A 72,089-nucleotide genomic window follows, 5' to 3' on the forward strand; every position below is an offset into this window, starting at 1 on the left:
TCAAGAACAAAGATTCCCAAGACTCAATCATATTTGGTGACGGGAATCAAGGCAAGGTTAAAGGACTAAGAAAGATAGCTATTTCATCCGAGCATTCCATCTCTAATGTGTTTTTAGTTGAATCGCTCAGGTATAACTTGTTGTCCGTTAGTCAACTTTGTAATATGGGTTACAATTGTTTATTTACCAATGTAGATGTGTCCGTCTTTAGAAGGTGTGATGGTTCATTAGCTTTTAAGGGTGTACTAGACGACAAACTTTATTTAGTTGATTTTTCGAAGGAAGAGGCCGGTCTAGATGCATGCTTAATTGCTAATACTAGCATGGGCTGGCTGTGGCATCGCCGTCTAGCCCACGTTGGGATGAAGAACCTTCATAAGCTTCTAAAGGGGGAACATGTGTTAGGTCTAACAAATGTATCTTTCGAAAAAGATAGACCTTGTGCAGCTTGTCAGGCAGGTAAACAGGTGGGAAGTACTCATCATAGCAAAAATGTGATGACCACATCGAGATCTTTGGAGCTACTTCATATGGACCTCTTCGGACTCGTCGCCTATCTCAGCATAGGGGGAAGTAAGTATGGTCTTGTTATTGTTGATGATTTTTCCCGCTTCACTTGGGTATTCTTCTTGCAGGATAAGTCTGAAACCCAAGGTACCCTCAAGAGTTTCCTAAGGAGAGCTCAAAATGAATTTGAGCTCAAGGTGAAGAAGATAAGGAGCGACAACGGGTCTGAGTTCAAGAACCTTCAAGTAGAAGAGTACCTTGAGGAGGAAGGAATCAAGCACGAGTTCTCCGCTCCCTATACACCACAGCAAAACGATGTGGTAGAGAGGAAGAACATGACACTTTTAGACATGGCAAGGACGATGCTTGGTGAATTCAAGACGCCCGAACGGTTTTGGACGAAAGCTATGAACACGGCTTGCCACACCATAAACCGGGTCTATCTTCATCGCCTCCTCAAGAAGACGTCGTACGAACTCCTAACCGGTAACAAACCCAACGTGTCATACTTTCGTGTATTTGGGAGTAAATGTTATATTCTAGTGAAGAAAGGTAGAAATTCTAAATTTACTCCCAAAGCTGTAGAAGGGTTTTTGTTAGGTTATGACTCAAATACAAAGGCGTATAGAGTCTTCAACAAATCATCGGGTTTGGTTGAAGTCTTTAGCGACGTTGTATTTGATGAGACTAATGGCTCTCCAAGAGAGCAAGTTGATCTTGATGATGTAGATGAAGAAGATGTTCCAACGGCCGCAATACGCACCATGGCGATTAGAGATGTGCGGCCACAGGAACAAAAGGAGCAAGATCAATCTTATTCCTCAACAATGGTGCATCCCCAACTCAAACTGATGAACAGGATCATCAAGAGGAGGCGTATGATCAAGGGGGAGCACAAGATGATCATGTTATGGAGGAAGAAGCACCACAGGCGCCTCCAACTCAAGTCCGAGCGACGATTCAAAGGAATCATCCTGTCGACCAGATATTGGGTGATATAAGCAAGGGAGTAACTACTCGCTCTAGACTAGTTAATTTTTGTGAGCATTACTCTTTTGTCTCTTCTATTGAGCCTTTCAGGGTAGAAGAGGCCTTGCTAGATCCGGACTGGGTGTTGGCCATGCAGGAAGAGCTTAATAACTTCAAGCGAAATGAAGTTTGGACACTGGTGCCACGTCCCAAGCAAAACGTTGTGGGAACCAAGTGGGTGTTCCGCAACAAACAGGACGAGCACGGGGTGGTGACAAGGAACAAAGCGAGACTTGTGGCAAAAGGTTATGCCCAAGTCGCAGGTTTGGACTTTGAGGAGACCTTTGCTCCTGTGGCTAGGCTAGAGTCTATCCGTATTTTGTTAGCCTATGTCGCTCACCATTCTTTCAGGTTGTTCCAAATGGACGTGAAGAGCGCTTTCCTCAACGGGCCAATCAAGGAGGAGGTGTACGTAGAGCAACCCCCTGGCTTTGAGGATGAATGGTACCCCGACCATGTGTGTAAGCTCTCTAAGGCGCTCTATGGACTTAAGCAAGCCCCAAGAGCATGGTATGAATGCCTTAGAGATTTTCTAATTGCTAATGCTTTCAAGGTTGGGAAAGCCGATCCAACTTTATTCACTAAGACTTGTGATGGTGACTTATTTGTATGCCAAATTTATGTTGATGACATAATATTTGGTTCTACTAACCAAAAGTTTTGTGAAGAGTTTAGTAGGGTGATGACTCAAAAATTTGAGATGTCGATGATGGGCGAGTTGAACTACTTCCTTGGGTTCCAAGTTAAGCAACTCAAGGACGACACCTTCATCTCCCAAACAAAGTACACGCAGGACTTGATCAAGCGGTTTGGGATGACGGACGCCAAACCCGCAAAGACTCCAATGGGAACCGACAGACATGTCGACCTCAACAAAGGAGGTAAATCCGTTGATCAAAAGGCATACCGGTCTATGATAGGTTCCTTGCTATACTTATGTGCTAGTAGACCGGATATTATGCTAAGCGTATGCATGTGTGCTAGATTTCAATCCGATCCAAGGGAGTGTCACCTTGTGGCCGTTAAGCGAATTCTTAGATATTTAGTTGCTACGCCTTGTTTCGGGATCTAGTATCCAAAGGGGGTCAACCTTTGACTTGATTGGATACTCAGACTCCGATTATGCTGGATGCAAGGTTGATAGGAAGAGTACATCAGGGACGTGCCAATTCTTAGGAAGGTCCCTGGTGTCTTGGAGTTCTAAGAAACAAACTTCTGTTGCCCTATCCACCGCTGAGGCCGAGTATGTTGCCGCAGGACAGTGTTGCGCGCAATTACTTTGGATGAGGCAAACCCTCAGGGACTTTGGCTACAATCTGAGCAAAGTCCCACTCCTATGTGACAATGAGAGTGTAATCTGCATGGCGGATAATCCTGTTGAACACAGCCGCACAAAGCACATAGACATCCGGCATCACTTTTTGAGAGACCACCAGCAAAAGGGAGATATTGAAGTGTTTTATGTTAGCACCGAGAACCAGCTAGCCGATATCTTTACCAAGCCCTTAGATGAGAAGACCTTTTGCAGGCTGTGTAGTGAGCTAAATGTCTTAGATTCGCGTAACTTGGATTGATCTATAGCATACATGTGTTTTATGCCTTTGATTATGTTGCTTTATGCATTTGTTGCTTATTTTTAGTGCTCAAGTTGTACACATGATCCCCGGACCTCACAAGTCCATTTGCAAGTGATGCACCTATTGAGGGGGAGGCATGCTACAACTTGACACTTTGAGACTAACCTTGTGTTTAAGTTGACTTGTTTGAGTCTCAAAAGTGGATTGAAAGGGAAAGGTGGACTTGGACCATGAAAGACTTCCACTGCACTCCGATGAGAGAGTAACTAATTCCAAATTCATCTCCATGATCTTATTGCCTTTTTACTCTTACTTGAAGATTTTGGTGAGGCAATGGGGTTTTAAAAGCCAAAAATGATCCTGTTTTGGTGCTTGATGCCAAAGGGGAGAAATTAAGGCATAAAGCAAATGGATCAGCTACCACTTGAGAATTTTGAAAATAGTAGAGTTAGAGCTTTTGTTTTGTCAAAATACTCTTATTGTCTCTTTTTGTCAAAAGTTGGCCTCTTATGGGGAGAATGTTTGATTATGGGAAAAAGGGGAGTTTTTGAATACTTGATCAATTTCCCTTGAACACCTCTCTTTATGCCTTAACAAGTGTGTTTGACTTAGAGATAGGAAATTGAAGTTGATTTGCAAAAACAAACCAAGTGGTGGCAAAGGATGATCCAAATATGCCAAATTTGAATAAAAAACAATTCTTGTTCAATATTGTATTGATGTTGCACTTCTTTTAGTTGCTTTTTGTTGTGTTGGCATAAATCACCAAAAAGGGGAGATTGAAAGGGAAATGTGTCCTTAGGCCATTTTTAAGTATTTTGGTGATTAAGTGCCCAACACAAATGGTTTAAGTGTAATTTGTGCAAAATGGTGGATGAAGTGCAAAACATCAAGAAGGTATGATTCTAGACTTAGTACATTGTTTTTGTATACTAACATATTTGTCTAAGTGCTAGAATCAGGGAAAACAGAAAAGGAAAAGGACTTGGTTGGAGCAGCCAAGACAGCGCAGTCTGGGTGCACCGGACTGTCCGGTGGTGCACCGGACAGTGTCCGGTTCGCCAGGCTGGCGTCTGGTCAACTGGCCGCTCTCGGGAATTCGTCGGCGGCGTACGACTAAAATTCACTGGACTGTCCGGTGAGCCAACGGTCGGCCGCACCAACGGTAGGCCGCGCAATCCGCGCGTGACGCGTGGCCGAGCCAACGGTCTGATGGGGGCACCGGACAGTGTCCGGTGCGCCAACAACTCCAAATCTTCAACGGTCGGCTGCGCCAAATTAGGAAGGCTATCTGCACCGGACTGTGAACAGGGGATGTCCGGTGGTGCACCGGACTGTCCGGTGCACCACCCGACAGAAGGCAAGTATTGTGTGCCAAGAATGCCTCCAACGGCTCCTAGCTGCCTTGGGGCTATAAAAGGGACCCCTAGGCGCATGGAGGAGTCACCCAAGCATACTCTGAACATTCTAAGACTCCCACACTCCATCCTCACACACTCGATTGACATTCTTAGTGATTTGAGCTCCGTTCTAGTGGTGAATGTGTTTCATTTGAGCTCAAGTCTTGGCTTGTGTGTGTGCGTATTGCTGGGATTTGTGTGTGTTGCTTCCCTCCCTTACTCTAGTGCCTTCACTCTGATATTTGTTGTAAGGGCGAGAGACTCCAAGTTATGGAGATTCCTCGCAAACGGGAAAAGTGATAAGAAAAAGGAACACCGTGGTATTCAAGTTGATCATTGGATCACTTGAGAGAGGTTGAGTGCAACCCTCGTCCATTGGGACGCCACAACGTGGAGTAGGCAAGTTTTGTACTTGGCCGAACCACGGGATAAACCATTGTGTCTACTGTGTTGTTTCTCTCTGTGGTTTCTGTGTTTCACAAATACTCCTCTCCAGCTACTTGATCCTATTGCACTAACACTTAACCAAGATTTTGTGGCAATAAATTTTAAGTTTTACAGGATCACCTATTCACCCTCCTCTAGGTGCTCTTAAGGAGTCATCCGACGAAGAGCCCTCCAAGTGAAGGCTCCATGGAGGCCTTATCCCGCAAGACAAGAGTTAAGACCTCGTTCCCTCATTGACGGGAGCGGGGACTCGAGAGCAAGATCTACGACTTGGCCCGGGCCTAGACGTACCAAAGCGGGCCCACCCGTTAGTTACATGTAGGGTAGAAAATCGAGTGTAATTAAGATAACGACTTGTTGGTCCTGTAATTACCCCGTTTGTACAGTACAACTCTATAGTTAAATCGTAGCTCTGCCACTGTTACGCGCTGAGGACTCTGCTACCAAGAAAGAAGGGATCGATCTGAGCCGAGGTGCGCCAGCGCTCAGCGGCGATTATATTCTGACGGCATTAGATGAGTAATAATCACTTCCGTACAAAAGCAATTGTCAGCTTCATTCCTCGTTCCGCCCTCTGTTTCCAATCCAAGAAAGAAGGGACCGGGCTGCGCCTGCGCCTGCGCCCAGCGGCGCGGCGATTATGACTGCATCTTTTTTTTTTATTTAGCACCGTCGTGCTTGCGACAAATGTCAGGAAGGAGCTGACACAGAATCGGCCTGCCATGGCTTATTTGCTATAGCGATCTTTAACCCCCATTCACCCTATGGATAAATAAAGACAAAAGGTCATTTGGAAGGCAAGGCGCAAGAGTCCAAAGCTGAAGTAGTTGTAGTACTAAAAAAATGGGGCCAATGCCGCGCGGAAAGTTGGCAGCACGGCGAAATGCTTGGAGTCGGAGAAGACAGCTGCGGCTAAACGCGTTGCAAAGGTTTTTTGGATGAAACCGGACACCAGTGCAGCGGCCTTTGCGGCCACGGTGTCCCAGACGCCAAGCGTCCGGGACGCTGCTCCGCGGTCGCCACGAGGCTGAGCGGACGGACGGCTTGCCAATGGCAGCTCAGCTCCCATGCATGCTCGAGTACGAGGGGTCTGCGAAAAAGAAGTCGGTGCAGTGGTGGAGAGTGGAGACGAGTAGACGACGATCCGATAGAGGTGGCTGTTGGATCGGAGTTGGTGTTTAGGCTAACTGCAACGCTGCCCTGGGCAGCCCCCTCCCTTGCATGCCACCTGTAGGGCACTCTATGGCCGCAGCGGTGCCCCTACAGCGCCCCTACGCGTCGGTCTCCTTCTCTCTCCCTTCAGATATAGCGTGTCACTGTTCATCCCCAAACATTGTGTTGTGGGTCCACGAGTAATTGTTAGTAGATAAAAAATTGATAGTTGATATAAAAAATGATATTTTATAGTTATAGTGGGGTATATGAGGAGTATTTAGGGGGAACCGCTGCGGAAGATGAAAAAATAGGGGAGAAAATAGGGAAAAATTTAGGGGTAACGCTTGCGGATAACCTTATCGTTTCAGAGAAATAGTTGGGAGAAAAAAAAGCTACAGCATTTTTTTTCCCTGAGCGTAGCGTAGGTACTGTTGTGGCTTTGAGAAAGTGTAAAAGAATAGTTTTAGAAAGAACGATGTGGAAAATCACATTTGGGAAAAAAACGAGAGAGAAAACTTAAGTGTAATTTATAAAACGCTAAAAAAACTCAGAGTTTAGCCGTATCATGGTTTTCAAAAACTGCAAACGTCATTACATTACATCAAAACACTTCACAGTTTTCAAACCCAATGCATTTTCAGAAAAAAAAACATACGGTATTTTTTTTGTTTTTGCAAAGACAGCATAGATGTAAGCAGTGATATCCGCTCCATCTTGTCGAGATAGACAGACTATGAGCTTGTTTCGGAGCAACAAGTAGGGGCTAAAATTCCACATTAGGGCTAGTTTGGAACCATATTTTTCTAAAGGATTTCTATTTTGTTAAGAAAAATCTGTTCATCTTTCTATGGAAAAATGTAGTTCCCAAACTAGCTCTTAGTAAGAGGATTTTAGCCCTTCAATTCTCTCCGATATTATTGTTCCCAAACAAGTATTTTGAGTAGGTTCTGCAACAAGTATAATTTGACTGTTGACTAGGAATGTAATTTTGAGATCAGGTTGCAAAACAGTAGCCTCAAAAGTCAAAACACGTCAGATACACTTCTGCAAACCACGAAAGCTTAAGTAGAGATGTGAGATCACACGCAAAAAAAAAAAAAACAAAAAAAAACTCACACATGGATTCGGACCGGACCTAGGAGACTATCAGACTACTGTGCGTTAAACGGGCATTAGTCATGCAGCGTTGATTTTATTGCCCATATCTAGTAGCAGTCTTCGCAGTAAAAAAACAGTTTACGACTAGTGGTTGAAAAGTGAGAGAGAAATAACTGTCTGTTGCTAGACAGCTGCTTCGGCTGGGTAAACAGGCAGCCGAACAATCTTGGCCATTCCTTTATGGCTCCGTGATGTCAAAGTTGTTATCCATTTGGAGGTAACTTGTTCTTTCATTGCTTTCTTTGAATCTCGTTACTGCCAAAATTCTGATGATACGATGAATGAAAATTCTAACAATCCATTGTTAATTGTGTAGACATTCAATTTGGGATATATAAATACATGTAGAGAGAGACTTGAGTGCAAGTAACGCTGGTTTAGACCTATTTTGTCTTTGGATTGTGTTTGCCATTAGATTTTGTATACGACTACTCCATTATCTCTAGCCACACGCCTATTTTTATGTACTGATAACATCATGAACTAGCTAGAGATATAATTGGGTAAGATCATATATATTTTACGCAATTCTATACCATCGACGACTATTATATAAGCATCGTCCGACTATCTCTATTAACCTAACCTGATTTAAAATTGCAAGCTGCATATCATGTTTGTAGTTTTCTTGATGCTTATCACTTCGTGCTAGTGTTACTTGACAATTGCAATAAGTGGCGAAGTTAGAGCAGAATTGAGAGGGCACACTTGCCTTGTAGATACATGATTTTTTATGTGGTACATAAAGGGTGAAATTTTAATTAAAAATATATAGATTTGCATTTTTGGGTGCAACATGGCGTCACCCCTGATTGCAATAGATACAAAGTTGTAGTGGGAACTACTTACCGACCTTTGTACAACTGACTTCAACTATATACTAGCAAAATATGTGTGCATTACAATATACCATATTCTCCCTCCGCCCCAAAATATAGTTCATTCTAGATCTCTTTTTCATCTACACTCAAATTAATGATAATGAATGTAAGCATACATACAAAATATATTCATAAGTTAATTAATGAATGTATGTTTATCTAAAACGGATTATATTTTGGGGTGAAGGGCGTATTTTATTATATAAGTAGGTATGAATGTATCTCAACACCATATAACTATAAATTTATACAATAATTGTGTCATATATTCTAATACATCTTAGAACAATAATTTTATACCATGGCTAGACATGTTATTTAAAATGTTGGTTCTAATAAGATTTGGATTGACCTAGCTTTAGATTAGAAACATGAAGTTTAACTATATACCAGCAAAATATGATCATATATTACAACATAATGTACAATTGCATATCTAAATAACATGAGACTACCAAATTTGTACAATAATTGTGCCATATGTTGTACTCCCTCTTTCTTGAAATATAAGGTCTAGACGTATTTCAAAATTTAAATTTTGTTATCTTTGGTTGACAATTAGTCTAGTTATATAAAATGATTATAATATAAAAGTAATTTCTTTAGAGTTGTCTACTAGATACTTTTCAATGGCTAAACTTTTGTTTCTATATACTATATATTATAGAAGAAATTACAAGTCATGACATACTTTTTAAGGCTGTACTAAATTAAATTATGTCTTTTATTTTGAGACGGAGGGAGTAATACATCTTAGAGCGAGAACTTTGAGTTGTTCGGAATGTGACTTTAGGATTGAGCTATCTTTAGATTAGAAACATGGTCATTTATTAAATTTAGGACATATTTGAATACATATAGCTAGGTATTAGTTATGGCTACAAAGCTATGTTGACTAGCTAGTTAGCTAAAAACTACTTCAAAATTGATAAAACATATATTAGCTCTCCGGTTTTATATATTAAAATTAAAATTTAATTAGCTATTAATTGCCCCCCTATAAATAACTTGTGAACGTTAAACATGAGATATTAATGAAAGGGGAGCATGTTAGTTGTACATGAGCATTTGGTATACATGATGCATGTATTGAACCATAACCATCCATTCAGATCTAACGTCTTTTCCCATCCGGCCGTTCCTTTCCTCGCACATATAAGTGTGCATATGGTTGATGACTTTCTTTGCAAATATATATGGCAGAAAAGGGAGGTACGAGAGCACGTCAAATCTGAAATGGACGACTATAATTGGATATAGGTATCATGTATATAAAGATTAATATACACCTATATTCTATTGATAAAAGAAAGTGAGATGTGGTTAGAGGTGGTAATGAACTATAAATTTGATACTATAAAAATTAAGGAAATGATTGATTAAGATTGAACTCTATTTTATTTATTTTTAACCTAAAATTAAAACATCTAAATCATTATCTATTGCGTGCGACGGTATCTTACATTTAAGGTAGACCTTACTCAAATAGAATTAATGTTATCTGACTACGTGGGCACAACACTGGTGTACGAGCAACATGTCCAAATAAACCAGTCCTGATGAATGGCTTGTGGCCCGACAAGGTTTTTGTCGGCTCGACGACATAACTTGGCCCTTTTTTATTATTTCGTTGTTTTTTCTATAAAATCTCCATAGTATACTTGAATGTAGAGTATAAAACATAAAAACATATGTTCTAGTGGCTATGTGGATGTGAACGTGGGTTTAGAGCCAACAATTGTGCATAATTTTTCTTATTTTTACCATTTAAACCCCACATCCATATGAAAAAGCTGTAGATGTGTCCAAGAATTTATCCATATTGCCGGTACATGGCTACGGTGGTTTCTATATATCATGTGTGATTTTTCTAAATTATCTAATTATTAGTTCATATATTAATGATATCGATCTCTCTTAATTTTAATGCAATTATACAAGTGTAGCTGTGGTAGAGGGCGTTGGTTCGATCTCTACTCTCACTTAATATTTTTGTTGCATGCCTTGAATTTTGATGTAGACGCAAACACGCGTTGGGAGGCCTGAGATGCTCGTGCGGGAGCGCATTGACGCACGAAGAAACCGACAAAACTCATGTACTATATAATAGTAAAGATAATATTTTCTGTTAAAGGAGTAGCGGTCGTAGAATAGGCGACTAGCTAGGGCTTTTACACCGCGCGTGGGCAGGGACGGGCACGATATCGGGGAGAGGGCATGCGCGGTTGGATGGAGTGAGGCGATAGAACGGACGGATGCAGATGTGTGGACCACAGAACGATAGATTCATTCCAAAAGATGTAAGGGACTTTTTTTTAAAATGACACAGAACTACCGTTGAAACTGATGCTTTAATATAGTAGAGAAGAGATAAAGATTTGATGTAGACGCAAACAAGCGCGAGGAGGCCTAGGATGTTCGCGCGGGAGCACATTGATGCACGAAAAAATCGACGAAACTCCTGTATTATATAATAGTAAAGATAAATATTTTCTGTTAAAGGAGCAGCGGTCGCAGAACGAGCCGCTAGCTAGGGCAGTTACACCTAGGGCTGGACGAAAAACTCGTAGCTCGTTAACTCGCTCGACTCGACTCAATAGTGGCTCGACTCGACTCGACTCGTTTATAATTTGTAACGAGTTGAGCTTGTATTTTAACTCGTTACGATAACGAGCCAGCTCGAGCTAGCTCGCGAGCTGACTCGCGAGCCAAACGAGTTGGAGTAATTAGTCAAATTACAATAATCTCGGATCCAAAATAGTTAATCTTGTATTCTACTATAGTTAATCTTGTTCTTTGTTGAGTGTGAAATCTTAAGTTGCAAACTCTATTCTTTTTTTCTAAATAGATCTCCTTCTTTTCTTTTGCTACATGTTTTTATATCCGTTCGTAGACACTAGACATGGTATTATCGAGCTGGCTCGCGAGCTAAACGAGCCAGCTCGAGTTGGCAAACGAGTCGAGCCGAGTTGGATCTTCAGCTCGTTAACATAACGAGTCGAGCCGAGCCAACTCGTTATCTTAACGAGCCAACTCGAGTCGAGTCGAGCCGAGTCGAGCCAGCTCGATATCCACCCCTAGTTACACCACGCGTGGCTAGGGGCGGGCACGATATCGGGGTATATGGCATGCACGGTTGGATGGCGTGTGTTGATAGAACAGATGATGCAAATGTGTGGACGGCAGAACGACATGCTCATTTCAAAAGATGTAAGAGACTTTTTTTTAAAAATGATGCATAATCTGATGTTTTAATATAATAGAGATAAATACAGAGATAAAGAAGAGATATAGATAGAAAATAGATAACTTTTGAACGTCCGGTCGTTGAGAGGAAAAAGAGGGAATGCATCGAAGTTCGGTGAAATCACATCCACCTGACCTCATCCTAGACTAGACTAGTCGTCGACTCGTCGTCTCGGAATAGGGTAGGCGAGGCGACCCGAATCCGCGTGGGGACACGTTTGCGCGGCTGCAGCCGCGCAATAACTACTGGGCACCGGCGCACGAACGCCGCGTGCTCCCCGACCACCAGCTCCAATTCCCTCCCTCCAAAGCCCCCCCCCCCAATCCCTTCACACTGTTCTGCCCAACACCCAATTGAAGCCGTCCCAATCCCAACCCTACTCCCTTGCCTCCCCCTAATGACATCGCCTGGCGGCGTCTTCTCCGCCGCGCTCGTCGCCGAGGACTTCCCTTGGGTGCGTGGCTTGTGCTGGTCCAGCCCGATTCGTCCATTTATTTGTTGAGCCAGGAGAGGTATTGGCTTGACCGAATTCGCTGCTGCTGCTTCTGCTGAACTGCTATGGTGGTGGTTGCTGCGCAGGTGGACATGGAGGAGGAGATGGGGATGGCCCCGGACATGTACCGCGAGGTGTTCGACCTCGCGCAGCGCGGGACACGAGCCTTTCGCGACCGCCTCTTCGACGAGGTGATCGCTGAGCTCTCGCTCTTTCCCGAACTCTTTTTTGTGTTTGCGTGCAGTCGAGTTGCCAGTGTCTCAGTGTACCCGGGCCGGAAGTTCGTATATACCTCATGATCGCTATCTTTAATTGTTTATATGCTTCCAGTGTTGGGGGAAATGGGAATTGGCTTTGGAGTTGGACGGGGAGTCTGTGAGTCTAGTGTACCCTGGGTGACCTGAAATTCGGCTCGTCTTTTGCTTTTTGACTCCTTGAGATGGGGTGGAGTCCAATGTAATGTAAACAAACTAAGCTGAAGTGGCACAATGATGTTCAATTCATTCTTTGTCAATGCAAATTAATTTTCTGAAGAGCTTCTCCCGCATATGCAACGAACGCCTGGTACCAGCAATTGCAGCTTGCTGAAAGGAGAAAACTATACAAGTCATCAACTAGAGTCATTGCTTTCCCTGGTTCTGTCTCTCACAGTAGTAAAATATGCTTGACAGAGTTGCCGTATGCAGATAATTTGGAATATCGAGGATCTTTCACATACAGTTAGTGTGGCGTTAGGAGTCATCCCCTTCCCTCAGGAAAAAAAGACTGCCCTAACTATTTATGGTCCTAGAAGAGGAAAGCCCTAGATACCTGTGGGTAGCATACAAGGTTTTATGGTCCTAGTGATTCCTGAATCTCACCTAAAGGAAAGCCCAAACTAATTAAAACGATCTCTCGGCAATGGTGGAATGCTCCTGTTTGGGCCCACTTATGCAGGAAGCATCTCCTATTAATTACATATATATATATATATATATATATATATATATATATATATTGACAGTAATTTTATCATTTTGTGTTTTCTTTTAATTATCTGCTGTTAGTTGTTCAGTGTTCTTCACGTGCACAAATATATTTTGCTGGCCTTAGTGCGAATGCTACTTATCATGATCCTGTTTCAGGCAATATCCTGTTACACTAAAGCTCAAAATTTGAGACCAGATCCAATTATCCTTGGCAATCGAAGTTTGACTTTCTGCCGGTGAGTTTCCTGGCAATGTTTTTTTGCATAACTTAGCTGTACGGATCTCTTCAATACTTATGTTTGCTTTGGATTCACAACATGGTGTGTTACCATTATGACAGGTTAAGTCAACTGTTGAGGGAGAGATCAGCAGCTGACTCTGAATATCAGCCCTTGAATGGCCTTGATCCTACAACTCATGCAGAGGTATAGTCCTTTACACAGTTGTTGGATTCCAATGTTAATTAAGTGAACTCGCAGCACATGAGGCTTCCTTTCCTTATAAGAAAAAACTTTGTTTTGATTCGTTATTACAGTTAGCTCTGAAGGATGCAGAGAAGATATTATCTATCAACAGTAATTCTCCTAGACCATATATTCTCAAGGCATATGCGCTATTTCTGGTAACAGTTTGTAACTTATGCACACTAGGAGATTCTAGATCCAATCTTTATTTTTTAGTGTGAATACTTATTAAGTGTTTTTTCCTGAATAATATTGTTAGAACTGTATTAGGGTTCGGGTACATTACTCTCTTGCCCCTCTGTAATGGGCCAGTCCCAACTCCATATGGCTATTAATATATAGCCCCACCCTATCCTAGGGTTAGAGTTTCACCTTCAAACTTGGTACCAGAGCGAGATTTCTCTCTCCTCTTCCTCCTACCCCAGTGCCGCCGGGCTCGCACCCTCCCTGCTCGGCCGCCCCCCTCTCTGCCCAGGTCCGCCGGCCACCTGGTGCAGTGGTGCAAGTTGTCTGATTGAGTCACTAGGTTGTGGGTTCGAAACAGTCTCTTCGCATTTCAGGGAAGACTTGCCTCGGTTTATCCCTTTCCCGAATCCCACTCATGTGGGAGCCTTCGGTACTGGGTCTGCCCTATTTCTCATTGTATTTTTCATGATCTGAGTGTTCACTTGATCTAGAAATCTCAGGCGGTATATGTCAATATGCAAAATTTGGAATTACATGTTGCAAATTGTCAAGTTCGAGATTACACTGGATGATCATCCAAAAGAAATTTAGGTTCTCTAATCAAAAGAAAATATTAAAAATAATTCATGGATATAGTAATGTATGTCATATACCAAATTTCATTGCACAATTTACTAATAGGGGCAAGCCCTCCTGTTTCTTAAAAAAGCAAAAATGTCCATTCATATAATATAATTTTGCTTTATCTTCTTTCTTTCTTTTTGGTTATGCTCTGTTGTTACACTGTTACACCATCAAGAAACACTAACAAGTTTCTCTTTTTATTATAATAATACCTTCGTTCACAAATATATGACTGTTATGATCGCTAGATCGGTGAGGGATTGGAGAGGGGTATCGATGGGCAGGAACGTCGGCCAGGGGCCTCTGCCCATGGCCGAGCAAGAGGAGGGTTTCTCCCTTCTAATTCTTGCTTATTTTATTTCTCATCTATTGATTACATAAATAGGCCAGCTGATCGCCCCTATCTAGCTAGAGATTCTTATCTTCTTAAAACTCTCATAAAAACTCTCAACAAACTACTAACTGATAACCTTCCTAGATAATCTCAACTAATCTCCTAAATAATCTCAACTAATCTTCTAATCTTATCTCTAACTATCCTTATCTAATCCCCCTTGGAGGGCCCATGGTTGCTGCTGCCGCAGCCCCTCCGTGGGCCTCCTTAGGCCCTGACACTAGATGTTATGATCGCTAGATTGGTGAGGGATTGGAGAGGGGTATCGATGGGCAGGAACGTCGGCAGGGGGCCTCTGCCACGACCGAGCAAGAGGAGGGTTTCTCCCTTCTAATTCTTGCTTATTTTATTTCTCATCCATTGATTACATAAATAGGCCAGCTGACCGCCCCTATCTAGCTAGAGATCCTTATCTCCTTAAAACTCTCATAAAAACTCTCAACAAATTACTAGCTGATAACGTTCCTAGATAATCTCAACTAATCTCCTAAATAATCTCAACTAATCTTCTAATCTTATCTCTAACTATCCTTATCTAATCCTCCTTGAAGGGCCCATGGTTGCTGCTGCCGCAGCCCCTCCGTGGGCCTCCTTAGGCCCTGACAATGACACCGTTGACTTTTTTCGAAAACTTTGACCACTCGTATTATTCAAAATATTTATTCAAAAATGTAAAGTTTTAAGTCAAGCACAAACTACCTTAAGTGATAAAATAAATCGCAACAAAATAAATGATAATTCATTATTTTTTGAATAAGACGAGTGATCAACGTTTTTTTTAAAGTCAACGGTGTCATATATTAATGAACGGAGGGAGTATATTGGAACCAGTGTTATGTATATTATGACCATGTTAAAGTGGATTTGTATTTCTTGGAATGTTTGTTTATCTAATTGGAATAACTCATTGATATGAAGATGGAGCATTACCATGAGGCACGTGAGACCCTTCTTGCTGGTCTTCAAGTTGATCCCCTCAGGTATGATTATTGGCGCATAAGGATATTCATAATTGACTTCATTGCTCGCAGATATCTATTACTCCCTCTGTTCTCTATCTTAAAGTCATGAATGTATGTCCTAAGTAAAATGATTAAACTTTGACCATTAATAACAAAATAATTATAAGTATTGTCTAAATAAAAATAGAACTATTAGATTTATTATTAAAACATCTATCTGAATATATATTTGTGTAATTTTAAAATAATTATTTTTATAGATATTCTTGGTCAAAGTTTCAAAACATTGGCTTAGGACAAATCTTCGTGACCTTAAGATATGGGACGGAGGGAGTATGTTAATAATGATCCTCTGGTTCATTTTATAACACCTATTTTCTATAAATATATGCAGTCATGTCTTGCAAACCTGTCTGAATGATCTGGATAGGAATACAAATATTGCAGCTGGGGCAAGGCGTGCAAGGTTAGCTAGGATTGATGATTTTGAGTGCACATTATGCTTTAAGCTATTGTATGAACCTGTCACTACACCATGTGGCCATTCATTTTGTCGCTCTTGTCTACATCAGTCAATGGATCATGGTGAGCTTACACAATTTTTACATGCCCAATTATCTGTTTTTGTTTAATTATGAACATACTGGCATACTGCTGTGCTATGTCCAATAGGTAATAAGTGCCCCATGTGTCGGACAGTATTATTTATCGGTCCAAGAACATGCCCTATAAGGTAATCTATGTTGAGAAGTTAAACTTGTTTACTTCAACGTATCATTTTGTTCAGATTTCCATATTTTTCCAGGCATTTCTGACGGCAGTTATGGTTAAATGTTTCAGTGTAACATTAAGCAACATAATTCAGAGAAATTTCCCAGAAGAATATGCTGAGAGGAGGTCAGAACATGAGACTATGACATATGCTGGTGTTGATTTGATGCCTCTCTTTGTCATGGATGTTGTACTTCCATCCCAAAAGATGGCACTGAACATATTTGAACCTCGCTACAGACTGATGGTAAAGTTATTACAAAATTATATACACTTTTATCAGACACGTTTGTTGATAATGTACTTCTCTATTGGTCAAGATCACAGACCTAATTGTAAATGCATATCCAGCTTGCAGCTATAACCTTGCAAGATTTTATTATTTAGAAATCTTGCTGAAGTGAGTTTTATCAAATAATGCATTACAACAACAACAAAGCCTTCTAGTCCCAAGCAAGTTGGGGTAGGCTAGAGTTAAAAATCCAACAACACCCACAAGTTAAAGTTCGGGCACATGAACAGCTATTTTTCATGCACTCCTATTCAAGGCTAAATCTTTGGATATATTTCATCCTTCTAAGTCTCCTTTTATTGTGTTTTCCCATGTCAACTTCGGTCTTTTTCTTCCTCTTTTTCCATTGCTATCACGCCTTAGTATCCTACTATACAATGGCGCCCCTAGAGATCGTCGTTGGACATGTCAAAATCATTTCTACTGATATTAGACAAGCTTTTCTTAAATTGGTGTTACTCCTTGCCTGTCACGTGTATCATCATTTCCGACCCGACCCTTCTTGTATGGCCATAAATCCAGTGCAACATACGTATTTCCACAACACATATATGCTGAACATGTTGTCTTTGTGTAGGCCAACATTCTACAACATAATCTCTCTGTAGCATTGATCCTGGATACCTAACGATGTCCTTCATAGGCACTATTTGACCTTCCAAACTAACACCTCCTACCTCATGTGTAGTGGTGTCGAAATCACATCTCATATATTTTATTTTAGTTCGACTAAGTGTAAAACTTTTGGATTCTAGAGTCTCCTGCCATAAACTCTGGTTTCCTATTTACTACTGTCCGACTTTTATCAACTAGCACTACATCATTCGCAAAAAGCATAAACCAAGGGATATCCCTTGCATGTCCCTTGTGACCTTGTCTGTCACTAAGGCGAAAAGATAAGGGCTTAAAGCTAGTCCTTAATGTAGTCTTATTCTAATTGGGAAGTCATCTATCCCCATTACTTGTTCAAACACTAGTCGTAAACTTGTTGTACATGTCCTTAATAAGTCTAGCTTACTTTATTGAAAGTTTATGTTTGTCCAAAGTGCACCACATAATATTTTTTAGTATTTTGTCATAAGCCTTCTTCAAGTCTTGAAACCATGTGTAGATCCTTCTTCTGTTCCCTATACTACACTTGTGTTTCTAAGAAAATGGTTTTCATGGTTTACCTTCTGGGCATGAAACCAAATTGGTCCAAAGAGATCCTCGTTAGTTCTCTTTGACGATGCTTGATAACTCTCTCCCATAGCTTCTTAGTATGGCTCATCAACTTAATTTTCTGGTAATTAGTACAACTTTGAACATCTCCCTTATTCTTGTAGATCGTTACCAATATTCTTCTCGAATCATTAGGCATCTTGTTCGACCGGAAGATATGGTTGAACAATTTGGTTAGCCATACTATAGCTATGTCCTCGAGACATCTCTATACCATCAGAGTCCATCGTCTTACCCCCTTTCATCCTTTTTAATGCCTCTATAACCTCAGATTCTTGGATCCTACGGACAAAGCGCCTATTGGCATCATCAAAAGAGCCATCGAACTGAAAGATTGTATCCTCATTCTTCTCATTGAACAATTTATCAAAATACTCTCGCTATCTATGTTTGATCTCATCTTTCTTCACCAAGAGGTTCTATGTTTTATCCTTAATGTACTTAACCTGGTTCAAGTCCCTTGTCTTCCTCTCACGAACTCTAGCCATCTATCCTATATATGTGCTTCTCTCCTTCGCACTCAAACGTTGGTAAAGATCCGTATACACACTTATAGCTCACTTTGTAGTCTTCTTTGCTACCATGTACTTCTCTATGTTGTCTATACTCCTGTCATGGTACAGATCTTTGTACCATTCTTTCTTCTTAATAGCCATCTGGACTTCCTCATTCCACCACCAAGTATTTTTAGCTTCACCTCCACTCTCTTTAGCTACTCACTTACTCCACACACCTCTGAGGTCACCTTCCAAATGCAGGTTGCCATCTTCTCCCACATGTTGTTTGTGTCACCTTCTTCCTTTCAAGTGTCCTTTTTGATGGTCCTTCCTCGAAGACTTCTGCCTTCTCCCCTTTCAATTTTCTCACAACCTTGGCTTGTTTGTCCCTACGGGAACACATAAAAACAAAAGACTGTCACCATAGGCTTATGTTTAGGTATCACCTTACAATTCAAACATGCTCGATTATCCTCTTTTCTTGCGAGGATAAAGTCAGTCTAACTAGAGTGTTGGCCACTACTGTAGCTCACTAAATGGGAGTATATCTTTGTAAAGACAATGTTGGGCCTGTTGGCTATCAATAGATCAAAAGCTACCGTAAAGTCTAAGAGTTCCTTTCCCTCCTGATTCCTACTACTATACCCAAATACTGCATGAACCGTCTCAAAACCTGCACTTGTACCTACATGCCCATTGATGTCTATTCATATGAAGAGCTTCTCACTAATAGGTATAGTTCTAACCATGTCATCTAAGGGGGTGTTTGGTTACATGGGCTAATTTTTAGTCCCTACAATTTAGTCCCTTTTAGTCTCTAATTTACCAAACATAAGGACTAAAGAAGAGACTAAACCAATTTAGTCCCTAGTCCCTTAAGGGGTGGCTAAAGGGAACTAAACCTGATTTTCCTCAGCTGCCCTTAACCCTTTTAGTCTTATAACAGAACACTACGGTTGCTTCTTTTTTACTTTTTTTCTACATTATATTCCAAGGGCATTTGAGTCTTTGGACAGTGTATTTAATGACTTTAGAATCTGTTTAGTCTCTAGAACCAAACATGTAGGGACTAAAGTTTAGTCCTAGGACTAATTAGAACCAAACATGGCCTAAGTCTTCCTAGAAAAGTCTTTTAGCACTCTCATCGTGGCCTACTTGAGAGGCATACATGCTAATTACATTCAAGACCAAATTATCCACGACAAGCTTGACTAAGATAATCCTATCTTGCTTCCTCACATCCACCACACTGTTCTTGAGACTCTTATCAATCAAAATTCCTACTCTATTTGTATTTGCGACTGTCACTGTGTACCAAAGCTTGAAGCCGGTATTGTCCGCCTCTTTCACCTTCTATCTTCTTACCCTTCTATTTAATCTCTTGGACGCATAAGATATTTACATGTCTCCTAGTCGTTGTCTCAATTGACTCCCTTAACTTACCTGTAAGCAACCCTACATTGTCAAATGATGCATTGAATATCAAAATTTAAACATGTTTAAGTGTTTCTATTTAAAAAATATTTCGCATATGTGCAATGTTTGCACCTCTCCTGTATATTCGGGAAATATGTTATTTGCATACATACTAGAATTACTTAGATGTTTTCTCCAAAGCATGGAAACCTACATTGTTTCGGCTTCTGGCAGCTTCTGGTCACCAAAAGCTGCTGCGGACTGCCAAACGCTCAGCTTTTCAGACAGCTTCTATAAAATTCGTTGGGGCAAAAACCATCCAAAATCAACATAAACACATAATCAGTTGAGTCGTTGTGATAGTAGGAATCCGTCACTTTCTAGATCCTGAGCCCTATGAACAACTTTATCTTCCTCCACACGTAATCGTAATGATACTCAGATTCTCCTCACAGCCAGATTCTCCCCACAGCTAGATTTTCAGAAAAGCTGGTCAGAAAAAAGCTGAACCAAACAGGCCCATAGGCTATATAATTTTGAAGCATATTGATCGTCCTGCACATCTTGGTTCCAGTGAATACAAAAAAGTGTAAGACCTTTCTCTTTCTGTTTATCACCTTTTGCTGTTGATGCATGACTAGTCTCAACTTTATTTTTCCGTTGGATTTTCTGCATTCTTTGGTCACACACAGTTTTGTACTTGTGTTGTTACTCACCAATTCACACTAACCTTAATGAACCTATGAAAAATGCATGCATAAATTTATTTTTTAGAGAAAAAACATGTAACTAAGTGGTATTTTACTATCTTTGTTTATTCATTATCTTTTGATGCTTTCATTTGTAGGTACGGAGAATAATGGAAGGGAACCATCGGATGGGAATGGTTAGGAATTATAATATGAAAGCATCACTTTGTTTTGAAAGAGTTTTTCTTTTATTATTGGCTTGAACATTGTAGGTTGCTATTGATTCGGCAACGGGTACTGTAGCAGATTGTGGCTGTGAGGTGGAAATTTCAGAGTGAGTTTTTTCTTTCACTATTTGCAACCTGCTGACATTATTTTTTAGTTTAATGTTTATCTTCATAAATTTCTAGGTGTGAACCACTTCCAGATGGGCGCTTTTATTTAGAGGTAAATTTTGTATTAGCACTGAATTTCATAATAACAATGTAGTTATATTCTGCACACTGCCTTTTGTATGTGCAACTGCTTGGTGTGCATCCCTGTGAGCCTACAGACCCTTGACTGTCTTACTGCAGAAATCAAATATGATCTTAGTATTGACTGGTCAAAACTAATCGTTATATATGCTCTTAGATTCAACACATAGAACTTAGAAGATGTAAGCTCTATTTGCAAATGTTCTTGGACTATTTTTCTCTGTTTTGCAAATGGAATCCTTAATTCTTGTTAGATCAAAAGAAATTTCTTGTAGAGACTAGAAATGAGAATGTATTGCTTTGGTCACCTGCAGCAAGAGAAGTAGAGGACCTTGCAAAGTATCATTCCTTTCCTAGTTTTGTGGACCTTTTCTTCCCTTACAACCACTATTGAATGTCAAATAGTGTGGAGATTTGATGCCTTTTTATGTTGAATCAATGTAATGAATTAAATTGTGAAATTCAGAAGTCATTTTCAGAGGCCAAAAAATAATAGTTTCCATCATAGGTGGAAGGCACACGTCGGTTTCGTATCGTGCGATCATGGGATCAAGATGGGTGAGTCTTACATGCTTGCTACAAATCTATCTAGAAGAGAATGGAATATCATCATTTTCGTGAAATTCTTTTTTTTTGAAAAATAGATATAGAGTTGCTGAAGTTGAATGGTTGAAAGATATACCTCTGCCAGAAGGTTCACAAGGGAGAAGAGAAGTAAAATCTTCATACCTTTCTCATGCCTTTCTTTAACTCAATAATTGTGTCCAAATGCAACCAATGTTTTTATCAGTATATCCTGTTATTTTTCCCTAACAAATACATCTCACATTGGCTACATACTTTCAAAACCACATTGAGATTCAGTTAGACTACTGTCAAATTGAAAACCTAACGTGTTAGTGTAACTTCCGAAACTGGGTGAGATGTGTTAGAGTACCTATTAGGGTTTCGGTACTCCCCATGTATATTTACTGTTTTGCCCCCATTGTAACAGGCTCGGCCCATCTAACTCAGGCTATATATCCATCTCCCAACCCTTTGTTAGGGTTAGGGTTTTCATCAGTCAACATGGTATCAAAGCCAATTTAGTTTTTCCCTCCCTCCCGGCCACCCACCAACGCTCCTCTCGCTCCCCACCGGGTTTTTTCCACCGACAACCCCGTGTGGACGGAGGCTGCCCCATCCCCGCTGGCCACTGCACCTGCGCCTGCCACTCTCGTCGCCGCCAGCGCCACCATCCAGGCTGCCGTTGCCGCCTCCCAGGAGCGCCAGCGCGCCGCGTGTCAAGGGCGTCGGGCCCGAGGGTAGGAGGACCGCGGCTCCGAAGGTCGTAGCCGCCGTCCGTGTTGCCGACCGGGTTATGCCCCCAGGAACGGCGGTCTTCGTCAACGGGTTATGCCCCCTGTTGCCGAGTAGAGAGAGGTAGGAGACTGAGATAAAACTTTCTTGTCCTCATCATGGGCGCTTACAGGGGGTATATAAGGCCATAGGCCAGGGCTACTAAAGGAAGCCACTAATCACTCTTATTCCCTTCTAAATCTATCCCAGATTATTAAAGGAAAGCCATCAATCACTAATCACTCTTATTCCCTTCTAAATCTAGCCCGGACTAATAAAGGAAAGCCATCAATCACAGATCACTCCTATTCCTTCTAAATCTAGCCCGGACTAATAGGAAGGCCATCAATCACTTTTATTCTTTCCAGATCTAGCCGCTAGGCCTGGCTGCCTGCTGGATCAGGCGCTGCCTGCTGGATCAGGCGTCCTGCGCGCTCAGCCGCGCGCCGCACGTCGCGTGCCCTGTGCCGACGTGTGTACGTATTTCCGTACATCACATCTCTCCCCTCCTCGAGAGGCAGCTCGTCCTCGAGCTGAAATAGTGGGTATGAAGCGCGAAATGTGTCCACATCCTCCCAGGTAGCCGATGCCGGCGAGGCTCCCCGCCAGCGAATGAGGACCTGCCGAACTCCCCTGAGCAGCCGCATCTTGACTGCTTGCTCTGGCTCTGGAATAACTGCGCCGTGGCGAACCGGAGGTAGAGCTGGAGGCTCTTGCGGAGGCGCGCCGTGGAACTTCTTGAGAAGCCCCACGTGGAAGACGTCGTGGAGGCGAGCTTGAGGAGGCAGGGCCAGGCGGACAGCCACGGCGTTGATGCGCTCGACGACGCGGTAAGGGCCGTAGAACCGCGGCTTCAGCTTGCCAGCCGACGAGTCGGGCATGGAGGCCGTCGGGCGCTGGCGTAGACGAAGCAGCACCCACTCGCCGACCTGTATGTCGATGTCCCGATGTAGACGATCATAATGATGTTTCTGGACAGCCTGGGCCTGCTCCAGCCGGTGACGGATATCTGCCAGGAACTCCACGCGCTCCTCCAAAGTCCTGGCCACCGCAGGCACCCGCGTTGCCCCCTGCTCGTAGGAGCGAAGTGAGGGAGGGTCGCGGCCATAGACGACGCGGAACGGCGTGTCGCGCAGGGACGACTGGAAAGCGGTGTTGAAGATGTATTCCGCCCATGGGAGCCAGCGCAACCAGTCGCGGGGTCGATCTCCCGTCAAGCACCTGAGATACATGATGATGACCTTGTTCGCCGATTCGGACTGGCCGTCTGACTGGGGATGAAATGCCGTGGTCATCTGTAGCTTGGTACCGCTCAAGCGCATCAGCTCGGTCCAGAAGTTGGAGGTGAACACCGAGTCCCGGTCAGAGACGATCGACTGGGGAATGCCGTGGAGACGGACGATGTCGGTGAAGAATGCCTGCGCCACAGACTCGGCCGTGTACGGGTGCGCCAGGGGAACGAAATGTGCATACTTGCTGAAGCGGTCTATCACCGTGAAGATGACGGTCTTGCCGCGGACGCGAGGCAGCGCTTCGACGAAATCCATGGCGATGTCCGTCCATACCCCTTGCGGCATCGGCAGGGGCAACAACAAGCCGACCGGGTGCTGATGGTCGGGCTTGTTGCGTTGGCAGACTGCACAGCCACGAATCAGATCCTGCACCACACGTTTCATGTGAGAAAAATGGAAGTCGCGCCGGAGTCGGTGCAGGGTGCGCTGTACGCCCTCATGGCCTTCCTCGTGGACCGCCACCAAGATCTCCTGGACCAGCGGGGAGGCGGGCGGAATGTACAGCCGGCCCGCATAGTGGACGAGGCCGTCGGTTAGCGCCCAGGGCCGTGACCTGGCGCCGCTGCTGATGTCGTGCTGGAGGGCCGCGAGCGTGGGGTCGACGGTGTGTGCCTGACGGAGCCGATCTATGAAGTCGAAGCGTGGTCCGGACAAGGCCAGCACCAAGCCCTCCTCCGGTGTGTCGCGGCGTGAGAGCGCGTCCGCGACGGCATTGGTATGTCCCGGCTTGTACTCGACGGAGAAGTCGAAGCCGAGAAGTTTGCCCACCCAGTGGTGTTGTGGTATGGTGGACAGCCTCTGATCCAGCAAGTACTTGAGGCTGTAGTGATCGGTCTTGACTTCGAATCGGCGCCCCCAAAGGTAGGGCCTCCAATGGCGGATTGCCTGGACGAGGCCGATCAGCTCCCGCTCATAGGCGGCTAGGGCGCGGTGACGAGGCGCCACGGGCCGACTGAAGAAGGCCACGGGGTGGCTGTCCTGGACCAGCACCGCCCCGAAGCCGTGGGACGAAGCGTCGCATTCGACGACGAACGTCTTGGAGAAGTCCGGCATGGCGAGTACCGGGGCCGACGTGACCGCCTCCTTCAGAGCGGCGAAGGCAGCCGCCGTCTCGTCCGACCACAAGAACCCGTCTTTCTTGAGCAGGGCGGTCAGCGGCGCGGCGATTGTGCCATAGTTGTGCACGAATTTCCGGTAGTACCCGGCAAGACCGAGGAAACCGCGAACCGCGCGGGCCGACCGCGGCTGCTGCCAGTCGCGCACCGCCTGCACCTTGGCGGGGTCCATGGCGACTCCGGCCGCCGAGACGACATGTCCCAGGTACGCGACGGAGGAGGCCGCGAAAGCGCACTTAGAGCGCTTGACGAAGAGCTGGTGCTGCTGAAGCGCGCCGAAGACAGCACGCAGGTGACGAAGGTGGTCCGCCCATGTGCGGCTGTAAATCAAAATGTCGTCAAAAAATACCAGCACGAAGCGGCGGAGGAAGGGGCGCAGGACGTCGTTCATCATGGCCTGGAATGTGGCGGGAGCGTTGCACAGCCCGAACGCCATGACCAGGAACTCGTAGAGGCCGTCATGTGTGCGGAACGCCGTCTTGTGCACGTCACTCGGCCGCATGCGGACCTGGTGGTACCCGGATCGCAAGTCGAGCTTGGTGAAGAAGCATGCCCCGTGGAGCTCGTCCAGCAGCTCGTCGACGACTGGGATAGGGAATGCGTCCTTGATCGTGAGCGCGTTAAGCGCCCGGTAGTCGACGCAGAAACGCCACGATCCGTCAGGCTTCTTGACGAGGAGGACCGGGGACGAGAACGCGGAGTCGCTGCGACGCACGATGCCTTGTGCGATCATTGCTGCACATTGTCGCTCCAACTCATCTTTGTGGGCTGCCGGGTAACGGTACGGCCGGACCGCTACCGGCAGTGTGCCCGACTTGAGTACGATGCTGTGGTCACGCGCCCGCGGCGGTGGCAGGCCCGCGGGCTCGGCGAAGAGGCCATCGAACGTGGTCAGCAGCTCCTCCAGCAAGGCTTCGGGCGCCGTGATGCTGTCGAGGCGCGGTGTGCGCCGGGCGGCCACGTCCTCCCAGCAGATGGGGCGGCCATGGCGTGTGAAGGCCACGGTGCGCGTGGTGAAGTCCCACACCATCTTGCCTAGCGTGACCATCCACTGGGTGCCGAGGACGACGTCGTAGCCGGCCAGTGGCATCACATAGAGGTCGACGCAGAAGTCCTCGCCTGCGATGGTGATCGGGGCCTGACGGAAAACACCCGGGCAGGCGATGCGCTCGCCATTCGCCACGGTGGCCGTGAGGCGTGGGCTGGTCTGGACAGCAAGCCCCGTGCGTGACGCTGCGGCCTCGGCGATGAAGTTATGCGTGGAGCCAGTGTCCAGCAGGGCGGTCAGCGTCACGGCGCCCACTTGCACGCGCACCTGCATGGAGTCACAAATGGGCATACCAGCCACAGCGCGAAGGGAGAACAATGGTGCGGAGGTGTCGACGGCGTCAGCCTCCTGGGCAGCGTCCTCCAGCTCGAAGCCGTCAATGTAGAAGACGCGGCGACACACCCGATTGTGCCCGCGGGAGTACGGCTCATTACAGTTGTAACACAAGCCAAGACGACGACGTTCCGCCTGCTCCTCCGTCGTAAGGCGCTTGGCAGCCCCAGCCGCGCCGCGTGGAGGAGGTGCCGGGAGGGCCAGCTGCTGTGCTGGGGGAACCGGTACGGGAAGCACCGGAGGCGCGCCGGCCGCTGGCAGCGCTGGCCGCGTAGGTAGAGCGGGCAGGGCCGCGCGCGGGGCCGCCCGACCGAGTAGGGGGTTGAGCCGGTCTAGCTCCACCAGTTCCAGCATCCTGGCCAGGCTCATGGCTGCGGCCAGGGACTCCGGCGCGTGAACGCGGACCTGATGGCTCAGCGGCGGCAGCAGCCCCCCTGTGTACAGTTGTACGCGCTGGCTTTCCTGCAGCCGGCCAGCACGCGAAAGAAGGGCCTGGAAGCGGTTGGAATATTCTTCCACCGATCCCGTGCGTCGACACTCCGTCAGCTCGAACAGCGGCGCTGATCTCAGCGCTGGTCCGAACCGGAGGTTGAGGAGTTCCTTGAAGCGACCCCAGGGCGGCGTGCCCTCATCCTCCTGGAGTTGGAGGAACCACAGCTGGGCCACGTCGTCCATGTTGTACGATGCCATCCATACCTTTTCCTCCGGCATGGTGCGTTGATGTCGAAAGTACGACTCACACTTGTTGATGAAGATCAGCGGGTCGGACTTGCCGTCATAGCGCGGGAACTCCATCCTCTGGAACTTCGGCGGGTGATCCGTGCGGGGCTGCCCATCTTGGTGGCCGCCGTAGTCGGTCGCGGAGGCGACCTTCTCCTGCATGATCACCATGTCGGACTGCATCTTGGACATGTTGGTGGACAGGGTTTGGAGCATCTGCATGACGTCGGCCATGGAGGGTTGAGCGCCGTCACCCATGGTGATGAACCTGGACGTAGCGGTGGACGGGGAGGTGGGGGCTGGTGGTGGTGGTGCGGCTGAAGGGCTGGGGGTGGTGGTTGGGGATCGCCGACTTCCTGATACCAGGTTGTCAAGGGCGTCGGGCCCGAGGGTAGGAGGACCGCGGCTCCGAAGGTCGTAGCCGCCGTCCGTGTTGCCGACCGGGTTATGCCCCCAGGAACGGCGGTCTTCGTCAACGGGTTATGCCCCCTGTTGCCGAGTAGAGAGAGGTAGGAGACTGAGATAAAACTTTCTTGTCCTCATCATGGGCGCTTACAGGGGGTATATAAGGCCATAGGCCAGGGCTACTAAAGGAAGCCACTAATCACTCTTATTCCCTTCTAAATCTATCCCAGATTATTAAAGGAAAGCCATCAATCACTAATCACTCTTATTCCCTTCTAAATCTAGCCCGGACTAATAAAGGAAAGCCATCAATCATAGATCACTCCTATTCCTTCTAAATCTAGCCCGGACTAATAGGAAGGCCATCAATCACTTTTATTCTTTCCAGATCTAGCCGCTAGGCCTGGCTGCCTGCTGGATCAGGCGCTGCCTGCTGGATCAGGCGTCCTGCGCGCTCAGCCGCGCGCCGCACGTCGCGTGCCCTGTGCCGACGTGTGTACGTATTTCCGTACATCACACGCGTCCCTGGCTTTGGACAATGAGCGGGCCACGGGCGCCGCCCTGACCGCTCAGCTGGCCACCGCGCAGCGCCTCATCCACGGGCATTCCCCGACGGGTCTTGACGCACCACTGCCCACCCTAGAGGCCCCCCACGCCTCTGGACTCGACGCCGACCACATCGCCGCTCTTCACGCCCAGGCTGCCGGCCTCCACAACATCCGGTCCCTCGTCTCCATCGTGCTGGACCCGACATCCTCCCACTACCCTCGCTGGCGGGGGTAGGTGCTACTCACCCTGTGGCGTTTTGCACTCGTCGACCACGTCCTCGACGACATCGTCGCCCCGCCGTCTCCGGCCTGGTCCCTGATGGGCGCCTTGGTACTCTCATGGCTCCACGACACCATCACCGTCGAGCTCCAGGACATCATCCGCGACCAGGCGCACACGGGCCGCCAAGCGTGTCTCGCTCTCGAGGAACAATTCCTTGGGAACCTGGACGCTTGGGCTCTCCACCTCGACGCTCAGTTCCACCAATTCTCCTAGGGGGACCTCTCCGTGGACGAGTACTGCCGCTAGATGAACGGCATGGCAGACTCCCTCCGCGATCTCGGCGAGCCAGTGGCGGACCGTACAATGGTGTTGAACCTCCTGCGTGGCCTCATCCCCCGCTACGGCCACCTGAAGGCTCTGATCAAGAGGACCGTGCCTTTCCCCACCTGCTATGCCGTGAGGAATGAGCTTCTCCTCGAGGAGCTCACCATGACCTTCGAGGCTCCCACACCGGCACCGGCCTTCTACAGCACCACCCCTCGCGCCCGGCGTCTTCCGGGGGGCAGCCTCCCCGCACTCCGTCGACCGGGACCCACACTCGGCCCCCTATTGCATCTCCTCCGGCCCCTCGTCAACATTCCACCACCGACGGCAGTCGTCGCACCCGCAAGGGCGGACGTGGGGGCGGTGACTCCTCTCGTGGAGGTTCCACCAGCCGGGGTGGCGGCCAGAGTTGGCCGTCGTTCTACAACCCTTGGACCGGCACCATCTCCATGTGTCCGGGTTAGGCCCCCAGCGCCTCCCATCCTCCGGCGCCAGCGCCGGCTCTCCTGACTACGCCGCCCGCCTACAGCATGCCTCCATACGGTGTGCCACCACCGACTCGGGCCCCTCCTACGAGACCATCTACCACGACACCATGGTCCTCATTTGCTGCTGGCTGGGACCCTGCCGCCCTCGCCTCCGCCTACAGCACCATGGCGTTGGCTCCACCACCTTCTGACTGGGTCATCGACTCCGGTGCATCCTATCACACCACCCCCACCACAGGCATGCTCTCTCGCTCACAACCACCTCCCACACACCCTACCTCGATCGTTGTTGGAAACAGTTCCACTCTTTCGGTCACCTCTGTCGGTGCCTCGGTACTCCCTTGACCGTTCTACCTCAACGACGTTCTCGTAGCCCCTCACATCACTCATAATATCCTCTCTGTCCGTGGGTTCACCACCGACAATTCATGTTCCATTGAGTTTGACCCTACCGGTTTTTCTGTGAAGGATCTGGCCACCAGGACCCCTCTCGCCCGATGTGACGGCGTCAGTCCCTCTACACGTTCTAGCCATCGTCCACTGGCATGTCTCCACCTCCCGTCCTGGTCTCCACCACCACCTCCACCACTTGGCATCGTCGTCTCGGCCACCTAGGACCTGGCGTCATGACCAAGCTTTCCAACACTTTAGATTCTTCCTGTAATAGGGACATTTTGAGGGCCTTTGTCATGCATGTCAGCTTGGCCGCCATACCCGTCTCCCTTTTACTACATCTTCTAGGGCTGAGCAGGCTTTTGACCTGGTTCATTGTGATCTATGGACCTCTCCTGTACTCAGTCTCTTTGGATACAAATACTATTTGGTGATTTTGGACGATTTTTCTCATTTCCTATGGACTTTTCCTCTTCGCTTGAAGTCTGACACATTTACCACCCTCACTCACTTCTTCGCCTGGGTTTCCACCCAGTTCCGTCGCCCGGTCCGTACACTACAGTGTGACAATGGCCGCGAGTTCGACAACCACGCCTCTCGGCCGTTCTTCCTCACCAGTGGCGTTCAGTTGCTTCTCTCGTGCCCCTACACCTCCGCCCAGAACGGCCGGGCAGAGCGCATGATTCGCAATACCACCAACATGATTCACTGCCTCCTCTTCCAGGCGTCTCTCCCTGCTAGCTACTGGGCAGAGGCCCTACACACAGCTACCCACCTCCTCAACCGCCTCCCATCGAAGGCGGTGAGCCACCCCACCCCCACTTCGCCCTATACGGCACGACCCCCTCCTACGACCACCTTCGTGTGTTCGGCTGTGCCTGCTATCCCAACACTTCCGCTACTGCTCCTCATAAGCTGTCTCCACGCTCCATCCGCTGCCTCTTCCTTGGCTACTCTCCTGACCACAAGGGGTATCTCTGTCTTGACCTCACCACCTATTGCATCATCATCTCTCGTCATGTCGTCTTCGACGAAGATGTGTTTCCCCTTGCTGGCTCCTCCCTGCCCACCGATCTCGACTCCCTCCTTGAGTCCGATCCGAGTACCCATCCCTCCCAGGCACCTCGCCTCGCACCGTTACCCGCACCTCGTGCAGCGTCACCGCCCGTGCCTGCCACATGCGGCTTTTATGCCCCCACTCGCACGCCTACCTGCGCCACGCGCGGCCCCGTTGACCCTGCCCGCGCCACGCACGGCCCAGTCGACCTCGTCTGCGCCGCGCGTGGCCCCGTCGACCCCGCCTGCGCCTCATACAGCCCCGACGACTCCGGCCCCGTCGACGAGCGGGACCCGCTTCGCCGACGCAGCCATTGTCTACCACCGTCGTGGGAGCGCTCCTCCCTCGACGCGCACGGGCCCGGGCCCCTCGACAAACGCGTCCTGATTCGCCGACCCCGCAATCGTCTATCATCCTCGCGGGCCGGCCACGCCCGTGGCCTCTGAGCCGTCGGTGTACCACCCGGTCGCCATTCACCGCGCCCCCGGGCACACTCACACCATGGTGACTCGTCGTGTCGCCGGTGTCCTTCGGCCTGTCGACAGGCTGATCCTGGCCCCGACACATCCGCTACTCCACCAGACGTTCCCCGGTCCCCTCCTCCGTCCGCACCGCCCTCGCCGACCCTCACTGGCGTCGGGCCATGGAGGAGTATGCGACCCTGCTGGCCAACCACACCTGGGACCTGGTGCCTTGTCCTCCCATCACCAATGTGGTCACTGGCAACTGGCTCTTTCGCCACAAGTTGACTTCGGATGGCTCCCTCGACCGCTACAAGGCCCGCTGGGTTCTTCGGGGCTTCACCCAGCGCCCCGGCGTGGACTACGATGAGACCTTCAGCCCCGTCGTCAAGTTCGCCACCGTCCTCGCCGTCCTCTCCCTCGCCCTCTCCTGGAACTGGGCGATCCATCAGCTCGGCGTCAAGAACGCCTTCCTTCATGCCACTCTGACGGAGACTGTCTATTGCAGCCAGCCCACCGGCTTTGTCGACGCCGCCAACCCGGACCTGGTCTGCCGGCTGAACCGCTCACTCTACGGCCTCAAGCAGGCGCCGCGGGCCTGGTACAGCCGCTTCACCACCTATTTGGCCTCCATCGGCTTCGTCGAGGCCAAGTCGGACACATCCCTCTTCATCTACCGACGGGGCGAGGACATCATCTACCTCCTCTACGTCGACGACATTGTGCTCACGACATCCATCGCCGACCTCCTACAACACACGATCATCGCCCTCCAGCGGGAGTTTGCGATGAAGGACCTGGGGCCTCTCCATGACTGCCGAACGCCAGCCCCAGGGTCTCTTCCTGCACCAGCGTCAGTACGCCATCGACATTCTGGAGCGGGCTGGCATGTCCGACTGCAAGCCCTGCTCCACGCCTGTTGACACCCAGACGAAGCTCTCTAAGGACGACGGCCCTCCAGTCGCCGACGCAACGTCTTACTTGAGCTTGATAGGCGCACTCCAGTACCTCACCTTCTCCCAGCCCGACATCGCCTACGCCGTTCAGCAAGTGTGCCTCCATATGCACACACCACAGGAGCCCCACCTCACCGCTCTCAAGCGGATTCTGCGCTACCTCCGGGGCTCACTCGACTATGGACTCCTCTGACCATCCTCGACGTCGGATCTTGTGGTCTACACCGACGCTGACTGGGCCGGCTGCCCTGACACGCGTCGGTCCACCTCCAGCTATGCCGCGTTCCTGGGCGCCAACCTCGTCTCTTGGGCCGCCAAGCGGTAGCCCGTCGTCTCCCGCTCCAGTGCCGAGGCTGAGTACCGCGCTGTGGCCAACGGCGTGGCAGAGGCTTCCTGAATGCGCCAGCTCCTCCACGAGCTCTACAGCCCCCTCCAGCGCGCCACCCTAGTTTACAGTGATAACGTCAGCGCCGTCTACCTCTCCACTAATCCCGTGCAACATCAGCGCACGAAGCATGTGGAGATCGACCTGCACTTCGTTCGGGAGCGTGTCGCAACAGGCAACGTTTGGGTCCTCAGCGTCCCCACAACGCTGCAGTTCGCCGACATCTTCACCAAGGGACTACCGTCCAGTGTATTCCTAGACTTCCGGTGCAGTCTCAACATCTGTACATGATAGAGTTGTGGCTGCGGGGGTATTAGAGTACCTATTAAGGTTTCGGTACTCCCCATGTGTATTTACTGTTTTGCCCCATGGTAATGGGCTTGGTCCATCTAACTCAGGCTATATATCCATTTCCCAACCCCTTGTTAGGGTTCGGGTTTTCATCAGTCAACAAGATGGACCATTGGAACATATCTGGTATTTGTTATCATCTATAGGACTTGTAATAAGACAGCTTTTTAATCAGTGAAAATTCTGTAGAATCTACCTTAGATGTTAAAGAGACATAGTCAATATTATGTGGGTCCGCGCATGTGATGGGTGCCATAGCAGCATATAGCCCATAGCCCCATAAACAGTCCAGCATGGCCAAAGGTGAGCTGGTCAATCAGATTAGTGATTGCTGTTTGCTTTGAATAAAGTTGCTAGGTATGGTTGGTGTGCTCTGAATCTCTGATAGATTTGACTAGTTAATTTGTTAAAGTTTGATGATGTTGACCATGTAACGTTCGTGAATAAAGGAATATTTTGGTGCCCCCCCCTTCCCCCCAGTGACTCCAGTCTCCACTGCCATGGCTGTCCGGAGACAAGGCTGCAAGGCTCATCCGTTGAGCATTTCTGCTGGCTTTTATTTTATGAGCTGATGTGTCTTGGGCTCAAGCTCATTCTTTTCTCTTCTCATAACTATTACAGCTACACAAGTTCCATAAATTTGACTGCACTATTCTTTCCTCGTAGTAAACGAGACCCTGCATCCCATTTGGTTGTTCTCTCCTTGCCTATGCTTTCATCCATGCTTTGCACTACTAATATTGGCCAAGTGAAAACTAGAAGAGATGTCTCAATCTGTCAAGGGCGGTATTGCCCAAGGTAGGAGGACCTCGGCTACGTAGATCGTAGCCTTGACCCGTGGTTGCCGGCAGGGTTATGCCCCCACGCCGAGCTACCCGTCGACAGGAGAAGTTCTCCTGGTCGCGGGTTTAGAGAAGAGAGGAAGAGACTTGATAGGTAATTCTTGATTGATTTCCAAGTGCCCCCATACATGGCTATATATAGCCGGCGGCTTACACAAATGGAGAAGGTTCTCCTTGATTGAAGATCTAATCAAAATAGGAAGGATACTAATCAGCTAGCTACTTTCTCTCCTAGCCAATCTCCTATATTTGCTGCATGCACAATCAATCAGGCGGTAGCCTTCTATGTTTGCTGCATGCGCAATCAATCAGATGGCTACTTTCCATCCTAGCCACTCACCTGCTGCGCATGTGCTTTTGCTGCCTGCTCAGCTCGGCGCACATCGCGGGCTCTCCTACGCCTGGCGTATGTGTGGCCGTACATGACATCTCTCCGCTCCTCAAGAAGCAGCTCGTCCTCGAGCTGAAAGGTTGGGAATTTGTCGGTGAAAGTGTCCATGTCCTCCCAAGTCGCAGATGCAGGCGACTGATCTTTCCACTGCACCAGCACCTGGCGTACACCACGGTTGAGCCGGGTTCGGATGGCCCTAGCTGGCTCCAAGGTGACTGCCCCATGGTGAAGTGGGGGTAGTGGCGGTGTAACCTGCGGTGGTGTGCCGTGATACTTTTTGAGGACGCCCACATGAAACACGTCGTGGATGCGAGCGCGGGCTGGAAGCTCGAGGCGGACAGCGACCTCGTTGATGAGTTCCAGCACACGGTAGGGCCCATAGAACCGGGGCTTCAGCTTGCCGGTGGAGTCAGTGGCGAGGGAGGCAGGGGAGCGGTGTCGGAGACGGAGCAGCACCCATTCGCCCACCTGATACGTGACGGCGCGGTGTCCCTGGTCATAATACTTCTTCTGGACAGCCTGTGCCTGTTCCAGCCGATGGCGGACATCAGCGAGGAACTCTTCGCGCTCCTCCATGGTTCTAGCCACCGCCGCAACACGTGTGTCCCCCGGTTCATAGGACCGGATGGACGGAGGCTCACGCCCGTAGACGATCTTGAAAGGCGTGTCGCGGAGAGAGCTCTGGTAGGCGGTGTTGAAGACGTACTCCGCCCATGGGAGCCATTGGAGCCACTGGCGAGGACGATCGCTCGTTAGGCACCGCAGGTACATGATGATTACCCTGTTCGCCGACTCGGACTGGCCGTCCGACTGAGGGTGGAAAGCCGACGTCATGTGGAGACTGGTCCCCATCAACCGCATGATCTCCTTCCAGAACTTGGAGGTGAACACGACGTCGCGGTCCGACACCAAGGACTGCGGCACCCCATGAAGGCGTACAATCTCTGCGAAGAATGCCTGAGCCACGGACTCTGCTGAGTAGGGGTGTGCCAGTGGAATAAAGTGGCAGTACTTGCTGAATCTGTCCACCACCGTCAAGATGACGGACTTGCCGCGCACTCGGGGCAGGGCTTCGACGAAGTCCAGCGCCACATCCGTCCAGACTCCCTGCGGAATTGGTAGGGGAAGGAGGAGTCCGGCCGGGTGTAGGTGCTCTGACTTGTGGCGCTGGCAGGTAGGGCACTCCCGGACATAATCTTGGACCACCTGCTTCATGTTAGGGAAATGGAAGTCACGTCGAAGGCGGTGTAGCGTGCGCTGGACCCCTTCGTGGCCCTCGGCATGCACAGCTGCGAGCAGTTCACGAAGCAGCGGTGAAGAAGGGGGTAGGTAGAGCCGGCCCGCGTACTGGACCATCCCGTCCACCACCTCCCACGGCGCGCGCTTGGTGCCGGCCTACACCTCGTCACGAATGGCAGTGAGTGCTGGATCGGTGAGCTGTGCCTGACGAAGACGGTCCAGGACGTCGAAACGCGGTGCCGAGAGGGCCAGCAGCGCCCCATCGTCCGGCGTGTCGCGGCGGGAGAGGGCATCCGCCACCACATTGGTTGACCCCGGCTTATATTCGACGGAGAAATCGAAGCCCAGGAGCTTGCCGACCCAATGATGCTGCGGAAGCGTCGCGAGCCGCTGGTCCAGCAGGTACTTGAGGCTGTAGTGGTCGGTTTTGACGATGAACCGGCGTCCCCAAAGGTACGGCCTCCAGTGTCGAACTGCTAGGACGAGGCCGATGAGCTCACGTTCGTAAGCCGCCAGCGCTTGATGACGGGGTGCGACAGCCCGGCTGAAGAACGCGATGGGGTGGCCCCCCTGGACCATCACCGCGCCGAAACCGTGGGACGATGCGTCGCACTCAACGACGAATGGCTTGGAGAAGTCCGGCATGGTGAGGACGGGGGCCGAGGTGACCGCGTCCTTGAGGGCGACAAACGCCTCCGCGGCTCCTGCGCTCCAAGAGAATCCATCCTTCTTCAACAAGGCCGTCAATGGCGCTGCCACGGTACCGTAGTGGTGGACGAACTTCCGGTAATAGCCCGTCAGTCCGAGGAAACCCCGTACCGCCCGTGCGGATCGCGGCGTGGGCCAGTCCCGGATGGCCTGAACTTTGGCCGGATCCATGGCGACGCCCGCCTCGGAGATGACGTGGCCAAGGTAGCCGACCTTCGTCGCGCCGAACGCACACTTGGTGCGTTTTAGGAACAGCTGGTGGCGTTGGAGCTCCTCGAGGACGGCGCGGAGGTGTCGAAGGTGTTCTCCCCAGCTCTTACTGTAGATCAAAATGTCGTCAAAGAACACAAGAACAAACCGACGAAGAAACGGTCGCAGCACGTCATTCATCAAAGCCTGGAACGTCGCTGGGGCGTTGCACAGCCCGAACGGCATCACCAGGAACTCGTAGAGGCCGTCGTGGGTGCGGAAGGCCGTCATGTGGACGTCCCCCGGGCGCATCCGGACCTGGTGGTAGCCCGAGCGTAGGTCGAGCTTGGTGAAGAACTTCGCGCCGTGGAGTTCGTCCAGCAACTCGTCCACCACCGGAATCGGAAACGCATCCTTGACGGTGAGCGCGTTCAGCGCCCTGTAGTCGACGCAGAACCGCCAGGAGCCGTCCGGCTTCTTGACGAGAAGTACTGGTGAGGAGAATGCCGAGTCGCTGCGTCGGACAATGCCTTGCTCGATCATGGCGGTGCACTGCCGCTCGAGCTCGTCTTTGTGTGCCGCCGGGTATCGGTACGGGCGGACCGCCACCGGCAGCGCTCCCGGTTTGAGGATGATGCGGTGGTCACGGGAGCGCTTGGGTGGAAGACCGCGTGGCTCGGTGAAGACGTGGCTGAGGGAGTGAAGGAGGGCGTCGAGGAGGGGCTCCTGGGCTGGCTGGAGCTATAGTGTCGGCGTCGGTGGCGCCGTGACTGCGCGGACGGCCGGCTTGATCGAGGATGCGAGGCCGGTCCAGCAGACAGCGTGTCCCTCGCGCTGGAACTGCATAGTCCGCGCGGCGACGTCCCAGACGATGGGCCCGAGGGTTCCCAACCACTGCGTGCCGAGGACGAGGTCGAAACCTGCCAAGGGCATGACGAAGAGGTCGACGTGGAACGTGTCGCCCTGCACCCTGATCGGCGCGTCGCGGATGACCCCCGGGCACGTGACGCGCTCGCCGTTAGCCACGGTGGCGGTGAGCCTTGGGCGCGGTTGGATGTGCATCCCGGAGCGGTACGCTGCACGCTCGCCGATGAAGTTGTGCGTGGATCCCGTGTCGAGGAGGGCGACCAGCACGGCGGTCCCGAGGAACGCTCGGACCTGTAGCGTGTCGAAGGTTGGCTCTCCGGCCACGGCATGTAGGGAGCAGATGGGGCCCTCCTCCGCTGGGACAGCATCGCCCGCGGCGTCGACTGCCATCTCCAGTTCAATGCCTTCCACGTAGAAGAGGCGGCGACAGGTGCGATTGTGGCCGCGGGAATACTGCTCATCGCAGTTGAAGCACAACCCGAGTCGACGGCGTTCCTGCTGTTCTTCCACGGAGAGACGACGACCCGGTTGCCGCTCGTGTGCGGCTGGCGCAGCACCCGCCGGTGGTGCCGGTAGCGCAAGGAGTGGGGGCGCCTGCTGAGGTTTAATGGCGGCCGGTAGAGCGCGATGCGCCGGCTTGGCCAGGGCTGCCGCCATCTTGTCGAGCTCCATCAGCTCCACTTGCCGAGCGAGGCTCATGGCCGCGGTCAGCGTCTCCGGGTTGTGAAGCCGGACGGCGTGGCTGAGGGGTGGAAGCAGACCTCCTGTGAAGAGTTGGACTCGCTGGGCTTCGTCGAGCCGCCCAGCGCGGAAGAGGAGGCTCTGGAAGCGGTTGGAGTATTCCTCCACCGTCCCCGTGCGTCGGCACTCCGTCAGCTCAAAGAGGGGCGCCGAGCGCAGCGCTGGTCCGAATCGCAGATCAATGAGATCTTTGAAACGTCCCCACGACGGCGTGCCTTTGTCCTCCTGAAGTTGCATGAACCATTCCTGGGCGACGTCTTCGAGGTTGTATGACGCCATCCCGACGCGCTCCTCGGCCATGGTACGCTGCTGACGAAAATATGACTCACATTTGTTGAGGAAGAGGCGCGGGTCAGACTTCCCGTCAAAACGGGGAAAATCCCACTTCTGGAACCTGGGGGGCCGATCCGGTTCACGAGGAGGCTCCATGCGATTGCCGCCACCAACGCCAGATGACGATGATGCCTTGTCCTTCAAGGAAGCCATCTCGATCTTCATCTCCTTGATCTCCATCTTGAGCTCCGAATGCCAGGATTTCATCATCTCCATGAGGTCGGCCATGGAGGGCTCCGACATGGTGTTGGAGTGACCGGTGGAAGTGGTGGAGGCTGAGGGCGAGGGTAGGGTTGAGGGCTGTTTAGTGGCTGCGGTGGTGGAAGTTGATGGTTGTGAAGAAGACGAGGATCGTCGGCTTCGTGATACCAGGTTGTCAAGGGCGGTATTGCCCAAGGTAGGAGGACCTCGGCTACGTAGATCGTAGCCTTGACCCGTGGTTGCCGGCAGGGTTATGCCCCCACGCCGAGCTACCCGTCGACAGGAGAAGTTCTCCTGGTCGCCGGTTTAGAGAAGAGAGGAAGAGACTTGATAGGTAATTCTTGATTGATTTCCAAGTGCCCCCATACATGGCTATATATAGCCGACGGCTTACACAAATGGAGAAGGTTCTCCTTGATTGAAGATCTATTCAAAATAGGAAGGATACTAATCAGCTAGCTACTTTCTCTCCTAGCCAATCTCCTTCTATATTTGCTGCATGCACAATCAATCAGGCGGTAGCCTTCTATGTTTGCTGCATGCGCAATCAATCAGATGGCTACTTTCCATCCTAGCCACTCACCTGCTGCGCATGTGCTTTTGCTGCCTGCTCAGCTCGGCGCACATCGCGGGCTCTCCTACGCCTGGCGTATGTGTGGCCGTACATGACACAATCTCATCAAAATAGTAATGCTGTCTATGTCACTTTTATTTATTGAGTTTATCTGTTTACCCTCTAGATTATATAATCCAGCTTAGATGAGTTAACAGGCAAACAAACAATACATATTATTAGGTGGATGATATAATCTAGATACCTAGATTATGATAATCCATAAGCAGGTCATTAGCTGCTTATATAATCCATAAGCTGGATTATATAATCCTAGAAGGAAACAAACAGGGCCTAAGGCCCTGTTTGTTTCAACTTATAGATTATATAATCTAAATTATAATCTAGATTATATAATCTGGATTATTTGCTCTGGATTAAATAAGCTAGGTGCTACTGTTTGTTAGCTCAGATTATTTGGACTCGGCTTATTATTCATATGCATACAAATACAACAATATCCTTTGTTGTTTTACTTATCTGAGAACGCCTATGTACAACTGGATGGCAATTGAAAGTAATTTTAATCAACTTGCCATGGGTAGTGGGTCTTTCATAAAAAATAAGCTGAAATAAGCACCCTTTGATGAGCTTATAGGATTATCATAATCTCAAGTGCTAGATTATATAATCTTATCAGATAAGTTGCTTGTTTGTTTCCTCAATAGCTTATTTATATTGGATTATATAATCTACATAGATTATAATCCCAAACAAACAGGGACTAAGTCTATTTAATTCTTTGCAGCTAATGGAACTGGCCAATGGAGCTTCAGAGCTGGCCAGGGCATATATCAGACATGCTAGAGATACCGTACGGACTGGTATGCTTATTTTCAGCTTTTCAAGTGCTTCAAATAGTGTAGTTATTCTGACAGTGAAACACATTGTCTTAGAACTGTTTAGAGAAAGGTAAGATCTTGTATGCAAATGTTCAGCATGGTGCATGAATCGTTGGCTCCATAAATTGATTGAACTAACAGTGTAAAAAAACTCAAGTTAGACAAGAACATAGTATCATTTGATTTTATTTGAAGCTATAGCTGCAAAAGTTTGGACTCGAAATCTAGAGATGAAACAATCAAGCCTTAAGGTTTATTGGTGCACATTGGACCGTGATAATGATCGTCTGGTGATGCTAAAATTTTGGATTATTATTTTCTTCTACATAGCATTTTGTTTTAACATTCATTGAATGCAGCAAGGCGAACAAGACATCTGGATCTTGAGGGCATGCCTGGGCCACAGGACCCGGAAAAATTTAGTTTCTGGGTACGCAGCATGCTCGCTTTTGCTGAATTTCTATTGGCTGATGCAATATATTTATTTCATTATTATTTTCCTGCAGCTAGCCAACTTGATAAGTTTGAGGCCCTCGGATAGATTAGATACGTTACGCCTTCGCGACACTAGGGAGGTAAAGCTCTTTAGACTTTAGGCTGTCTTCTGTTTCACCGCAGAGACCAGGTTTTAAATTTTGCACTGTTATTGCCTCTGCAGAGAATTTCTAGTAGCATCAGTTTGCTCCGTGATTCCGAACAAGGCTGCCGTGTACAATGACGGAAACAGTACAAGAATCGTTTCCACAGACCAATTCGTTCGTCTAGGAGTATATCGATTTGGAGCTACTCCGTGATTCCGAACAAGGCTGCCGTGTACAATGACGGAAACAGTACAAGAATCGTTTCCACGTACCAATTCGTTCGTCTAGGAGTATATCGATTTGGAGCTACACCGTGATTCCGAACAAGGCTGCCGTATACAATGACGGAAACAGTACAAGAATCGTTTCCACAGACCAATTCGTTCGTCTAGGAGTATATCGATTTGGAGCTAGGGATGTAATATGGTTCAGAAAATATCTGTCCAGATCCAGACTCGAAGATGGTGAATACTGGTTCGGATAGAATTTTCGGATATCCGGACTTTTTTCGGATAACGGATATAAATACGGATATTTTATTCGGATATTGAATTCGAATACAATATGTTTGATATCTGTCGGATATCAAATATCCAGATATTTTCTCGGATAAATCTTCTCGGATATCCGGATATCTTATCTGGATAGCTGTGTGTATTTTGTTGATTTTTTTAGAAAAAATTTAATAATACACAAATATCCTCAGAAATTCATGAAAATTTATGGAGGCATACCACATGTCCACATATAATTCTCCAAAATATTTGGACCATAAAATATATAATATGATAGTGTTTCTTTTATTAGTGTATATCATTACTTTCTCATTAGTGTATTACTGCCTCCTTATTCTTGTATCGATCCCTTTTCGCTTAATGCCATTTGAGATTTTTAGGTGTCCGGGGACGATGCCCTGTTGGTATGCTTATGCGTATGCTACTATAGCTTCTTAGCGTGTAAAGCCAGAATCTGAAACAAATAGCTACTTTTTTGGTTTAGCTTCTGAAAAGACTCAAAATAGATGAATTTATATAGGAAATTGGAAAGCCTGGTTTTATAGGCTTTGTGCATCTTTCTAAGTTTAGAAAGTTAATATCATCATTAAAAAACTATTATTGACTTCTTTGGATAAAAAAAACCAGCAGCAGTATTTTAGAAAAAGCTCAAAGCTGCCGGTAAAGGGCCATAGCGTGCGCAGGCTCGGAGCTATACGCCTATACAGCTGGGCACTGGCGAGCGAAAGATCGGTGTCAGGCTGTCAGCTGACTCCAATCACCTCTTGTTTGACGACAACGTTTCTAGAAACCATGGTTTTATAATACCATTCATTGTAATTGTTATGATAATACCGTAGGTTTGGTAGCTCCAAAAATACCATGGTTTTAAAAAACATTGTTTAGATACAATATTATAAACACTGGTATTAGACAAAAGCTAGTAGTGTCATGGAAATTTTGGGTTGGAGTATAGTTTTCAATACTCCGAAAATATCATGATATCTAGAAACTAGAATATTATGGTTTTGAAAACATAGTTTTTAGAAATGCAACCAAACATCTCATGGCATAAAATACTATGGTATTACCTAAACCTATATTGTACAGAAACCGTAAAAATACTTTTCTCTCAAACATGCCCTAAGCTTTTACTATACCCTTCAGGCTTCAATAGTTACCCCTGCTCTGACCTGAGCCCAAATCCAAAATTAACATGACTTCAGCAGCCGAGCGGCCATGTGCCCAGCTCATAAAGTCATAGGCCATAAGCCCATTGCGTCTTTCATAAATTCACGTGGCCCATAATCTCAATAAGCAACAGCCCACAGGCAGATAAGGCCAGAAGGCTACAAGAGGAGCCTATACGTCTATCGCTCATACCCCGACACTTTGTCGACAATTTACCATAACGTCCGGTTTGAATTCTTGGAATTGGATTCCATTCTAATACCTAGGGATAAAAACGGTTTCGAAATTTTTCGGAATTTCGGAAACCGATTTCGAAATTTTTCGATCGGATTCATCGGTAACGGTATTTTTCGAAAACGGAACCGGTTTTCGGAATTTTCTATCGGAATCGGTATCGGCGTGGTGTTTTACCGACCGTTTCCTTTGGTTACCGGTTTTTGTCGGAAATTACCGGAATTGTGTCTCGGAATTTTTTTTCGAAATTTTCTAGCATGTGATTTTTTCGCATCGCCTGTACATCTCTGGATAATGATTACTTTTTTGTATTTTTTGGACGCTTTAAGATTTTTTTGGATAGATGGTGTTGGAAGGCGGTTGAGATTAATGATTTGGTCTCTCGAACGAATCCACCATTTTCTATGCACATGTTATGTATTAGTAATATATAATGATAGAGAGCCGATAGTCTGTCTTTTCCACACACTAGATTTTAGGGTTTCCTGTGAGGCTGTGAAAAAACTCTTTATGTGAGGAAAACATATTTCATGAGTAAGCATGCCATGTCAGCTAAATCGAGTGCATATTGTGAATTGTGAGCTTTAAGTCTGTGAACTTGTGATCTTTATGAACGTTTTATACTGTGAACTTATTATATTGTGAACTTGTGATCTTTGTAAACTTTTTATATTATAAATTTGTGATCCTTGTGAACTTGTTATATTGTGAACTTGTTATATCATGAATTGTGAACTTATGGTATTTGTGATCTTTTGTCAACTTTGTTGTATTGTGAAGTTTGATATGTTTACTGATCGTATTTAGATTTCGACCGTTACCAGTGTAATTTCCGCACCGAACTTTCGTTTCCGATGTTTCCGAAATACCGATATCGTTTCCGTTTCCGGAGTTACCGTTTTCGATTTTGTTCGGTAATGGTTTTAGTGTTTACCGACCGTTTTCATCCCTACTAATAACGTCCTATTTGGATCCTTATAATTGAATTCTATTTTAATAATAATAATGTCGGCGTTTCGAGACCGGGGGGTCCCTCGGGCCGACGAGTGAGTGTCGCCGCGTGCCCAGCCCAGATGGGTCGAGCGCGAGGGCGAGCGCGAAGGGGGGAGAGCGAGGCGGCCGGAGACCGGCGTGAGAGAGGTGGGAATCCCGCGGCCTTCGTGTTCGTCCCGCACCCAGGTCGGGTGCGCTTGCAGTAGGGGGTTACAAGCGTCCACGCGGGTGAGGGAGCGAGCGGCTTCCAAGCGAGCGCCTGTCTCGTCCTCGTCCCGCGCGGCCAACCCTCTCTAAGAGGGCCCTGGTCCTTCCTTTTATAGGCGTAAGGAGAGGATCCATGTGTACAATGGGGGGTGTAGCAGAGTGCTACGTGTCTAGCGGGGGAGAGCTAGCGCCCTAAGTACATGCCGATGTGGCAGCCGGAGAGATTTTGGCACCCAGCTGGTGTGATGTCGTGGCCATCGGAGGAGCGATGGAGCCTGGCGGAGGGATAGCTGTCGGAGCGGTTGGGTCCTTGCTGACGTCCTCTTGCTTCCGTAAGGGGGCTGAGAGCCGCCGTCGTCACAGAGTATGCGGGGCGCCATCATTGCCTATCTGGCGGAGCTAGCCAGATGGGACACCGGTCTTGTTCCCTGCGGCCCGAGTCAGCTCGGGGTAGGGTGATGATGGCGCCTCCTGTTGACGTGGCTGGCCTGCGCCCTAGGTTGGGCGATGTGGAGGCTCCTCCGAAGCCGAGGTCGAGTCTGTCTTCCATGGCCGAGGCTGAGTCCGAGCCCCTGGGTCGGGCGAGGCGGAGGTCGTCGGCAGAGGCCAGGGCGGAGTCCGAGCCCTGGGGTCGGGCGAAGCGGAGTTCATCGTCTTCTGGGGCTGAGCCCGAGTCCGAGCCCTGGGTCGGGCGGAGCGGAGTTCGTCGTCTTCTGGGGCTGAGCCCGAGTCCGAGCCCTGGGTCGGGCGGAGTGGAGTTCGCCGTCTTCCGGGACTTAGCCCGAGTCCGAGCCCTGGGTCGGGCGGAGCGGAGTTCGCCGTCTTCCGGGACTCAGCCCGAGTCCGAGCCCTGGGTCGGGCGGAGCGGAGTTCGCCGTCTTCCGGGACTTAGCCCGAGTCCGAGCCCCGGGTCGGGCGGAGCGGAGTTCGCCGTCTTCCGGGACCTAGCCCGAGTCCGAGCCCTGGGTCAGGCGAAGCGGAGCTTCCTATGGTGCCTTTGGCAGGGCCTGACTGCCTGTCAGTCTCACTCTGTCAAGTGGCACTGCAGTCGGAGTGGCGCAGGCGACACTGTCCTTCTGTCAGGCCGGTCAGTGGAGCGGCGAAGTGACGACGGTCACTTCGGCTCTGCCGGGGGGCGCGCGTCAGGATAAAGGTGTCAGACCACCTTTGCATTAAATGCTCCTGCGACTTGGTCGGTCGGTGCGGCGATTTAGTCATGGTTGCTTCTTAGCGAAGGCAGGGCCTCGGGCGAGCCGAAAATATGTTCGCCGTTGGAGGGGGGCCTCGGGCGAGACGGAAATCCTCCGGGGTCGGCTGCCCTTGTCCGAGGCTAGGCTCGGGCGAGGCGTGATCGAGTCGCTCGAATGGACTGATCCCTGACTTAATCGCACCCATCTGGCCTTTGCAGCTTTATGCTGATGGGGGTTACCAGCTGAGAATTAGGAGTCTTGAGGGTACCCCTAATTATGGTCCCCGACAGTAGCCCCCGAGCCTCGAAGGGAGTGTTAGCACTCGCTTGGAGGCTTTCGTCGCACTTTTTTGCAAGGGGACCAGCCTTTCTCGGTTGCATTTTGTTCCGGTGGGTGCGCGCGAGCGCACCCGCCGGGTGTAGCCCCCGAGGCCTCGGAGGAGTGGTTTCACTCCTTCGAGGTCTTAATGCCTCGCGTAATGCTTCGGCTGGTCTGGTTGTTCCCTCATGCGAGCTGGCCGTAGCCCGGGTGTACGGTCGGGTCCCAAGTTCTCGGGCTGGTATGTTGACGCTGTCAACGGTTCGGCCGGAGCCGGGTTTGCGAGAGCAGCCTCCGAGCCTCTGCACAGGGCGAGAGGGCGATCAGGGACAGACTCGGCTTTTTTACATACGCCCCTGCGTCGCCTTTCCGCAAGGAGGAGGGGGAAAGCGCCATGTTGCCCTCGACGGGCGCCGAACATGGTGTCTCCGGTGAGCTGCAAGCGGGTAATCCGAGTGGACGTCCGTGCCCCGTTCGTTAGGGGTCGGCTAGGGGCCCAGAGGCACGCCCAAAAGTACCTGCGGGTGATCTGCCGGACCCGGTCCCCTGGCGACGGGGTCCGAGGGCTCGGTGCCTCCCTCTGATGGGATTCCGTTACAAGATCGCTCCCGCTGGTCTCGGAAATGTCCTAGGGTACCTCGGGAGCGCAGCCCGAGCCTTGGTTATGTATCGAACGTACCCATGGTCATCCCTTGCTCGGCGTCTGAGGCGGCTGTGAACCCTTCGGGGGCCAGCCTTCGAACCCCTGATCAGTAATGGGCGCGGAGCCCGAGTAGCCTGAGGCGGCCGTGGAACCCTTCGGGGGGCCGGCCTTCGAACCTCTGACCAGTAGTGGGTGTAGGGCCCACGCGATCTGAGGCGGCTGTCGAACCCTTCGGGGGGCCAGCCTTCGAACCTCTGATCAGTAGGGAGGCTCGGAGCCTGGTTCCTTCACGGGGAAGGATCCTTTTCGGGGTATCCCCCTTTCCCGGTCCCTGTTGCAAGAGAGAGAAAGAGGAAAAAAGGAAAAGGATACGAAATCAAACGACGCGGCGTACCTTTACTGACGCGGTCATTATGGCGAAGGCGAAGCGTCGCCCGCTTCTCCTGCCAGAGGCGCCGCCTGTCCTGCCGCGGAGTTAATGCGACGAGGCGAGTGGTTGGCGGGGCGGCCGTTGCGTGTGCGCGAGCCGTTCGAGGAACGGAACACGGGCACGTTGTCTTCACGCCGTGAGAGAGGGTTCTCTCGCTGCCCCCGGATGGGACGTGAACTTGGCTGACGACGTGACCGCTGCTCCTGCCTGCCTGCCACCGTCATTACTGCCGGCCCATTTTTGGCCGCATTGACCGCCGCGCCAGGCTGGCGCTGCTGGGTCGTGCGCTGGGTCGCCTCGAGTCGCGGTATTGGTTCCGCAACCGAGGAGGCGCGGTGGTGGCGCAAGTGGCGGTGCAGTTGCATGCACGAAGCATTCGACGCGCCGGTTGCATGACATGTGGGCCTGGGCCTCCATGCTGGGCGTGTTGGGAGTCAGAGAAGTGCGCCCACTTGGCGTGGTTGCATGCCGCCTGCATGGCTGCCCGCCCCTTTCGCCCGTTGGTCTGGGTAAAAGTGGAGGATCACTTGTAACCGCTGGGCGATTGTGCGCACCGCGCACGACGGTTTGGCTTCTTCTGCTCTGAGCCGGCTTGCATGACATGTGGGACCCAGCCCCCGCGCCGCAGGGGAGGGCCTTGGAGCGTGTTGGAGAAGACTTAGCCCGTGACGGCTGGGGACGCAAGTAGGGATAGTCGCCTTTAAAAGGAGGGTGACCCCCTTGGAAGTAGACCATGTCTTCGCGCTCCCTCATGCATCGTGTCTTAACACCTTCCAAGCCCCCGGATGGGAGATACCCGCCGTCTTTCCGCCTCACCGTTGGAGGAACGCAACTCCGCGGGAGTTGGTACCTTTCAGCCATCGTTCGGCTTCAAGGATTTTCATCACACAGCCCGGTTGCACCCCTCCGCTGGTGGTCACCCAAGATGGTGACCTCCAGCTCCTGGATGGGGAGAGGCAAGCCGGGCTGTGATCTCGATCCCGCCCTCAGCGTCGAGGGTGTTCGTCGTCCTCGCTGGGGCGGGGAGCGAGGCGAGCTGGGGCTCTACCTCCTGCGCGGGTCGGTGGGCCACCTCTTCTTCCAGCTTCTGGTGGTGGCAATCGCCCTCCAGCCCTGCGGCGGAGACGTCCTCCAGCCATGCCGGGGAAGGCGAACTGTTGCTGCCCAGCTAGGATGCAACATTCCGCCCTCTTCCTCGCATTCGCGGCGAGGACGGCAGCGAGGACCTGCCGGTGCGCTTGGGAGCGGCCCGCTCTTTGGCTTTAATAGCTGGTTCGCGTCCCTTGAGCGGGAACGCGAATGAGAGCCCTCCGACGGCCGCGTCCACCCGGGACCATGGCTGCTGCTACAGAGGTCGCTAGCGGGTCTCCCGATGTTCGTCGTCCCGCAGGCTCAAGGTTGCTCATACCCGTGGGGACGGAACCAGAGTTCCGTTTGTAATGGCACTTTGAATGCCAGTGTTTTTGTTCATTGTGGCTGTCGAGGCCTGAACATGTATGCAATTTTGGCGCGGAGCCGTGTTTTTTCCTCATTTTCGAGCACTAAGACTCGCCTGTTGGTTGTCTGAACCGCTTCACCAAGCGTGAGTCGCCCCGTGTCAAGGTGACGAGTGAGGTATCCGTATCCCGGAGGCGTAGGAGTCCCTCGGCTCGGTCGGCCTTGTTGTCTGAGGCTTCTCTAGCTTAGTTAAAGGGACCCCTTGGCTGCTCTTCGATGAGCCGAGGCCAGGGGTAGCGATATCAGCATGAACAGGGGCAAAGTTGGCTCGAAAATGAGATCTGGTTGGCCGGAGCCTAGCCGGGTCGTCCGTTGGCAGGACCGATGCTGGAGTTGACCAGCCGAAGCCTCGGGTCGGGCTGGCGCCCTCTGAGGACGGCTGGCCGAGGCCCTGGGGCGACCGGCCGAGCCGCCTGCTCGGGCCGGATTCCCGGAGAAGACCCTGGCAGTGATTGCCCGGGCGTGACGATGACGTCGTCCTTTAGAGCGGAGATCCTTGGACCGCGTCGCCGTCCGAGGCTAGGTCGGACCTCACCGAAGGTGTCGTCGATGCCGAGGGTGCTACTGCCCCCTTCCAGCATCAAGACCCGAGCCTGCAGGATCAGAGTGTCTTGTAGCGTGTGCCTTCTGCGGCCGCCGAGGCCAGAACACACACCCTCGTTGTGTTGTAAAGCTGCGTCTCTTTTCCTCTTGTTTCGAGTATCTGGACTTTTTTGTCGGTAACAGGGATGTTTGTGCGAGCGAGAGTTGCTTCTCGCGGAAGGTGATGAGTGAGGTATCCGTATCCCGGAGGCGTGGGAGTCCCTCGGCTCAGTCGGCCTTGCCGCTTACGCGCACTTTCACCCGTCCATGAGGCTCTGTCACCGACTCAGTCGAGAAGGCTCGAAGGATCGCTTCGGCCGAAGAGCTTCCGAACGTGAAGACTTGTTCGGTCCACGGAATCACTTTATCCGAACGCGAGTTACTTATCGCAGAAGGTGATGAGTGAGGTATCCGTATCCCAGAGGCGTAGGAGTCCCTCGGCTCGGTCAGCCTTGGCTGCTTACGTGTATTCCGTCGTTTTCAGGATCCACTTTTCGAAGTAGTCAAAAAGAACGAAAGATATTCTGGCAGAAGAGATCTTTTTTCGAGGAAAATTTCAACGCAGAGGGGGTTCCCCCCCTTTTAGCCCCCGAGGGAGGGTCGGGCTTTGCCGAGGCGAGGCCGACCCTTCCTTGATGACTAAACTTTGCGTGGGTGCGAGGTATATGAACAACTTGAAAACATCTTAAGGGTAGAAGCGACGTAGCTGTTGGATGTTCCAAGCGTTGCCGTAGACCTCGCCTTGACTGTTGGCCAGCTTGTACATTCCGGGCTTCAGAACCTTGGCGATGACGAACGGTCCCTCCCAGGGGGGCATGAGCTTGTGTCTCCCTCGGGCGTCTTGTCGCAGCCGAAGCACCAGGTCGCCCACCTGGAGGTCTCGGGATCGGACCCCTCGGGCGTGGTAGCGTCACAGGGACTGCTGGTACCGCGCCGAGTGTAGTAAGGCCTTGTCCCGAGCCTCTTCCAGCTAGTCCAGCGAGTCTTCTCGGCTAGCTTGGTTGCTTTGATCGCTGTAGGCCCTCGTCCTCGGGGAGCCGTATTCCAGGTCTGTGGGCAAGACAGCCTCGGCCCGATAGACTAGGAAGAACGGCGTGAAACCCGTGGCTCGGCTCGGCGTTGTCCTCAGGCTCCAGACCACCGAGGGGAGTTCCTTCATCCATCGCTTGGCGAACTTGTTGAGGTCGTTGTAAATCCGAGGCTTGAGCCCTTGTAGAATCATGCCATTGGCACGCTCTACTTGCCCATTTGACATGGGATGAGCCACGGCGACCCAGTCCACCCGGATGTGGTGATCCTCGCAGAAGTCCAAGAACTTTCTGCCGGTGAACTGGGTGCCGTTGTCGGTGATGATGGAGTTCGGGACCCCGAAGCGATGGATGATGTTGGTGAAGAACGCCACCGCCTGCTCGGACCTGATGCTGTTCAGAGGTCGGACCTCGATCCATTTGGAGAATTTGTCGATGGCGACCAGCAGGTGCGTGTAGCCCCCGGGCGCCTTCTGCAAGGGGCCGACGAGGTCCAGACCCCACACAGCAAAGGGCCAGGTGATGGGTATCGTCTGCAGAGCCTGAGCGGGCAGGTGGGTCTGCTTCGCATAGAATTGACACCCTTCGCAGGTGCGGACAATTCTAGTGGCGTCAGCCACCGCCGTTGGCCAGTAGAAGCCTTGTCGGAAAGCATTCCCGACAAGGGCTCGAGGCGCTGCGTGATGGCCGCAAGCCCCCGAGTGTATCTCTCGCAGGAGTTCCTGACCTTCGGTGATGGAGATGCATCGCTGGAGGATGCCCGAGGGGCTGCGGTGGTAGAGCTCATTCTCATCGCCCAGCAAGACGAACGACTTGGCGCGCCGCGCCACCCGCCGAGCCTCGGCTCGGTCGAGGGGTAGCTCTCCTTGGTGGAGATATTGCAGGTACGGGGTCTGCCAGTTTCGATCAGGCGTGGCCCCGCTTCGCTCCTCCTCGATGCGAAGTGCCTCACCCTTGGAGGCCGAGGGTGCCTCGGGCTGGACCGAGGGTACCTCGGGCTGGGCCGAGGGCGCCTCAGGCTCGGGCGTGTCGTCGATCTTGACGGAGGGTTGATGCAGATCCCGGGAGAAGACGTCCGGGGGAACCGTTGTTCGCCCCGAGGCTATTTTAGCCAGCTCATCCACAGTCTCGTTGTAGCGCCGAGCGATGTGGTTAAGTTCGAGCCCGTAGAACTTGTCTTCCAGGCGCCGAACCTCATCGCAGTAGGCCTCCATCTTCGGGTCGAGGCAGTGGGAGTTCTTCATGACTTGGTCGATGACGAGCTGTGAGTCACCGCGGGCGTCGAGGCGCCGGACCCCTAGCTCGATGGCGATCCGCAACCCATTGACCAGAGCCTCATACTCAGCCACATTGTTGGATGCCGGGAAATGGAGGCGTAGCACATAGCGTAGGTGTTTCCCGAGGGGCGAGATGAAGAGTAGGCCTGCGCCGGCTCCCGTCTTCATCAGCGACCCGTCGAAAAACATGGTCCAGAGCTCCGGTTGGATCGGAGCCGTCGGTAGCTGGGTGTCGACCCATTCGGCTACGAAGTCCGCTAAGACCTGGGACTTGATGGCCTTCCGAGGGGCGAACGAGATTGCCTCGCCCATGATTTCCACCGCCCACTTTGCAATCCTGCCCGAGGCCTCTCGGCACTGGATGATCTCCCCCAGGGGGAAGGATGACACCACAGTTACCGGATGAGACTCGAAGTAGTGTCGCAACTTCCGCCGCGTCAGGATCACTGCGTACAGCAGCTTCTGAACTTGTGGGTAGCGGATCTTGGTTTCGGACAGTACCTCGCTGACGAAGTAAACTGGCCTCTGAACGGGCAATGCATGCCCCTCTTCTTGCCTCTCGACCACAATCGCGGCGCTAACCACCTGAGTGGTCGCGGCGACGTAGACCAAGAGGGCTTCTCCGGCAGCTGGAGGCACCAAGATAGGCGCCTTTGTGAGGAGCGCCTTCAAGTACCCGAGAGCTTCCTCGGCCTCAGGGGTCCAAGTGAAGCACTCGGCCTTCCTTAAGAGGCGGTACAGAGGCAGACCTCTTTCGCCGAGGCGTGAGATGAAGCGGCTCAGAGCCGCGAGACATCCCATGACCCTCTGTACGCCTTTAAGTCCTTGATGGGCCCCATACTGGTGATGGCTGCGATCTTCTCCGGGTTGGCTTCGATGCCCCACTCGGAGACGATGAACCCCAAGAGCATGCCCCGGGGCACCCCGAAGACACACTTCTCGGGATTGAGCTTGACGCCTTTCGCCTTGAGACATCGGAATGTCACTTCAAGGTCGGAAAGGAGGTCGGAAGCTTTCCTCGTCTTGACTACGATGTCATCGACGTAGGCCTCGACCGTGCGACCGATGTGTTCGCCGAACACATGGTTCATGCACCGCTGGTACGTCGCGCCCGCATTCCTCAAGCTGAACGACATGGTGACATAGCAGTACATGCCGAAGGGCGTGATGAAAGAAGTCGCGAGCTGGTCGGACTCTTTCATCCTGATTTGATGATACCCTGAGTAGGCATCGAGGAAGGACAGGGTTTCGCACCCAGCGGTGGAATCCACGATTTGATCGATGCGAGGCAGAGGGTAGGGAACCTTCGGACATGCTTTGTTGAGACCAGTGTAGTCTACACACATCCACCATTTCCCCCCTTTCTTTCACACAAGCACAGGGTTGGCAAGCCATTCGGGATGAAATACCTCTTTGATGAACCCTGCCGCCATTAGCTTGTGGATCTCCTCGCCTATCGCTCTGCGCTTCTCCTCGTCGAATCGGCGCAGAGGCTGCTTGACGGGTCGGGCTCCGGCCCGAATATCCAGCGAGTGCTCGGCGACATCCCTCGGTATGCCGGGCATGTCCGAGGGACTCCACGCGAAGACATCGGCGTTCGCGGAGGAAGTCGACGAGCACTGCTTCCTATTTGGGATCGAGCCCGGAGCCGATCCGGATTTGCTTGGAGGCGTCGCCGCTGGGGTCGAGGGGGACAACCTTAACCGTCTCCACTGGCTCGAAGTTGCCGGCATGACGTTTCACGTCCGGCACCTCCTTAGAGAGGTTTTCCAAGTCGGCGATGAGGGCCTCGGACTCGGCGAGGGCCTCGGCGTACTCCACGCACTCCACGTCGCATTCGAACGCATGCTTGTACGTGGGGCCGACGGTGATGACCCCGTTGGGGCCCGGCATCTTGAGCTTCAGGTAGGTGTAGTTGGGGACGACCATGAACTTCGCGTAGCATGGCCTTCCCAGAACCGCGTGGTAGGTTCCTCGGAACCCGACCACCTCGAACGTCAGAGTCTCCCTTCGGAAGTTGGAGGGTGTTCCGAAGCAGACGGGAAGGTCGAGTCGTCCGAGGGGCTGGACGCGCTTCCCGGGAATGATCCCGTGGAAGGGCGCAGTGCCTGCTCGGACGGAGGACAGATCGACGCGCAGGAGCCTGAGGGTCTCGGCGTAGATGATGTTGAGGCTGCTGCCTCCATCCATAAGGACCTTGGTGAGCCTGACATCGCCGATGACGGGGTCGACGACCAGCGGGTATTTCCCCGGGCTCGACACGTGGTCGGGGTGGTCGGCTTGGTCGAAGGTGATGGGCTTGTCGGACCAGTCTAGGTAGACTGGCGCCGCCACCTTCACCGAGCAGACCTCCCGGCGCTCTTGCTTGCGATGCCGAGCCGAGGCATTCGCCGCATGCCCACCGTAGATCATGAAGCAGTCGCGGACCTCGGGGAACTCTCCTGCTTGGTGATCTTCCTTCTTGTCGTCGTCGCGGGCCCTGCCACCCACCGCGGGTGGCCCGGCCCTGTGGAAGTGGCGCCGAAGCATGACGCACTCCTCAAGGGTGTGCTTGATGGGCCCCTGGTGATAGGGGCACGGCTCCTTGAGCATCTTGTCGAAGAGGTTGGCACCTCCGGGGGGTTTCCGAGGGTTCTTGTACTCGGCGGCGGCGACAAGGTCCGCGTCGGCGGCGTCGCGTTTTGCTTGCGACTTCTTCTTGCCTTTCTTCTTGGCGCCGCGCTGAGTAGACGCCTCGGGAGCATCTTCGGGTGGGCGGCCCTGGGACTGCTTGTCCTTTCGGAAGATAGCCTCGACTGCCTCCTGACAGGAGGCGAACTTGGTGGCGATGTCCATTAGCTCGCTCGCCCTGGTGGGGGTCTTGTGACCCAACTTGCTCACCAGGTCGCGGCAGGTGGTGCCGGCGAGGAACGCGCCGATGACATTCGAGTCGGTGATGTTGGGCAGCTCGGTGCGCTGCTTCGAGAATCGCCGGATGTAGTCCCGGAGAGACTCTCCCGGCTGCTGTCGGCAGCTACGGAGGTCCCAGGAATTCCCGGGGCGCACGTACGTGCCCTGGAAATTGTCGGCGAAGGCTTGGACTAGGTCGTCCCAGTTGGAGATCTGCCCCGGAGGCAGGTGCTCCAACCAGGCGCGAGCGGTGTCGGAGAGGAACAGGGGGAGGTTGCGGATGATGAGGTTGTCATTGTCCGTTCCACCCAGTTGGCAGGCCAGACGGTAGTCCGCGAGCCACAGTTCTGGTCTCGTCTCCCCCGAGTACTTTGTGATAGTAGTCGGGGGTCGGAACCGGGTCGGGAACGGTGCCCGTCGGATGGCCCGGCTGAAGGCCTGCGGACCGGGCGGTTCGGGCGAGGGACTCCGATCCTCCCCGCTGTCGTAGCGTCCCCCACGCCTGGGGTGGTAGCCTCAGCGCACCCTCTCGTCGAGGTGGGCCCGACGGTCGCGGTGATGGTGCTCGTTGCCGAGGCGGGCCGGGGCCGCAGGCACGGTGTTGCGCGTGCGCCCGGTGTAGACCGAGGCTTCCCGCATGAATCGGGAAGTCGCGGCATGAGGTTCCGAGGGGTATCCCTGCCTTCGGGAGGCAGAGCTCTCGGCCCGTCGGACTGCGGCGCCTTCCAGGAGATTCTTGAGCTCCCCCTGGATTCGCCGACCCTCGGTGGTGGATGGCTCCGGCATCGCGCGGAGAAGCATCGCTGCTGCAGCCAGGTTCTGGCCGACGCCACTAGATGCGGGTGGTGGCCTGACCCTGGCGTCGCCGGCGACGCGGTGCTGGAAACCCTGGGGCAGGTGACGTATTTCTCCGGCCGGGGGTTGGCCCGCCCATGCCTGCCCGACGTCCCGGCGGATCGGCTCAAGCGCTCCTGCTCCCTCGTCGAGCCTGGCCTGCATCCCGCGGATTTGCTCGAGCTGTGGGTCATGGCCCCCCGCCTGAACGGGGACCACAGCTAGCTCCCGTGGGATGTCAACGCGGGGCACCAGCCTAGGGAGATCACCGTCCTCCGGCATGCCGAGATGATTGCCTTCGGAGGGACCCCCTAGATCGACGTGGAAACATTCGCGGCTTGAGCCGCAGTCCTCGTCGTCGAGGCTGCGGCTACCGTCGGAACAATCGGAGAGGCAGTAGTCACATGCGGCCATGAAGTCCCGCATGGCACTGGGGTTGCCAAGTCTAGAGAAATCCCAACAGATGCTGGGGTCGTCGTCTTCCTCGGACCCAGAGGGCCCGTAGGTCGAGACGTCCGTCAACCGGTCCCAAGGCGACCGCATGCGAAACCCCAGAGGGTTTGGACTCGCCTCTACGAGAGCGCCCGCCAAAGCAAGGTCGCTAGGCGGGTTGAGGCTGAATCCGAATGACGTGGGATGAGAATCGGTCGGTACCTCTTGGTCGACGAGCGGCGACAAAGTCACGTCGGGGACTGACTGCACCGTTGTCTCAGGTATGAGGGTGACGTCCAGCAAGCTCTCCGCGAGCGCGCTGGCGTCGTCCGCTTGCTCGAGATCGGCGTGTCGCGGGGAGACGGCGCTCGTCTTCGTCTCAGGCGCGAAGTCGATACCCGGGGCGCCCCTCGTTGGGGTGCCGGTGCCGTCGACTTGCTCGACAGCCGACGAGGCGCTGCCTCCTGCTTGGCCTTGGCTGCCCTGCCTTCCCCTCCGTCGGCGGGGAAGAAAGCGGGACGAGCTCGGAGGTTGTTCTTCCACCACGCGGGGAAGACGTCGTCGATTCCGCCGCCGGCGGGCGAGTTGTCGACCGCCATTGTCGTTGTCGCGCGGCGGTGGAAGGAGTATCATGTCGTAGCTGCCGTCGAGGGACATGAACTCAAGACTCCCGAAATGGAGCACCGTCCCGGGTTGGAGAGGTTGCTGGAGACTGCCCATCTGGAGCTTGACGGGAAGCTGTTCGTCAACACGCAGCAGTCCCCTACCTGGCGCGGCAACTGTCGGCGTTTCGAGACCGGGGGGTCCCTCGGGCCAACGAGTGAGTGTCGCCGCGTGCCCCAGCCCAGATGGGTCGAGCGCGAGGGCGAGCACGAAGGGGGGAGAGCGAGGCGGCCGGAGACCGACGTGAGAGAGGTGGGAATCCCGTGGCCTTCGTGTTCGTCCCGCGCCCAGGTCGGGTGCGCTTGCAGTAGGGGGTTACAAGCGTCCACGCGGGTGAGGGAGCGAGCGGCTTCCAAGCGAGCGCCTGTCTCGTCCTCGTCCCCGCGCGGCCAACCCTCTCTAAGAGGGCCCTGGTCCTTCCTTTTATAGGCGTAAGGAGAGGATCCAGGTGTACAATGGGGGGTGTAGCAGAGTGCTACGTGTCTAGCGGAGGAGAGCTAGCGCCCTAAGTACATGCCGATGTGGCAGCTGGAGAGATTTTGGCACCCAGCTGGTGTGATGTCGTGGCCATCGGAGGAGCGATGGAGCCTGGCGGAGGGACAGCTGTCGGAGCGGTTGGGTCCTTGCTGACGTCCTCTTACTTCCGTAAGGGGGCTGAGAGCCGCCGTCGTCACAGAGTATGCGGGGCGCCATCATTGCCTATCTGGCGGAGCTAGCCAGATGGGACACCAGTCTTGTTCCCTGCGGCCCGAGTCAGCTCGGGGTAGGGTGATGATGGCGCCTCCTGTTGACGTGGCTGGCCTGCGCCCTAGGTTGGGCGATGTGGAGGCTCCTCCGAAGCCCAGGGCGAGTCTGTCTTCCATGGCCGAGGCTGAGTCCGAGCCCTTGGGTCGGGCGAGGCGGAGGTCGTCGGTAGAGGCCAGGGCGGAGTCCGAGCCCTGAGGTCGGGCGAAGCGGAGTTCATCGTCTTCTGGGGCTGAGCCCGAGTCCGAGCCCTGGGTCGGGCGGAGCGGAGTTCGTCGTCTTCTGGGGCTGAGCCCGAGTCCGAGCCCTGGGTCGGGCGGAGCGGAGTTCGCCGTCTTCCGGGACTTAGCCCGAGTCCGAGCCCTGGGTCGGGCGGAGCGGAGTTCGCCGTCTTCCGGGACTCAGCCCGAGTCCGAGCCCTGGGTCGGGCGGAGCGGAGTTCGCCGTCTTCCGGGACTTAGCCCGAGTCCGAGCCCCGGGTCGGGCGGAGCGGAGTTCGCCGTCTTCCGGGACCTAGCCCGAGTCCGAGCCCTGGGTCGGGCGAAGCGGAGCTTCCTATGGTGCCTTTGGCAGGGCCTGACTGCCTGTCAGTCTCACTCTGTCAAGTGGCACTGCAGTCGGAGTGGCGCAGGCGGCGCTGTCCTTCTGTCAGGCCGGTCAGTGGAGCGGCGAAGTGACGGCGGTCACTTCGGCTCTGCCGGGGGGCGCGCGTCAGGATAAAGGTGTCAGGCCACCTTTGCATTAAATGCTCCTGCGACTTGGTCGGTCGGTGCGGCGATTTAGTCAGGGTTGCTTCTTAGCGAAGGCAGGGCCTCGGGCGAGCCGGAAATATGTTCGCCGTTGGAGGGGGGCCTCGGGCGAGACGGAAATCCTCCGGGGTCGGCTGCCCTTGTCCGAGGCTAGGCTCGGGCGAGGCTTGATCGAGTCGCTCGAATGGACTGATCCCTGACTTAATCGCACCCATCAGGCCTTTGCAGCTTTATGCTGATGGGGGTTATCAGCTGAGAATTAGGAGTCTTGAGGGTACCCCTAATTATGGTCCCCGACAAATAATTTAGGCAAATATTAATTAAACTAATACAATTTTATGTGAAATATATTTATATATTATTATTAGTAATATATGGAAGATATTTATGTGCTACATTTTTACTATAAAGAAGTGAGTGGAAGAACGTCTTATAATTTGTAGAGTAGAAATATATTACGTTGAAACATAAAATTATTTCCCATACTCCATCCTATGGATTTAACATAGGCTTATATCTGAGCTTTGGAAAGTGGTGGAATATCAAATTCCAAGCTAAATAAACTACTTTATTAATTAAACTCCAATTACTCCAAAATGAATAGATCCAAACGACCCAGAATAGTAATTTATAGTAATTTAGGCAAAGATCAATTAAGTTAATATGTTGTTATTTGAAATATATTTGTATACTATTATTAGCAATATGTGGAAGATATTTATGTGCTATATTTTTACTATAGAGGAGTGAGCCGAAGAACATTTTTATAAGTTGTAGAGTAGAAACATATTCCGTTGATACATAAAATCATTTCCAGTACTCCACCACATGAATTTGAGATAGACTTATATCTAAGCTTTAGAAAGCGGTGGAATACCAAATTTCAAGCTAAACAAACTACTTTATTAAGTAAAGTTTAATTCCTCTAAAATGAATAGATCCAAATATTCTCAATCTATCTTATCTTATCACGATATCCAAAGCTGTCAAATCATATAAAATTGCATAAGGGTGTGTACAAGCCAATTAAATGAGGGGTCTCTAGGGGGCTAAGTGAAAAAAATAAAGATACAGGCTCTTCACCCTACACGACTCTATACATAATGTGTCATAATTATATTTATTATCTAGGGGCTCAGAGTTGTATCATATAGTTTCTTAGTTATCTCTTGCAACGGCTCAGGGTTGTACATGCCCAACTATACGAATGCATGATATCGTAAATTGTTTCTTGATCCTCTACAAAATATCAAATAGTAGCATATATGCTAGTATAATATGTGAGTCATTTGGATGATTCAAGTTTTAATATCTAAGGTCTCGTGTTCAAGCAGTATCTCTCAATATACATCTTTCTTCTCTTTTCTATTAACTCTGTTGCCATGTCATTAAACATGTTTATGTGGCATATATTAAATAAGTATATTACTATGGATCGGGAACAACCTATGCATCTTTTTTCCCTTGAAACCGGTACGAACTTTCACATTTACATAATACTCCCTGCATTCAAAATGATAACATATTTTTAGTATTTGTAGATAATTAGCTATTACTATATATTTAGACGTATACTATATCTAGGTATATAATAAAAAGACTAGCTAAATAGACAAAACATATTATAATTTAAAATGCATAGAATATATATGTAATAATGTGTTGAGAACTATGTTACCACGGATCACCAGATCCTCTCCCTTCCCTCCTGTCAGCAGTAGAGGCGCGAGAAGTCGTAGAAACCCGTTCCCTTTCCCAGCAATTCACATACTCAGAGAACACAAGAGACACAATATGTAGGGTTGGGCCTCTAGCCTCTTTCTCTTCTTTATTCCATATAGTGGTACAAGTTCTATATATAGAGACGTGATAGGCCTCACAAGCATATTCGGTATTTGCCCACATAACCCTTCATTAGGGTTTCTCAACACTCCCCCTTGGCGAATATCGCGACCAACACATGCCTCATTGAAAGTCGCCTAGAGGGGGGGTGAATAGGGCGAAACTGAAATTTACAAATATAAACACAACTACAAGCCGGGTTAGTGTTAGAAATATAATAGAGTCCGCGAGAGAGGGAGCAAAACAAATCGCAAGCAAATGAAGAGTGTGACACGCGAATTTGTTTTACCGAGGTTCGGTTCTTGCAAACCTACTCCCCGTTGAGGAGGCCACAAAGGCCGGGTCTCTTTCAACCCTTCCCTCTCTCAAACGGTCCCACCGACCGAGTGAGCTTCTCTTCTCAAATCACTTGGGAATCAAACTTCCCGCAAGGGCCACCACACAATTGGTGCCTCTTGCCTCAATTACAAGTGAGTGTTTGATCACAAGAAAGAATCAAGAAAGAAGGAAGCAATCCAAGCGCAAGAGCTCGAAAGAACACAAGCAAATCTCTCTCTCTAGTCACTAGGGCGTTGTGTGGAATATGGAGAGGATTTGATCTCTTTGGTGTGTCTAGAATTGAATGCTAGAGCTCTTGTAGTAGTTGGGAAGTAGAAAACTTGGATGCAATGAATGGTGGGGTGGTTGGGGTATTTATAGCCCCAACCACCAAACTTGACCGTTGGCTGGGCTGTCTGCTCGATGGCGCACCGGACAGTCCGGTGCACACCGGACAGTCCGGTGCCCCCTGCCACGTCATCACTGCCGTTGGATTCTGACCGTTGGAGCTTCTGACTTGTGGGCCCGTCTGGGTGTCCGGTGCACACCGGACAGGTACTGTTTGCTGTCCGGTGTGCCAGTATGGGCGCGCCTGACTTCTGCGCGCGCCGCGCGCGCATTTATTGCGCAGCAGGTAGCCGTTGGCGCCGAGATAGCCGTTGCTCCGGAGTCACACCGGACAGTCCGGTGTACACCGGACAGTCCGGTGAATTATAGTGGACTAGCCGTTGGAGTTTCCCGAAGCTGGCGAGTTCCTGAGGCCGACCTCCCTTGGCGCACCGGACATGTCCGGTGTACACCGGACAGTCCGGTGAATTATAGCTGAGTCACCTCTGAAAATTCCCGAAGGTGGCGAGTTTGAGTCTGAGTCCCCCTGGTGCACCGGACATGTCCGGTGGCACACCGGACAGTCCGGTGCGCCAGACCAGGGGTGCCTTCGGTTGCCCCTTTGCTCCTTTGTTGAATCCAAAACTTGGTCTCTTTATTGGCTGACTGTGAACCTTTTACACCTGTATAATCTATACACTTGGGCAAACTAGTTAGTCCAATCATTTGTTGGTCAATTCAACCACCAAAATTAATTAGGGACTAGGTGTAAGCTTAATTCCCTTTCAATCTCCCCCTTTTTGGTGATTGATGCCAACACAAACCAAAGCAAATATAGAAGTGCATAATTGAACTAGTTTGCATAATGTAAGTGTAAAGGTTGCTTGGAATTGAGCCAATATAAATACTTACAAGATATGCATGGATTGTTTCTTTCTTATATAACATTTTGGACCACGTTTGCACCACATGTTTTGTTTTTGCAAATTCTTTTTGTAAATCCATTTCAAGGATCTTTTGCAAATAGTCAAAGGTAAATGAATAAGAGTTTGCAAAGCATTTTCAAGATTTGAAATTTTCTCCCCCTGTTCCAAATGCTTTTCCTTTGACTAAACAAAACTCCCCCTAAAGGAGATCCTCCTCTTAGTGTTCAAGAGGGTTTTGATATATCATTTTTGAAATACTACTTTCTCCCCCTTTTGAACACAATAGGATACCAATTGATAAATACTTCTTGGAAAACACTAAGTTTTTGAAATTGGTGGTGGTGCGGTCCTTTTGCTTTGGGCTCATTTCTCCCCCTTTTTGGCATGAATCGCCAAAAACGGAATCATTAGAGCCCTCGAAGTGCTATCTTCCCCTTTGGTCATAAATAAATGAGTTAAGATTATACCAAAGGCGAAGTCCGGTCCTTTAGCTTTGGGCTCTTACTCTCTCCCAAAGGCGAAGTCCTTTTCTTTGATGCTCATTTCTCCCCAAAGAATAGAGAGTTGCTTGGAGTGATGGTGAAGTATGAGTTACGGAGTGGAAGCCTTTGTCTTCGCCGAAGACTCCAATTCCCTTTCAATATACCTATGACTTGGTTTGAAATACTCTTGAAAATACATTAGTCATAGTATATACAAAAGAGATATGATCAAAGGTATACTTGTGTGCTATGTGTGCAAATTAGCAAAAGAAATTCCTAGAATCAAGAATATTGAGCTCATGCCTAAGTTTGGTAAAAGTTTGTTCGTCAAGAGGCTTGGTAAAGATATCGGCTAATTGATCTTTAGTATTAATGTATGCAATCTCGATATCTCCCTTTTGTTGGTGATCCCTAAGAAAATGATACCGAATGGCTATGTGCTTAGTGCGGCTATGCTCGACGGGATTGTCGGCCATTTTAATTGCACTCTCATTATCACATAGCAAAGGGACTTTGGTTAATTTGTAACCATAGTCCCGCAGGGTTTGCCTCATCCAAAGTAGTTGCGCGCAACAATGACCTGCGACAATGTACTCGGCTTCGGCGGCTGAAAGAGCGACCAAATTTTGCTTCTTTGAAGCCCAAGACACCAAGGATCTCCCCAAGAACTGGCAAGTCCCTGATGTGCTCTTCCTGTTAATCTTACACCCCACCCAATCGGCATCCGAATAACCAATCAAATCAAATGTGGATCCCCGAGGGTACCAAAGCCCAAACTTAGGAGTATAAGCCAAATATCTCAAGATTCGTTTTACGGCCGTAAGGTGTGATTCCTTAGGGTCGGATTGGAATCTTGCACATATGCAAACGGAAAGCATAATATCCGGTCGAGATGCACATAAATAAAGCAATGAACCAATCATCGACCGATATACCTTTTGATCCACGGACTTACCTCCCGTGTCGAGGTCGAGATGCCCATTGGTTCCCATGGGTGTCTTGATGGGCTTGGCATCCTTCATCCCAAACTTATTTAGAATGTCTTGAGTGTACTTCGTTTGGCTAATGAAGGTGCCCTCTTGGAGTTGCTTTACTTGGAATCCTAAGAAATACTTCAACTCCCCCATCATAGACATCTCGAATTTCTGTGTCATAATCCTACTAAACTCTTCACATGTAGACTCGTTAGTAGACCCAAATATAATATCATCAACATAAATTTGGCATACAAACAAGTCATTTTCAAGAGTTTTAGTAAAGAGTGTAGGATCGGCTTTTCCGACTTTGAAGCCATTTGCAATAAGGAAATCTCTAAGGCATTCATACCATGCTCTTGGGGCTTGCTTGAGCCCATAAAGCGCCTTAGAGAGCCTATAGACATGGTTAGGGTACTCACTATCTTCAAAGCCGGGAGGTTGCTCAACATAGACCTCTTCCTTGATTGGTCCATTGAGGAAGGCACTTTTCACGTCCATTTGATAAAGCTTAAAGCCATGGTAAGTAGCATAGGCTAATAATATGCGAATTGACTCAAGCCTAGCTACGGGTGCATAGGTTTCACCGAAATCCAAACCTTCGACTTGGGAATAACCCTTGGCCACAAGTCGAGCTTTGTTCCTTGTCACCACACCATGCTCATCTTGCTTGTTGCGGAAGACCCATTTGGTTCCTACAACATTTTGGTTAGGACGTGGAACTAAATGCCATACCTCATTTCTAGTGAAGTTGTTGAGCTCCTCCTGCATTGCCACCACCCAATCCGAATCTTGTAGTGCTTCCTCTACCCTGTGTGGCTCAATAGAGGAAACAAACGAATAATGTTCACAAAAATGTGCAACACGAGATCTAGTAGTTACCCCCTTATGAATGTCGCCGAGGATGGTGTCAACGGGGTGATCTCGTTGGATTGCTTGGTGGACTCTTGGGTGTGGCGGCCTTTGCTCTTCATCCTCCTTGTCTTGATCATTTGCATCTCCCCCTCGATCATTGCCGTCATCTTGAGGTGGCTCATTTGCTTGATCTTCTCCTTCATCAACTTGAGCTTCATCCTCATTTTGAGTCGGTGGAGATGCTAGCGTGGAGGAGGACGGTTGATCTTGTGCATGTGGAGGCTCTTCGGATTCCTTAGGACACACATCCCCAATGGACATGTTCCTTAGCGTTGTGCATGGAGCCTGTTCTTCACCTATCTCATCAAGATCAACTTGCTCTACTTGAGAGCCGTTAGTCTCATCAAACACAACGTCACAAGACACTTCAACAAGTCCTGAGGACTTGTTAAAGACTCTATATGCCCTTGTGTTTGAGTCATATCCTAGTAAAAAGCCTTCTACAGTTTTAGGAGCAAATTTAGATTTTCTACCTCTTTTAACAAGTATAAAACATTTGCTACCAAAAACTCTAAAATATGAAATATTTGGCTTTTTACCGGTTAGGAGTTCATAGGATGTCTTCTTGAGGATTCGGTGTAGATACAACCGGTTGATGGCGTAGCAAGCGGTGTTGACCGCCTCGGCCCAAAACCGATCCGAAGTCTTGTACTCATCAAGCATGGTTCTTGCCATGTCCAATAGAGTTCGATTCTTCCTCTCTACTACACCATTTTGTTGTGGAGTGTAGGGAGAAGAGAACTCATGCTTGATGCCCTCCTCCTCAAGGAAGCCTTCAATTTGAGAGTTCTTGAACTCCGTCCCGTTGTCGCTTCTAATTTTCTTGATCCTTAAGCCGAACTCATTTTGAGCTCGTCTCAAGAATCCCTTTAAGGTCTCTTGGGTTTGAGATTTTTCCTGCAAAAAGAACACCCAAGTGAAGCGAGAATAATCATCCACTATTACAAGACAATACTTACTCCCGCCGATGCTTATGTAAGCAATCGGGCCGAATAGATCCATGTGGAGTAGCTCAAGCGGCCTGTCGGTCGTCATGATGTTCTTGTGTGGATGTGGGGTTCCAACTTGCTTCCCAGCTTGGCATGCGCTACAAATCCTGTCTTTCTCAAAATGAACATTTGTTAATCCTAAAATGTGTTCTCCCTTTAGAAGCTTATGAAGATTCTTCATCCCAACATGGGCTAGTCGGCGGTGCCAGAGCCAACCCATGTTAGTCTTAGCAATTAAGCAAGTGTCGAGTTCAGCTCTATCAAAGTCTACCAAGTATAGCTGACCTTCTAACACTCCCTTAAATGCTATTGAATCATCACTTCTTCTAAAGACAGTGACACCTACATCAGTGAATAGACAGTTGTAGCCCATTTGACATAATTGTGAAACGGAAAGCAAATTGTAATCTAAAGAATCTACAAGAAAAACATTGGAAATAGAATGGTCAGGAGATATAGCTATTTTACCGAGACCTTTGACCAAACCTTGATTTCCATCCTCGAATGTGATCGCTCGTTGGGGATCTTGGTTTTTCTCATATGAGGAGAACATCTTCTTCTCCCCAGTCATGTGGTTTGTGCACCCGCTATCGAGTATCCAACTTGAGCCCCCGGATGCATAAACCTACAAAACAAGTTTAGTTCTTGACTTTAGGTACCCAAATGGTTTTGGGTCCTTTGGCATTAGACACAAGAACTTTGGGTACCCAAACACAAGTCTTGGAGCCCTTGTGCTTGCCCCCAACATATTTGGCAACTATCTTGCCGGATTTGTTAGTCAAAACATAGGATGCATCAAAAGTTTTAAATGAAATATTATGATCATTTGATGCACTAGGAGTTTTCTTTCTAGGCAACTTAGCATGGGTTGGTTGCCTAGAGCTAGATGTCTCACCCTTATACATAAAAGCATGATTAGGGCCAGAGTGAGACTTCCTAGAATGAATTCTCCTAATTTTGCTCTCGGGATAACCGGCAGGGTATAAAATGTAACCCTCGTTATCCTGAGGCATGGGAGCCTTGCCTTTAACAAAATTAGACAATCGTTTAGGAGGGGCACTAATTTTGACATTGTCTCCCCTTTGGAAGCCAATGCCATCCTTAATGCCAGGGCGTCTCCCATTATAAAGCATGCTACGAGCAAATTTAAATTTCTCATTTTCTAAGTTGTGCTCGGCAATTTTAGCATCTAGTTTTGCTATATGATCATTTTGTTGTTTAATTAAAGCCATATGATCATGAATAGCATCAATATCAACATTTCTACATCTAGTACAAATAGTGACATGCTCAATGGTAGATGTAGATGGTTTGCAAGAATTAAGTTCAACAATCTTAGCACGAAGTATATCATTCTTATCTCTAAGATCGGCAATTGTAACTTTGCAAACATCAAAATCTTTAGCCTTAGCAATCAAATTTTCATTCTCTAATCTAAGGCTAGCAAGAGAAATGTTTAATTCTTCAATCCTAGCAGGCAAATCATCATTATTATCTCTAGGATTGGGAATTGAAACATTACAAACATGAGATTCAACCTTAGCATTTAAACTAGCATTTTCATTTCTAAGGTTGTCAATCATCTCACGGCAAGTGCTTAGCTCACTAGACAATTTTTCACATTTTTCAACTTGTAGAGCGTAAGCATTTTTAACCTTAACATGTTTTTTATTTTCCTTGATTAGGAAGTCCTCTTGGGAGTCCAAGAGATCATCCTTCTCATGGATGGCACTAATTAGTTCATTTAATTTCTCCTTTTGTTCCATGTTAAGGTTGGCAAAAAGAGTACGCAAATTATCTTCCTCACCACTAGCATTATCATCACTGGACGACTCATATTTAGTGGAGGAGTTGGATTTAACCTTCTTCTTTTTGCCGTCCTTTGCCATGAGGCACTTGTGGCCGACGTTGGGGAAGAGGAGTCCCTTGGTGACGGCGATGTTGGCGGCGTCCTCGTCGTCGGAGGAGTCGCTTGAGCTTTCGTCGGAGTCCCACTCCCGACAAACATGGGCATCACCGCCCTTCTTCTTGTAGTACCTCTTCTTCTCCTTTCGCCTCCCCTTCTTGTCGTCACCTCGGTCACTGTCACTAGATATAGGACATTTAGCAATAAAATGACCGGGCTTACCACACTTGTAGCAAACCTTCTTGGAGCGGGACTTGTAATCCTTCCCCCTCCTTTGCTTGAGGATTTGGCGGAAGCTTTTGATGACGAGCGCCATTTCCTCATTGTCGAGCTTAGAGGCGTCTATTGGTTGTCTACTTGGTGTAGACTCCTCCTTCTTCTCCTCCGTTGCCTTGAATGCAACGGGTTGAGCTTCGGATGTGGTGGCATCATCAAGCTCGTTGATCTTCCTCGAGCCTTCGATCATGCACTCAAAACTCACAAAATTCCCGATAACTTCCTCGGGGGTCATTTTAGTATATCTAGGATTACCACGGATTAATTGAACTTGAGTAGGGTTAAGGAAAATAAGAGATCTTAGAATAACCTTAACCATCTCGTGGTCATCCCACTTTACGCTCCCGAGGTTGCGTACTTGATTCACCAAGGTCTTGAGCCGGTTGTACATGTGTTGTGGCTCCTCCCCTTTGCGAAGCCGGAACCGACCGAGCTCCCCCTCGATCGTTTCCCGCTTGGTGATCTTGGTGAGCTCGTCTCCCTCGTGCGCGGTTTTGAGCACATCCCAAATCTCCTTGGCGCTCTTCAACCCTTGTACTTTGTTATACTCCTCTCTACTTAGAGAGGCGAGGAGTATTGTTGTTGCTTGAGAGTTGAAGTGCTCGATTTGGGCCACCTCATCCTCATCATAGTTCTCATCTCCTACCGACGGTACCTGTGCACCAAACTCAACAACATCCCATATACTTTTGTGGAGCGAGGTTAGATGAAATCGCATTAAATCGCTCCACCTAGCGTAATCTTCACCATCAAAAGTTGGTGGTTTGCCTAATGGGACGGAAAGTAAAGGTGTATGTTTGGAAATGCGAGGGTAGCGTAGGGGGATCTTACTATACTTCTTGCGCTCTTGGCGCTTAGAAGTGACGGAGGGCGCATCGGAGTCGGAGGTCGATGTTGATGAAGTGTCGGTCTCGTAGTAGACCACTTTCCTCATCCTCTTGTGTTTGTCGCCTTTCCGATGCGGCTTATGGGAAGAAGATTTTTCCTTCTTCTCTTTGTGGTGAGAAGAGGAAGACTTTTTCTCCTTCCGTTTGGAGGAGTCCTTCTTCTTCTCCTTCCTCTTGGTGCGGGACTCTTCCGATGAAGTGCTCCCGTGGCTTGTAGTGGGCTTTTCGCCGGTCTCCATCTCCTTCTTGGCGTGATCTCCCGACATCACTTCGAGCGGTTAGGCTCTAATGAAGCACCAGGCTCTGATACCAATTGAAAGTCGCCTAGAGGGGGGGTGAATAGGGCGAAACTGAAATTTACAAATATAAACACAACTACAAGCCGGGTTAGTGTTAGAAATATAATAGAGTCCGCGAGAGAGGGAGCAAAACAAATCGCAAGCAAATGAAGAGTGTGACACGCGAATTTGTTTTACCGAGGTTCGGTTCTTGCAAACCTACTCCCCGTTGAGGAGGCCACAAAGGCCGGGTCTCTTTCAACCCTTCCCTCTCTCAAACGGTCCCACCGACCGAGTGAGCTTCTCTTCTCAAATCACTTGGGAATCAAACTTCCCGCAAGGGCCACCACACAATTGGTGCCTCTTGCCTCAATTACAAGTGAGTGTTTGATCACAAGAAAGAATCAAGAAAGAAGGAAGCAATCCAAGCGCAAGAGCTCGAAAGAACACAAGCAAATCTCTCTCTCTAGTCACTAGGGCGTTGTGTGGAATATGGAGAGGATTTGATCTCTTTGGTGTGTCTAGAATTGAATGCTAGAGCTCTTGTAGTAGTTGGGAAGTAGAAAACTTGGATGCAATGAATGGTGGGGTGGTTGGGGTATTTATATCCCCAACCACCAAACTTGACCGTTGGCTGGGCTGTCTGCTCGATGGCGCACCGGACAGTCCGGTGCCCCCTGCCACGTCATCACTGCCGTTGGATTCTGACCGTTGGAGCTTCTGACTTGTGGGCCCGCCTGGGTGTCCGGTGCACACCGGACAGGTACTGTTTGCTGTCCGGTGTGCCAGTATGGGCGTGCCTGACTTCTGCGCGCGCCGCGCGCGCATTTATTGCGCAGCAGGTAGCCGTTGGCGCCGAGATAGCCGTTGCTCCGGAGTCACACCGGACAGTCCGGTGTACACCGGACAGTCCGGTGAATTATAGTGGACTAGCCGTTGGAGTTTCCCGAAGCTGGCGAGTTCCTGAGGCCGACCTCCCTTGGCGCACCGGACATGTCCGGTGTACACCGGACAGTCCGGTGAATTATAGCTGAGTCACCTCTGGAAATTCCCGAAGGTGGCGAGTTTGAGTCTGAGTCCCCCTGGTGCACCGGACATGTCCGGTGGCACACCGGACAGTCCGGTGCGCCAGACCAGGGGTGCCTTCGGTTGCCCCTTTGCTCCTTTGTTGAATCCAAAACTTGGTCTCTTTATTGGCTGAGTGTGAACCTTTTACACCTGTATAATCTATACACTTGGGCAAACTAGTTAGTCCAATCATTTGTGTTGGTCAATTCAACCACCAAAATTAATTAGGGACTAGGTGTAAGCCTAATTCCCTTTCACTCATTAAAACTCCCAAAAAAACCAGTGGGAAAATATGGAGAAAGAGCGCATGGTGACGCATATTGCATTTGCACTTTGTTGCCTCGTTAAAAACCTCATGTGAGAAACTTTAGGAAAACTCACCAAGGAAAAAGAGTACAACAACTGTCATCAAGACATATTTCAATCTTCTAGATCTAGATTCCATTGAATCTTCTATAAAGGCTAACTTTAGAAATGTACCCCCTAATTCTTGCAAAAAAAACTGTCTTGGTATGACAAAATAACTTCTTCTGGAAGTATATGCAGTTATGCACATATTGATTTAGCAAACAGATTGCATACTGTTGCAAGGATTATATCATGAACTTCACCTCTACTCACTTCTAGGATATACGAGGTAAGTGCACGTATCAACATAAATAAGCCACTTTAACTGATGGTGTTCGATCGGCTGGATCTATATATTTGATAGAAACTTCTATAAAGGTTCACATATTGATCATCAAGCTAACACCTTCAGGGCATAGAATATGACATTTATTGTCTCACAATTGTGATCAATATAAGCATTCTCTCCCCCTGACGATAACATCTTTTAAAGTCATTATCCCTCATAACTCAAGCATATTCTTCAAGATATATGTCTCATTGTTCATCTGGAATAACGACAATGAATGAGGTTGAGGTGCTATCATTTTCTATCTTACACCACAATTTATACATAGTTGTGCAAAGCAAGTAACATGTCCTTCTATAGGACTTAGTGGATAATATAGTTGCAATAGTACATATTCTAAATATGACACATCGCTCTAGGCATTCATCCATAGCAACATCTATGATGGTGTAACAAAAGTCCATCAAAGATCGTAATCCATCAGGAATTTTTCATCGATCAGATACATCATTATAGTCTGTTATTCTGGCACAATGTGGGTATTTTACCAGTAACACCTAAACCTTATAGGTTTATGCCATCGTGGCTTTAGAGGATACCGTAATTCCACATCTAGTGAAAAATACCATGAGTAAAACTTGTGGAATCCACATGTGCTTATTCGGTGAACTTCAAGTCCTTTGGTACCTCATCTTATTCCTTTTCGGGTCTGTATGAGTCTTTATCCCTTTATATGGGTTATCAAACTTTTGTGTTTAACACAAACTTTGTTTCTTTTGGAAAGGTTCCATCTAGGAACTATAATATCAACTTGGAGATATTTTATCTACACAAAAATTACGCGACTCGGCGATGACGGTCCGACTCAACGGGAGCGGTCCGACTAAATGATAGTGCGACGTAGCAATCACATGACACAGCTAAGTTCGTAAGACACAAATACTGCATCATGTTGCCATGGCGCAACCAATGCTTAGCCAATACCATAACTCAGCCGATTAACAACGCAGCCTGATTGACACGTCTGAGTACCCATTATATCAATTAATCGCTTGGCGTGAGTACAAAAGTTCAACGCAACACACCTATTTAGAGCGTTTTGAGTATGTACAGACAGTACAATATAGCCTTAACATGCATTCTAATGACTTTCTACTGTATATCTACCACAAGAATAGAGCAGAAAGATAATAAGCTTATCAGGTGCAAGAAGACATTTTTCTATGTTTAGGCATGCATTATTCTATTCATTATTTTTGGCAGAAGAATAGAATAAAATAAATATACATAGCATGCCTACATTTTAAAACGTGCGCACAAACTAATGAATAAATTCCAAAAAATATTTAAGTGCAACAATAATAACAGGAATTAATGTAGAAATTAATTCTACATAAAACAACCAATTAGTAAAAATCTCTTTTTTCTTTCTTTTTTGTTTGTTTTTCTCTTTTCCTCACGTTTGCATGTGGCAGTGAGAGATGAGCGACGAGCGCGAGTCTCGATCCAAATCGCGGCAATAAAAAAATAAAAGAAATCAGGTGCATCCGATTTCATCATCCCTGGATGATGACGGCCAAGGCCAACGGATTAGGGCATGTACAACCTAGACACTGCTGCACGGTACTCTAGGTATAAGATACAACTAAAACACAACATAATACAGTGGTCATGTCTAAAACATTTGTCTTACCATATTCATTGTACCAATCAGAGCATTGAATAAATTAAAGTGACCAATCAGCTAGTCTCCTGTCTCGAACGTAGAGCTAAGACACTGTGTCTTCGTCAAGATACATGTCTTGAGTTTTTTTACATTCACCCCCCTAGACACATTCTAAGACACAACTTAAGACACCCATTGTACATGCCCTTAGCATGCACGCACGGAACGAGCAGTCAACGTGGGCCAGTCGTACTGTGCGCGACTGACCCGTTCTTGGGGATAACCGGATAAACATCCACATCCCGCGTGACCCGCTCTCGGCCCGAGACGGTTGGGCGCACGATGGTGGCTACCAGCGAGGGCTGATTTGGTGACTAGGGATCACGGGAGGATGGAAGGGGATTGAGGGGGAAATTAGTTTATTTTCCCCTCAATCCCTTCCAATCCTCCTGTGATTCCATTATCACCAAATCAACCCTAACTCTGAGAGGTAGTTGCCGCCCCGTTCGAGTCGAACGATCGATCTCATCTTCTGGTGAGAGGTAGCAGCCGCCTGGCTCGATCGCCCCTGGATAAGACACGGGTCTGCCACCTCGCCTCAGTTCCACTTTGACCGCTCGGTGCGAGCGCCGCTAGTGCCGATTCCGTCGACCGAGAGCGCATAGGACCGAAGGCCTCCAAGTCCCTCCGGCACTGCTGGGATGGCCACACGAGGTCGCATGGCACGCACGTGAGTCGAGGCTACTGGCTGCGACTGCACGAGGGAACGTGGCAGGCATCCTCGCTGGTGCGATGCGTGCTGCGAAGGTGCAAGGGGCTGCCGACCGGAGGAGGCTATGGAGCGACGCAACCGGTAGTATCACGTGGTGCCATGCTCTGCGACGGCGCGGAGCGCTGGAGCCTGCTAGCGAGGCAGTACGGGTGGCATGATTTTTTCCATTGATCAACCATACATTCGATCTGCTTAATAATGCATACTGCTTGATCGCGTAGAGGAGAAATTGAAGCCTATCGCGTAGGACAGTTCGGCTAGGCCGAGGGACCTGCCAGCTTGACGGAGAGTCGATGCAAATCTGATCTCGCAACAACGTCGAGGTAGAGCATGCTGATAACGTGTTAAGAACTACGTTATCACGGATCACCAGATCCTCTCCCTTCCCTCCCGTCAGCAGTAGAGGCGCGAGAAGTCGTAGAAACCCATTCCCTTTCCGAGCAATTCACACACTCAGAGAACACAAGAGACACAGTATATAGGATTGGGCCTCTGGCCTCTTTCCCTTCTTTATTACATAGAGGGGTACATGTTCTATATATAGAGACGTGATAGCCCTCATGGGCATATTCGGTATTTACCCACATAACCCTTCATTAGGGTTTCTCAACATAATATACGCTATTGCAAGTTGCAACATAAGTAATCAAAAGAACAAAAATCAAAATTTTAAGAAAATTATCTAAGACGCAGTGTTGCTCAAAGATAAAGAAGAGAGTAAATAAAATTATCCAAGGAATCAATAATTGAATAGCGTAAAGGAACAAAAACATGACAATCACCTATGTGTCTTATATCAGTTCCATATTTTTTATTTTCACGCCCCATTTAGATCATTAGAATTGAATTCCATTCTAATAACAGTAATTCAGTCATATATCAATTAAGCTAATTCGGTTTTATGCAAAATATATTTGTGTACTATTATTAGCAATATGTCGGAGACATTTATATGCTATATTTTTTTTATAGAGGAGTGAGGCGAAGAACGTTCTCTAAGTTACATAGTAGAAACAAATTCTACTAATACATAAAATTATTTCTCACCCTGCATCCTATGAATTTGAGATAGGCTTATATCTGAACTTTGGAAAGTGATGAAATATCATATTCCAAGCTAAATAGGTTACTTTATTGAGTGAATCCCAATTCCTCTAAAATGAAGGGATCCAAACGCCCCGATATTTTCTGTTTAGAAACATACAAAGGCATACAATGACATTTGTTGACGACAAAAATATGAACAGAGAGTTCAATTTTGATTGCAAAATACGCGCAAACAAGGAAAATAAACGAAATTATAGCAATTTAGACACAATTGGCAACATCATGAGAAAATCAGCCTAAGTCAATTTGCCAAACTGGTCCATTCCAGTTTTGACTGTGCTTGTGTGGCTTGGTATAAACCAACTTAGGTCGATTTTGGCGATCTAAGCCCAATTTCATGTTTTTTGAAACTCGTCTGATCTTGTGACAAACTTGTAAATTATATCTGGAGTAGGTTTTCTACTTGGATAAGACCACCCCTCTACTAGGATAAGTCCCAAATGTTTTATGCTTAGTTAGAACCCAATAATCTGAATTGGAGACCAA

General features: G+C 49.7%; 1 protein-coding gene across 1 annotated transcript; it reads left to right on the forward strand.

The window, feature by feature from the left end:
• The first annotated feature begins 11,685 nt into the window (after positions 1–11,685).
• On the forward strand, positions 11,686–40,438 carry LOC100278355 (uncharacterized). Its single transcript, NM_001176187.2, has 18 exons — positions 11,686–11,855; positions 11,981–12,085; positions 13,019–13,098; positions 13,203–13,287; positions 13,398–13,484; positions 15,449–15,510; positions 15,887–16,077; positions 16,165–16,225; positions 16,333–16,510; positions 20,537–20,575; positions 20,651–20,712; positions 20,789–20,825; positions 21,363–21,412; positions 21,499–21,568; positions 39,164–39,239; positions 39,617–39,687; positions 39,764–39,832; positions 39,916–40,438. The coding sequence occupies exons 1-18, from the start codon at positions 11,799–11,801 to the stop codon at positions 39,973–39,975; spliced, it is 1,440 nt and encodes a 479-aa protein (NP_001169658.2). The 5' UTR covers positions 11,686–11,798; the 3' UTR covers positions 39,976–40,438.
• The last annotated feature ends 31,651 nt before the right edge of the window (positions 40,439–72,089 follow it).

Source organism: Zea mays, chromosome 1 (genome assembly GCF_902167145.1).
Source record: "Zea mays cultivar B73 chromosome 1, Zm-B73-REFERENCE-NAM-5.0, whole genome shotgun sequence".
NCBI classification, from domain to species: domain Eukaryota; kingdom Viridiplantae; phylum Streptophyta; class Magnoliopsida; order Poales; family Poaceae; genus Zea; species Zea mays.

Coding starts and splice junctions, on each gene's coding strand:
- LOC100278355 (NM_001176187.2), top strand. CDS start 11,799: ATGACATCGCCTGGCGGCGTCTTCTCCGCCGCGCTCGTCGCCGAGGAC. Junction 11,856..11,980: donor TCGCCGAGGACTTCCCTTGG/GTGCGTGGCTTG, acceptor GTTGCTGCGCAG/GTGGACATGGAGGAGGAGAT. Junction 16,078..16,164: donor ACATCAGTCAATGGATCATG/GTGAGCTTACAC, acceptor TATGTCCAATAG/GTAATAAGTGCCCCATGTGT.